The 72,089-nt window shown below is 35.9% G+C and overlaps 1 protein-coding gene across 1 annotated transcript; it reads left to right on the forward strand.

Moving 5' to 3' along the window:
- Positions 1-28,188: 28,188 nt before the first annotated feature.
- LOC149844957 (putative receptor protein kinase ZmPK1) lies at positions 28,189-43,634 on the forward strand. The gene is made up of 2 exons (XM_089995399.1): positions 28,189-28,880; positions 41,580-43,634. Exons 1-2 carry the CDS (start codon positions 28,228-28,230, stop codon positions 43,357-43,359), a joined length of 2,433 nt encoding a protein of 810 aa, XP_089851525.1. The 5' UTR covers positions 28,189-28,227; the 3' UTR covers positions 43,360-43,634.
- The last annotated feature ends 28,455 nt before the right edge of the window (positions 43,635-72,089 follow it).

The following is a 72,089-nucleotide window of genomic DNA, read 5'->3' on the forward strand; positions in this document are numbered from 1 at the left end:
GTGAATGGTGAAGTCATCTCGGAGTGGACCCACTTTTTCAATTTTGAAATTCATTTTAAAAGTCAGAGGAGTAGAACGGTCTCTCAAAAAAATTTCGGACGAAATGAGCTATTTTTGGCAGTTTTGAAATGAGCTCAGAATTTGAAGTTTTGTACCCCGTTGCGAAGCAAATCCAATTTAGAATTTGAAAAACCAAGTTTGAAAAGAATCTAGATTATTTTCTCAGGAAAATATTTCCAAATTTAGAATCTTGGGGGTAAAAATGACAATTTTCAAAACCCAGGGGTTGAAATTGATTTTTAAAAACTTTAAAACTCGAATCTAGATTGAAATTTTCAAAACTGGAGTTCTGGATCTCGAAAATGAAATAAAATGTAATGGAATATTATGAAATGATGGAAAATGATGAGAAATCATATAAAATGTCATGCGAAATGCTAACCCTGGATGAAGAAGTTTGGGTATTAGACCCCGATTGATACTTGTTCCAGTTCAAAAGTGATAATTTTGACAAAAATGGGCAAAATGGTTCAAGAAATGATTTTCGCTCTCTACCGGGCTTAAAGTAACACTGGAAATTTGGGTTTGAGCCGGATTGAACTGGATTGAGCTAGGTTCTAGGGTTTCAGAACTCAAATGGACTGACAAGACACTGACTCAACTGAAGTCCTAGACTGGATTATCAAGAAAATCTGTCATTTTTAGAGAAATGGCGAGAAATGGTCACTGGAGTGAAGTGAATTACAGACCAGAGCTGGGTTTGAGCTGGAACAATGATCAGTAATACTGAGATAAACTAAAACTAAAGCTCAAACACTAGCTCAACTGACTGGACTTAGCTCAATTTTAGCTGAAAGAGCTGAAATGGGTTCCTAGACACTTGGAAGTGATTTTGAACTGAAAGTGGAGCACTTGAACTCCTGGTGAGCTCAAGCTAGACTCAAGGGAATAGGATTGTCTAGGAATGACTAACTCAGAGACAATTAGCTTGGATTTATGTGAGAAATGAGCTCATTTATGAAGAAATGATCCCATTTTGGCAGGAATGGTCAGAAATGAACATGATCTGCTCACTATGAACTCAGGTGAGCTTGAGATGACTAACATTCTAACTGTTTTGAGCATACAAATGAGCTTGGTTGACTCTGACTGACCAAGGGTCTGGGATGACCTAGGGGTAAAATGGTAATTTTTTTAATGAATAGGGTAAAATGGTAATTTCCTAACATAAACTTGGGGTTTGACTCCTATACTGACCTATCAGGGTTGGCGTTGTATAAGGGGTGTGTTTAAAAATGGATGAGGATAATTTAGTGTGTTTACAGATGCCCCTCTTTGCTACTAAGCCGGTTTAGGGCCGAGCTTAGTGGCAAAGAAAAATACATCAAATTTAAGCTATAAAGATGCCCCAGTTAGAAGGATCTAACTGGGTATGACGAAATTAGCCCTAATGAAAATGGTAGGTATGAAATGGAGAATGAAAAAGAAAGATGTATTTTAAAGAAGTGAAGTTCAGGTTTTGCCCTTAACCTAGATGGAACGAGAAATACCTCGTGTAGAAATGAGGCTCAGGCTTGACCCTTAACCTATTCGGGAAACGAAATACCTCATCAGAATGAGGCTCAGGTTTATCCCTTAACCTGATCGGGCAGTGGAAATGGTAAGTTGGATGGCTAATAAGACAACTTTCTTGAAGAGGAATAAGGCAACTCTTTCGACAACGCGAAAGACGAACAAGGCGATCCAAAAGAGCAGGGTGATTCTTTCGACAATGCGAAAGATGAATAAAGCGATCCAAAAGAGCAGGGCGATTCTTTCGACAATGCAAAAGATGAACAAGGCGATCCAAAAGAGCAGAGCGATTCTTTTGACAACGTGAAAGATGAATAAAGCGATCCAAAGGAGCAGGGTGATTCTTTCGACAACACGAAAGATGAACAAGGCAATCCAAAGGAACTGGGTGATTCTTTCGACAACGTGAAAGATGAACAAGGTGATCCAAAAGAGCAAAGTGATTCTTTCGACAATGCAAAAGATGAATAAGGCGATCCAAAGGAGCAGGGCGATTCTTTCGACAACGTGAAAGATGACAAAGGCTATCCTTTCGAAGAGAAGGCTAATCTTTCAACAATGCGAAAGACGACAAAGGCTATCCTTTCAGAGAGAAGGCTAATCTTTCAACAACGCGAAAGACGACAAAGGCTATCCTTTTGGAGATAAGGCTAATCTTTCAACAACGCGAAAGATAACAAAGGCTATCCTTTCGGAGAGAAGGCTAATCTTTAAACAACGCGAAAGATAACAAGGCTATTCTTTCAGAAAGAAGGTTAATCTTTTAACAATGCGAAAGATAACAAGGGCTATCTTTTTAGAGAGAAGGCTAATCTTTCAACAACGCGAAAGATAACAAGGCTATCCTTTCAGAGAGAAGGCTAATCTTTCAACAACGCGAAAGATAACAAAGGCTATCCTTTCGGAGAGAAGGCTAATCTTTCAACAACGCGAAAGATGACAAGGCTATCATTTCGAAGAGAGGGCTAATCTTTCAATAACGTGAAAGATGACAAAGGTTGTCCTTTCGGAGAGAAGGCTAATCTTTCAATAATGCGAAAGACGAACAAGGCAAATCCTTTTGAAGAGGAGTAAGGCGATGCTAGGATGTGTCAATATGGACATTGAGCTCTTCACTTTATGTCAAGATAGTAAGAAAATATTGTCAAAATATTAAAAATTGTTTGTTGATTCAAAATACTCAAAAATGATGTATATCGGTACAAAAACATTTCCTCTTTTCTACCCAAAGTATTACCTTCAATTGGGCTAACTCCGTAGAATCAAGATTCAAATTCAAATTGCTTACGATTGGCTTTCTTTTAAGGAAGCTATCAATTTTCCTGGTATGAACAGAAAGGAGAGTATTCTTGATATTGAGAAAGCGATTGGTGAAAGGACATTGATAAAAGAATTTCACAAAATTAAAGAAGATTCTTGGCAGATTTGGCAGTTTGATATCTTGGATTTTTCTCATGATGATCTTTTTGTATTCTTTTTGAGACATTGAGCTTTCTTGGGTTTTTGGAGGAGTTTATTACATCATCCTTCATTTTAGAGATGTCCTGACTTTTTTCTCTCTCTTTTTTTGGAAGGGTACGTCACAAACTCCTTTAACTTAGAGATGCTCTGATTCTTCATTGTCTTAGGAATTATACTGATGGTATTGTCTCTTTGGTTGTAAATCTCTTGATGATAGCAGAAATTAAATATCTTTTAGGGTTTGTTGGGAGGTTCGTTGCATCCGCCTTCAACTTGGAGGTGATCTGAACTTTCCCTGAAAGGATCCATCATAAACTCCTTCATCTTGGAGATGATCCAAATCTTCTTTGGCCCTGGGGGTCTAACTCATCCACCAGTTTTCAACTTGATGATGATTGAGAGATCCCTTTTACAGATATTTAATTGCAGCTTAAATGATTGAGAAGATATAGAAATTGAGTGGATTTTTCTTTATCACCAATGATATTTTGACTGTCTTGTCTTTACAAGAATGGTCTTTAAAGATGTGCCATAGCTACGATCAATATCAATCACTTATGGCTTTGTAACAACATTCAATTTTTCCTTGCTGGCCATATCAAGGATTGATTCTTCATCCTTTTGGTTGACCCATTGAAAGATTTTGAATTTTGAATCCTTTTTCGCAAGAGCTTTACCCTTTTGGAAGTAATACTTAAGGTAATTTGAAGTAATTCTTTGTGCAATAAAGGTTTTGAGATCAACAACTGTTCTTCATGACAAATTGGCAAAATATTCTTAGAATCTTTGGTGAAAGAAATTGCTTGATATCCGAGTTGACAGATCTACGGGATGAGGTTTAAATTCAAAGGTAAATACAATACAAAGTTAGAATTTTGAAGGTAAGTCCTAGCATAATGCTGGATTTTGAAGGCAAGTCCAACCCAGAAGTTGGTTTGGAAGAATAATCGAATCGAAACTCAGATCCTGTAAGGAAAACTGGAAAATTCGAGTCGAAACTCGAGTCTTCAAAGAAAAACTAGAAAGTTTGGTTTTAAAGGAAAGAAAATTTGAGTCGAAACTCGAATCTTCGAAGGAAAACTAGACCCATTCGAATTTAAAGGAAAGGAAATTCGAGTCGAAACTCGAATCCTAAAGGAAAGACTAAAAATTCAGAAGAAAAGGAAATTTGAGTCGAAACTCGAACCCTAAAGGAAAAACTTATCCAATTTGGATTTAAAGAAAAGGAAATTTGAGTCGGAACCCAAATCCTAAACTGGAAAGTTCAGAAGAAAAGGAAATTCGAGTCGAAACTTGAACCCTAAAGGAAAAACTTAGACCAATTTGGTTTTAAGGAAAAGAAATTCGAGTCGAAACTCGAATTCTGAAGAAAAACTAGATCAATTTGGAAGGAAAAGAAATTCGAGTCGGAACTCGAATCCTAAAGGAAAACTAGATCAATTTGGAAGGAAAAGAAATTCGAGTCGGAACTCGAATCTTGAAGGAAAATTAGATCAATTTGGAAGGAAAAGAAATTCGAGTCGGAACTCGAATCCTGAAGGAAAACTAGATCAATTTGGAAGGAAAAGAAATTCGTGTCGGAACTTGAATCCTGAAGGAAAAGTAGATCAATTTTGAAGAAATGAAAATTCGAGTCGGAACTCGAATCCTGAAGGAAAATAAATTTGAGTTGAAACTCGAATCCTGAAGGAAAAGTAGACCAATGTGGACACTGAATTTTAAAGTGTACCAGTGTGAACACCGGATTTTGAAAATGAACCAGTACAAGCACTGTATTTTGGAAAATTACCAGTACGAACACTGGGTTTTAGAAAATTATCAGTACGAACACTAGGTTTTGGAAATTTACCAGCACGAATACTGGATTTTGAAAAATTACCAGCACGAACACTGAACTTTGAAAAGTTACCAGCACGAACACTGGATTTTGAAAAATTACCAACACGAACACTGGATTTTAAAAAATTACCAGCACAAACACTGGACTTTGAAAAATTACCAACACGAACACTGGATTTTGAAAAGTTACCAGCACGAACACTGGATTTTGAAAAATTAGCAGGACGAACACTGGGTTTTAAAAAATTACCAGCACGAACACTGAATTTTGAAAAGTTACCAGCACAAACACTAGATTTTGAAAAATTACCAGCACGAACACTGGATTTTGAAAAGTTACCAGCACGAACACTGGATTTTGAAAAATTAGCAGGACGAACACTGGGTTTTAAAAAATTACCAGCACGAACACTGAATTTTGAAAAGTTACCAGCACAAACACTGGATTTTAAAAAATTACCAGCACGAACACTGGATTTTGAAAAATTACCAGCACGAACACTGGACTTTAAAAAATTACCAGCACAAACACTAGGTTTTGAAAAATTACCAGTACAAATACTGGATTTTGAAAAATTACCAATTGATTCTGATGGGAGATTTTCAGTCTTTACCCTCACGATGACTTGGACAACTGTCGGAGCCTCAGGATTATCCTTTATCCTGAATGGGCAACTCAGGTTTATCCTTTAACCTGAAGGGGAAATGAATTTGATCCAAATGGATGTAAATGAATGCATGCAAATGCAAATGAATACAAATGTATGCAAATGAATGCATGCAGATGCAAATGTATGCAAATGAATGCAAAATGTTATGAATGGGTGCACATGCACGCAAAATGAGAAATTTGTTTGATCTTGCCTGCATATAGGATGTTTTGAAGACAATTTTCAAAAAAAAATACCCCAGTGTAATAGGAGAAGCAAATTTTGGATAAAAGGAAGATAATTGACAAAGTGATTGGCTTCTTGATTGATTAGAGAGGCATCCTGAAGAATATCACTCCTCGCAAAAGGACATTGTGCAGAGAAGGAGAATAAAAGGTGGCATCAAGCTTATGAGGAAAATTGACAATTTTATTGATGCATTAGAGAAGAAAAATAACAAATTAGTATGAAAAATGGGATTGTATTGTCCTTCAAAATGACCAAAAGCAAAATGATAGAGATGACATAGCCTTGGCATTGTCAATTTCTTGGAAAACTTGATCAGGATGGTCAACTGGTATCTTCCTCATTTTCAATAAAGAGATTCTTATCAATGCAATCTTGGATGATGTTTTTCAGGACAAAACAATACTCGGTGTCATATCCTATTGCCCGATGAAATTTGCAAAACTGCTCTTTTAATCTGCCCATGATTGTTAGGGGATCAGCTGCCTTAGGCAAACGGATCATATTTCTCATGAGCATGTATTCCAGAACACTCTTGAGTGTTTGGCCCAGAGGGGTGAACTTTCGATTAGTACTCCAATCTTTGTGATTTGGTTTCTTTTGATCTTTCTCTTTATGCTGAGGACTAGATTGAAGAGGCTTATCATTGTTGGAGATCTTTTTTTTTTTTGGCCCTTGGATCCCTTTGAATTGCTATTGCGATTTTTCTTTTTACCCTTGTTATTGTTCGCAGAAAGAGTAAAGTGAGCCTTCAGAGGTCTCACCATATCTTTTGCGAGCATGTATTCCAAAAAGCTCTCGAGTATTTGATCCATGGAAGTCATCTTGCGGTCCTGGTTCCGACCGTCACGTTGTACCTCTTGCCGAATGCTTGACTTATGCTGAGACTTGGCCGAGTGTAAACACCCCAAATTTTCACCCTCATTCAATGTTTACATTTCATATGTCATTGCATATCATTACACATATTTAGCATGTCATTTCACTGCATCTCAGGGCATTGCATGTCATTGCATCTCATTATCGAGATCCAGAACTCTTGTTTTTCAAAATACTGAGTCCAGATTCGATTTTAAAATTTTTCTTTCAAAAGCAATTTCAAATACCTGGGTTTTAAATCAACATTTGACATTTGCCAACCCCCAGGATCTTATATTTTAAGATGTTTTTCTCAGAAAACAATCTGGATTCATCTTAAACTCAATTTCAATGGATTTCAATTCTCTGATGAGACCCATTTAGGTGGTGTCGCTTCTGGATTTCTTTATTTATCAAAAATTTCAGTCCTAGTTGGATTAGGACTCTTTTTTCAATAATCCCAGTCGGACCAGTACTCTTCTTCAGAGTTTCAGTCGGATTAAGACTCTATCTTTTGTAGCTATTTTATCCATTTTCAATCAAATCTTTTAAAATCTTTCAAAATTAGTCAAAAACTCAGAGTTTTAGTTGAATCAGGACTCTATTCAGAAAGTCCCAGTTCGATCAGGACTCTGACCCTGATCTCAATTTTGCGAGAATCTTTCCAAAATCTCTTCATTTATCTTTCCAAATTTCAAAACTATTACACTCTTACCATTGAATTTCAAAATTCTAGGATTTTATCCCAGAGTCCTGATCGAATCAGGACTCTACCCAAAATTTGTTTTCTCACTTCATTTTTACTGATTTTCAAAAGTTTTGTTTAAATCTCATCATTTACTTTCTAGAAAACCAAAAATTCTCAGAGTTCTAGTCGAATTAGGACTCTTCCTTAGAGTCCTAATCAGATCAGAACTCTGAACCAAAACTTCAATTCTATTCTGTTTTCATTTGTTTTTCAAGATCCTCTCGGTTGTTTCTCAGAAAATCCAAAAAATCTGAGAGTCCTAGTCCAATTAGGACTCTGTTCCCAGAGTCCCAGTTGAATCAGAACTCTGTTTTATTTTAATATTTGTTATTGCTTTCACTATTTTCACAAGTTCTTTCATTTGTTTTTTAGAAAATACCAAAAAAAATCTAGAGTTTCAGTCCGATCAGGACTCTGTCCCAGAGTCCTAACCCAGTCAGGAGTCTGTTCTGAAGTCTTTTCCATTTTCATTCTTTTCCATCTGTTTTCAAAAATTAGGTCATTCTGCAGATTCCAGTTAATTCAGGACCCTATTTCAGGGTTCTAGATGAGTTAGGATTCTAACCCTGACTGTATTTTCTGACTTATTTTACCATTTCTGATAAAATGTTTCAAAAACTCCTTTATTTGGCTTTTAAAATTCTGAAACCTCAAGAGTCTTAAAAATTCAGGACTCTGGTCCAGAGTTCCAGTTCGCTTGGGACTCTATTTTCAAAAACTCTGAATTTTAATTATTGCTTTTAACCCCTTTTCAAAGCTATTTTTAATCTTTATTTCAAATTTTCAAAACCTGATGTGGGGCCCACTCAGTTGGCACCATATCTAGAGGAGTTCTGACCCAGTTGGAACTCTGTGTTCTTTCAAAACTTTCAATTTCAAAGTCTATTTTTTAATATCTTTTGGAAAACCTCTCAATTTCAAGTTTTAAAATCATTTTTGAAAATTCAAGTGGGGCCCACTCGGAGTGGCGCCACATTTGAAGAAGTCAGGGTTAAACTAGGGTTAGTCAGTGTCCTAGTTAGTTTAGAGGTTTAGTAGAATAAAAAAAATTCACTTTGAAAATCCATTTTAACTTTGATTTTTAACTGTTAGTTTTAAAAGTTTTAATTAAAGCTTTAAAAACCCAAATGTGGGCCCACACTAGGTGGCGCCACATTTGGAGGTTTTTTAGGACAATTAGAAGTTTAATTAGATGTTAATTAGGGTTAATTAGGCTAGGGGTAAATAGGTAATCCTCCAAGAAAATCCCCCCCCCCCTTTAGAGTCCAAATTTTTCAAAACTCTCAATTTTAAACCTAATTTTTTTTTATAAAAGCCCATAGGGGGGTCGACCCCCCTATCTGTCTCCTCTTGGATTCTTGGAGCATCTCTCTCCTCTCCAGCCCTTCCTCCTTCCTCCATTGCAGCTGCAACCTTAAGGTAAATTTTTCATAAATTTTTAGGTTTTATTTAATGCTTTCTCATGTTTTAACACCAATTTCACCATTGGCGCCTCCCCTTTCATGGATTAAACCATGGATTCAACCTCAAGAACCTCAAGTTCAATTCACGAAGATGATCTTATCAAATTCCATGCTGTTTTCCATGATTCTAATCCATTAGAATCGTTTATTGCATTATTTTTCATGTTCTTAACCAAGAAAACATGAGATTTATCCGATTAAATGGATTAAATCCATGATTTCAAGGGTAAAAACAATTCCAGCCATGGATTCCCTATTTTATTTTTATTTTTTAGCATATTACTGTTTATTTCATGTATTACAGAATCAAAATAGGATTTTTTTTACTATTTAGATATTTTTTGTTGTTTTCATTAAATAAACCATGTTTTATTGGTGTTTCTTAGATTTCTGTATATTTTAATCTTGGATTCATAGAAATCATATTAGTTCATATTGAAATACTCGTTAGAAACTACTAATTTTTTTATATGTGATACACGGATATGTCAGTGAGATTATGTAAAAAAATTAGAGGTTTTGGGATTCGGGAACTCTGTGAGAAAAATAAAAGATCCAACCATGATTTTCAATCGTTAAAATCGCTATTGAAATTCATAGGTAACTTGCAGTCGCGTTATTTCTTTCATCCGATATCCAATTCGTGATCCATAAAGTGCAGTGGCATCGTGTTGATGTAGGCTATTTACTGTGAAATTTTGATATTTTTTTGCTCCTGTTTGATATTTTTTCTCTGTCAGAAAGTCGAATCCAGATTTTAAAACTCGTTAGGGTTTACCAAAACCCTAATCTTACTTGTACTGATCATAGATCTTTAACTGTATATCCGATTCATAATCTGTAAAAATGGAAGTTTATTTTTTATTTGTCTACTATTCACTGCTGAAATTTCAAAAAATTTTGATAAAGTCTTCTATTTTTTTCTGTATTTTCAATCAGAAGCACCTATTTTAATCAATTTTATATTCATTACATTCAAGTTCAGATTGTCGGAACGATATCTCCCTCATCGGAGATGATTTTTCCGATCTGTAAAAAGGAGATTCTTTGTTTTTTTGTCTTTGTAAAATTTCAGGATTTTACATGGTGTTTTAACCCCTAATGTGGGTCTAACACTGAAACAGGTACAGATCCACAGGCAAAAATAGAAAATTTTAGGGTTTTGTGCAAATTCTGAATTAAAATTTTTGTCAAAATTGAATCTTTCTGTTTCCAATTCAATTTTAGGGTTACAAGGATTGCACATGCCAATTTTTATGAATTTTGGATATCGTTTGGTGCTTGGATCAATCAAATTGCGAAACAGGGTACCCGTAGGATCCTGAAACAATGCCAAAATCATGATTTTCATGATATTTCTTGATTTTCATGTATAAGTCCATGTTTTTAGGGTTTGTTCATGTTTAGAATCATATTATGATGCTTCATGATCAATTTTGTGCTTATTTGGTTTTATTTAAACCCTAAACCCAATGTTTTTACCAAATTTCAAGGCCATAGTCTTGCTATCAGGGGTATTTTGGTCATTTGACATCAATTTCGAAATCCCTAACTTAGATTTTCTTATTTTTAATCATATCATATCATCTTTTGTTTAATTTATCATCATTTGAATTTCAAAAGTTATATTTTATAAAATATTTTTCTGAAAACCCTGATTTCAAGGCCATAGTCTTGCTATCGGGGGCATTTTGATCATTTTGATCATAATTTCGAAATTTCAAAACTCATTTTCATATTTATTCAATTTTATTTCTTATTTTTTTTATGTTTGTTTTAGGGAATCATGGAAAAAGGCTTATATCTAGCAAAATCCAGTAATTTCCAAATATTACTGGACAAATCTAGAAAAGCTGACATATATTCACTAAAAAGTTTTCTAGTTTTGCAGAGATATTGAAGACTTTATTTTTCTATATTTAAATTCAATTAGTGATGTAAATTGTAAATTTGGAATAAGAATTTCAATTTCAGCTTAGATTAGGATTTGCATTGCATATAGTTTGCTTTTATAATTTCAATATCTGATGAATGTATCATTCAAGCATATTTGAAATTCATCATGGTCTACACGAATGGCAAGTGCACAAGCTCTTAGAGAGTTGACAAACTCGGTGAAATTTGTATTTATGGCCATAGTCAGAATACGAATGAGACTCAAATTTGTGATCTTCGTATTAGCCACATTCAACCTACACTCTTAGGCTAACTTCAAAATGCACTACATTTCTCAAAAATACAAAAAGATTTTCTCAATTCCTCAAAATCATGACTTTCAAATCCATATTCATTCATTTTATTCAATTTGCAAATTCCGATCTCAATTCAGAGAAATCGATTTTCTCAAAATTTCCAAGTCTTACTCAGAAATCGATTTTCTCAAAACTCTGAGATTTCAAAGGATATTTCAAGCAATTTCAAAGTTCAAAATTTGATTTTCCAAGTTATATATTCAAATTCCAAGTTTTAATTCAGAGAAATCAAGTTTTCCAAAGTTATTTCAAATTTCTTCAGAAATCGATTTTCATTTTTCTCAGAAATATTCTCTCACCATGATTCGCGATTTTCCAAGTGGCATATTTTCCAAGAATTTTCCAATTATTTCAAATATTCAAAGCAAACATCATGTTTTCAAACCTGCATTTTCATAAATTCATAGCACATGCCTGATTCTTTGTGCATTTAGAAAATAGAACACAATTTAGATAAGTTGAGCAGAGTAAAGCATATGATTGATCCTTGGTTCAATTACCCCTGGTAAAGGCGCCAGGAACGGTTGAACCTCGTACCGATAGGCGAGTCTCATTCTTCAGAATTATCTCGCATTTTAAAACGGAGGTGAGTTATTTTCAAAATCTTTTTCAAAGGTCAGTTTGACTTGCAAAAGTAAAATTTTGCGATGATAACACCGAGACAGTCGATTGGTATTCTTTCTCATCCTTAATGAAGAAATTCTTGTCGATATAATCTTGGACAATGTTCTTGAAGACGAAGCAGTGGTCGGTATCATGCCCTACTGCCCGGTGGAATTTGCAGAACTGGTCCATGAATCTTTCCATGATCGTGGGAGGATCTGTGGCTCTTGGGAGCTTTACTATTTCCTTAGCCAACATATATTCAAGGATTTCATCGAGAGACTACTCGAGAGGAGTAAACTGGTGATCGTAACCCCAACCGTCCCTCTTTATCTTTTCTTTTTGCTGAGATTTCTGGTGAGAGTCTGACAGGAAGGGCTTGTTGTCTTGTTTGAAGGCTTCTCCCTTTTTGCCTCCATTGCTGCTTCTGTCGGACTTAGAACATTTCGCGTTGCTGCTCTTGCCAGTGATATTCTGGGAGAAGGATACAGATGTTTTTTCCTTGAGGGGATCCTTTCCAAGATTGTCTCCAGCTTGCTCAAACATCATCTTGATCATCATCTTCTTGAACATTTGATATGCAGCGGGATCGATGTCATCCCCGTCAGTCTGACTCTATCCTCTAACAGTTCTTGGAGAATTCATCTCTTTTTGCTTGATACTTAAAAATCACGGATGCACTTGATATAGCAGTGTCTTCTTATCTGATCTAGACCACTTGGGAATACCGATACTCTCTGCAGAATGAGATGGATGATTAGATTTTGATGATGACGATTCAGGATAGAAATGAATATAGAAAAAATATTTGATGAGAATTTGGTAGATAATTGGAAGAACATCTCATTACTAAGGATTAGGTCACCGCTGGAGTCACGACAATTATGTTGCCATTCTTTGCAAAATAAACAACTGAAAATGTACCTTATTACCTAGGCGAGGTCATCAAACCATGATAGAATGAAAATTGAAGGAATTTTATTGAAGAAATATATGATTTTTTCAATAATAAACTTGACAAAGAGGACGGGGACATACAATTTTTCACCACTCATGATAATCAGCAGACACTCGAGGACCCGAAAAAAGAGTGAGAGTAACAAAAAAATCCCAGCCATATTTGGCAGAATGGTATGCTTCGAACCACTGGTCTGATGTGAGGTCAAACTCTGGCATGATCCCTGATAGTAGGCGAGCTTTTATGCGCTTCTACCTCTGAGAAAACTGTCTGACACAGCGTTCTGGATGGTAGTAAGTACAGAAGAATAGGCTGAGTAGCCTGAACCGCTTGCCATATGCATAAGTATATCTGGGAGGTGATTCCTGACGATCAAAGTAGTCCCACATGACCTCTTCTTCTTGAAGGTTGCCGATCAAGAATCGATATCGTGCAACTGGAAGAAGCTCTTTGCCGTTGTATTTGAATGAGCTGGCTCTGGTTAGCACATGCCGGAGGAACCAGGACTGCGAGGCATAAGTGCACCCTTCGACTAGAATGGATTCTTCGAGTGTGAAACGAGTTAACCCTCGATATAAGAAAGCGAGTGCGGCCATGGCTATAGAGAGGTGACTGGTCTGTCGACTTCCCCACCTTCGCAGGAGCTGAACTATTCTAACATCCACATAATTCTGTCCATCTGGGAAGAAAACCAATCCCACAGTGCATAGGACCATCGCATGCTAAATTTTCTCTCGAGCTGTTTTGGACAATGAGTTGACTTCTGTGAATGCCCCATACTGTCGGTAGATCTCGAGCAAATCCACGTATTCATTTCCATCTGCTTCAATCAGTGGCCAAGATTTTTGTCCTGTCATGCGAGCTAAAGCATCTTTGGGATCCAGACCCTTGACATTGATCAAAAACTTCTGCTCCAATGGATCTCCAGGCTGATCGGCTGGCTCGGGCAATTCCATAATCACTGAAAACTCGTCCATCAACACGGTCATCTCGCCCCATGGGAACTAGAAGGTACAAGTGTGCGGGTTCCACCACTCTGCTAGGGCATGGATCAGATTGTCGTTAATCGTCTACTTTCCCACCGCTGATGCTAGTTCTAAACCACAATCGCTCAGGTGGTCCGGAAACATATGGGAGAAATCCTTGTGCCATGAATAGTACCACCAGGGAATGAAGGATCCGGTGTTGAAAGTTCGATGCTCGGGAAGACTTTGCCGCACCTCGTAGGAGATGTGGCCCTTAGAAAAGACAGAATCGAGCTGACTGGGTGCCATCAGACTGAAAAACAGGGAAAATTGGAATGAGACTTGGGAAAATATAGGAATTTTTGGAATGCAGACATGATAAAATGAAACTGAAAATCTGAGATCCAGAGGAACGAAAGGATAGAAAATCACCTGGAGTTTTGAATAAAAAGTGGATAATTTGAGAAAATCGTTAAAGGTTTTGATAAAACTATTGGAAAAATAGATGAAATTTGGAAAATGATGTAAAATAAAAGGGGAATGAGAAATAAAAGAGAATCCATTCAATCACATCCTGCACAAACAATTATGCGCATACAATACTCCCTAAGAAGCTGACTCTAAATGCATCAGTTTTGAAATAGTTGTAGGACCCTAATCCTAACTCTAGGCTTAGATCAACTGTGTCCAATCATGCTATGCCGATATACGTTGGACTATGGACCTTGGTACGTAGCAAGGAGGCATCAGCCCAAATAAGTGGCCCAGTTGTGAGGCTTTATCCTGAACTATGGTTCTGAAAGAAAGCCCAATAATGTGAAGACCGGGTAGAAATAGGTGGGGTGGATTCTGAAATATGAGCACATGCAAGCAAACAGAGGGCTCTAAGTCCTAAAGAGATAGAATTTTGAAAATTTTGAAAAAGCAAACATTGTTTTCATACAAATCCTAGATTGTGGAGGGTTATATTAGACCTAAGTCTATGTGAGCATGAAAATTTCCTCCTCAATATGGTCCTATCAAACCATGCCTAGTCTACATGCAATCCATGTCAGCTGGGTTCAAGCCTAGGCTCCTAGGTTCATATGATATCAGAAAATAAAGCCGACATTAGTGGAACACGATTTTGATAATTTGAACAAAGCAGAGCATTAGATTGATCAGGCAAAGACAGGTTCCATCACGGTCGCCAAACCTGTTATCATCGCAAAAAAAATTTCTCCCTCTGCGAGAGAGAGACGATTTTGCGAGTCAAACTCGACCGAAGTTTTGAAAATTAGTTTTTGAAAATTACTCGCCTCCATTTTAAAAATTTATAGAAAAATTCTGTGGAATGGGATCCGCCTGTCGGTATGAGGTTCAACCATTCCTGACGCCTTTACCAGGGGTAATTAAACCAAGGATCAATTGTGTGCTAAACTAAGTTCAAATATTTAAATCATGCTCTATTTTCCTAAAATACACAAAGAATTAGGCATGTGCTATGAAATCTTTGAAAAGATGCAAGTTTGAGAAATATGATGTTTGCTTAGAATATTGAAAATATGCTTGGAAAAGGAAATTCCTGGGAAAATCAATGAATTTCATTGGAAATCAGAGATTTGCATTGGAAAATGACTCTTGAAGGGAAAATTGGTTCTCGGGAAAACTTGGACTTTGAGAAAATCTATTTTGAGATTTGGACTGAGAAAATGGATTTGAGAATTCTGAGAAAAATCAATTTCATAAGTAATTCAAGGACTTTGGGAAAATCAATTTCTAAAAACATGGGATTTTAAAATTTGAGAATGTTAAAATATTGGAAAATCATGATTTGAACTTGGGAAATATCATTTGAAAATTCTGAGTTTTGAGAAAATTGTTTTCGGAAAAAGACTTAGAAAAATTTAAGAAAATTGATTTCTCTGAATTGAATTTGAATTTGAGTTAGAAAATGATGCCAATTTGAATGAAATGAATGAATGAATATGGATTTGAAAGATATTTCTTTGAGGAATTGGGAAAATTCTTTTGGGTTTTTGAGAAATGCAGTGAATTTTTGAAGTTAGCCAAAGAGTGTAGGCTAAATGTGGCTAATATGAAGATCACAAATATGGGTTTCCTTCATATTCTGACTATGGCCATAAATACGAATTCCACCAAGTTTGTCAACTCCCTAAGAGCTTGTGCATGTCCCATTCGTGTAAACCATAGTGCATTTGGAAAAATATATGCATGAATGATATATCATCAGATATTGAAATCGCGAAAGTAAACTATATGCAATGCATCCGATTCTAAGTAGAAAATGTAATTCTTATTCCAAATATTACATCTTGATATTACATTGAATTGAAATAAAAGAAAAATAAATGACAAATCTTCCTTCTGAATATCCCTGCATAACTAGAAAACAAGTTAGCACAGAAATGTAGGTTTATCTGGATTTATCTAAAAATGTTGGGAAATTATCGAATATTATCCAAATGTAAACCCAATTCACACCTCCCTGATATAAACATGAGAAATATATGATAAAATTTTGAAGAATAAGACTTGGAAATTCGAAATTGGGGTGAAAATGACCAAAATACCCCTGATAACAAAACTATGGCCTTGAAACCAGTGTTTTTCAGAAAAATATCTTGTAAAATAAGATTTTGAAATTCAAATAAAAATAAATCAAACACAAGATGATATGATATGATTGAAAATATGAAAATCAAAGTTTGAAAATTCAAAATTAAGGTCAAATGACCAAAATGCCCCTAGTAACAAGACTATGGCCTTGAAATCAGGGTTTTCTGAAATAAATTTTGTAAAATGGGGATTTTGAAATTTAAATGCATGCAAATGACATGAAAATTAACTTTAATATGATATGGAATGATGACCTGTATATTAAAACTCTAAAAATGCAAAAATATCCTAAAGACATTTAATTTCGCCTGAATTTCGCCTTTGATTTTAAAATTTAACTAACACAAAAGGCAAATGAGCTTGGAATTAACTCAAATTTGGCATGGATACCTAACCTAACCCTAGGAATAGAATAGAATCTGATAACTAATATTTTTGGTATTTTTTAATATAGAAATTAGCAAAAATCCTAGGAAAATACATGATTTTGCCTAAAAATCTAGACCTATCCTAATGAAAACGGAATTTGAGGTACTAACCTAGCATAGAAGTTCACCAAATTTTATGGGGTGATAGAGGACAGCTAGGCAAAGATTTTTTACTTTTATATATTTGAGGTTTGACCTATCGTCGAAGCTTTACAGCTCTGGCAAGTCAGATTGAAATCCGGTGACTCTGGAATTTAGGGCAGACTGACAGGGTTTCACAAAAAATTCAGGGAAAAATGGAAAACAGAGGCGCAAACCTCTGAAATTTTAGGGGGACGTCCCTGTCACATAAAGAAACAAATCCTATTTTGATAGTTTTGGTATTTGACCTATGGATTGGATGGACACAGAGGATTATCATACCTCTAATTCTGATAGAATTGAATTAACACGGAATTCAATAGTTAACTTATAAAATCTGGAAAACTAAGAATACTAACCCAAAAAATTCTGGAATTCTGGGAAATGGTAAATGAGTTCATGAGGAACAACTCCTATTTTGAGGGTTTTGGTATCCGACCTACGGATTGGAGCACCGCAGCAGATTAGGGTCGGTCTAGACCCTGACAAGCAGAAAACCAGATTTTCACCAGGGTCTGGAAAATCCAAATTTTGGCAGAGCCTAAATCATTTTAGAAAAATCTAGAAAAATACATGAGAATATTAGGTTCCATAAGAGATCTACTGTATTTTTTGGGAATGATTCAAATCTCCCATGGGGGTGATCTCGGGTCTACAAGTCTACTAAAATGGGCTTCCAGATTTTTACAGGGTTTAAAACCCGATTTAGGGTTTGATCTATTTGATGGGGTTATGAAACCCGAATCAATCTGGGTTTTTGGCAGGATAACACAAACAAATCAACCTAACTACCATAAAATTTCCAGAATTTATAAATAAGAAAACTTACATGAAATAACAGTTGGACTTTTGTCCAAAATCAAAACTTAAGTTAGGTATTAACAAAAACTACACTACATGCTTATGAAGTAAACAACCTATTCTAACATGCAATGCTCAGAATGAAGGCTATATGAAAACATGAAAATGAACAAAATCAATAGGAGGTATGAATCATGCTTGTTTTTTGCTCTCAAAATAGGAGATTTGATCCAACCTGTGGATGAATCCTATAATCCATGTAGCCTTAATGAATAAAATGAATATTTTATCATATTTGTTTAATTTAAAACCAAGAAAGAGGCATTTATGTGACTGTAAATCAATCTTTGATTTGATCCCATAACATTTATAAAAAATGAAGCAGAAGTCTCAAGTCCATGGGCGACAAAGGTGAACATCATGGGGCTTTATCAAAAGGAATGAAAGGCATGAAGTACATGAATGATCAAACTCACCTTGGGGATTCGGCTGAAGATTATAGGTATTGTTACACCGGCTGGAGCAAGGAGATGGTTGTTGGTGCTGTGGCTTTGAGGTAGAGGTTGTAGCAGTTGAAGCCTTTTGGAAGAGGTGGCGCCGAGTGGAGCTACCTTGGAGGTGGTGCTGTCAAGAAAGGGGATGTCGATTGGAGGGGTTGCACCACGGTTGGAGGTTGTAGATTGAACTTGCTGCCGCCAAAGGGGAGAATGCTCCAGTGAAAATGGCGCCTTGGTTGGATGCTTTAAAGGGAAAGGTTGTTGCAGATGCTAGGAGGTGGTTGAAGGAGAAGACTTGGTGGTCGGCTGCATTTGAAGGTGGCTGTGAAGATGGACTTCAAAGGGCTCCAATGATGATGAAGGTTGGGGCAAGTAGGGAAGCAACTGGGCGTGAAGGAGATGGTGACTGTAGTTGGGAGAGAGGGAGTTTTGAGAGAGAGAAGTTAGGGTTGAGAAAGATCTGGAGAGGAGGAGCCAAAGGGGGTTGGGCGTGTTTTGCTTAGAGAATAGGAAAGGTCCACACCTTATGGTGTGGGCTGGACCCAAGAGGGAAAGGAAGAAATGACGGGAAAAGAAGAAAGGAAAGAGGGAAGAAAAGGGAAAAGAAAAGAAAGAAGGAAGAGAGGGAAGAAAGAAGAGGGGAAGAAAAAGGAGGGAAGGGTGTTGGTCGACCAAGGGGGAGAAGAAAGAAAGGAGGAAGGAAAGAAGAAAAAGAAAGAAAGAAAGGAAAGAAAGAAGAAGAAGAAAAGAAAGAAAAAGAAGAGGGAAAAAGAAGAAAGGAAAGGAAAATAGAAAAGAAAAGGAAAGAGGGGGAGAGGGGGGTCGAACCCTCTTGTGGGTCCCATATCTCAAAAAAAAAAAGAATAAAATTAGAAAATAGAAAAAATAAAGAGAAAAACAAAATAAAAGAAAAGATTTTTTTATTAAAGCGAAATGTGAATGGTGAAGCCATCTCGAAGTGGGCCCACTTTTTCAATTTGGAAATTCATTTTGAAAGTCAAAGGGGTAGAATGGTCTCTCAGAAAATTTTCAGGCGAAATGAGCTATTTTTGGCAGTTTTTGAAATGAGCTCAGAATTTAAAGTTTTGTACCCTGTTGAGAAGCAAATCCAGTTTAGAATTTGAAAAACCAAGTTTGAAAAGAATCTAGATTATTTTCTCAGGAAAATATTTCCAAATTTAGAATCTTGGGGGTAAAAATGATATTTTTCGAAACCTAGGGGTTGAAATTGATTTTTGAAAACTTTAAAACTTAAATCTGGATTGAAATTTTCAAAACTGGAGTTCTGGATCTCGAAAATGAAATGAAATGTAATGGAATATTATGAAATGATGGAAAATGATAAGAAATGATATGAAATGATATAAAATGTCATGCGAAATGCTAACCCTGGATGAAGAATTTTGGGTATTAGACCCCGGTTGATACTTGTACCAGTTCAAAAAGTGATAATTTTGACAAAAATAGGCAAAATGGTTCAAGAAATGATTTTCGGTCTCTACCGGGCTCAGAGTGACACTGAAAATTTGGGTTTGAGCTGGATTGAACTGGATCGAGCTGAGTTCTAGGGTTTCAGAACTCAAATGGACTGACAAGACACTGACTCAGCTGAACTCCTAGACTGATTTTTTTAGAAAAACTGTCATTTTTAGAGAAATAACGAGAAATGGTCACTGGAGTGAAGTCAATTACATACCAGAGCTGTGTTTGAGCTGGAACAAAGATCAATAATACTGAGATAAACTAAAACTGAAGCTCAAACACTAGCTCAACTGACTCGACTTAGCTTAATTTCAGCTGAAAGAGTTGAAATGGGCTAAAATGGGCTCCTAGACACTTGGAAGTGGATTTGAACTGAAACTGGAGCACTTGAACTCCTGGTGAGCTCAAGCTAGATTCAGGGGAATAGTATTGACTGAGGATGACTGACTCAAAGACAATTGGCTTGGATTTATGTAAGAAATGAGCCCATTTCTGAAGAAATGATCCCATTTTGGCAGGAATGGTCAGAAATGAACATGATCTGCTCACTGTGAGCTCAGGTGAGCTTGAGATGATTGACATTCTAACCGTTTTGAGCTTACAAATGAGCTTGGTTGACTCTGACTGACCAGGGGTCTGGGATGACCTAAGGGTAAAATGGTAATTTTCTTAATAAAGAGGGTAAAGTGGTAATTTTCTAACACAAACTTGGGGTTTGACTCCTATACTGACCTATTAAGGTTGGCGTTGTATGAGGGGTGTGTTTGAAAATAGATGAGAAAATTTTGGGGTGTTTATAACGGTCTCAAGTCAAGCGGTGGGTCTCACGGCCCTTAGTCATGGGTGGCTCCCGCACTCAGCCAAGCTGCATTAAAGGGGAAGAGCGCATCATAGTCAGTGCCATTATCGGTCATCCTCTCGGAGACTCTCGAGTCCTCGTCCTCATGGGGAGAACTGGGTGGCTAGCATGTGCGCTCCTCTTGGCAATCTGATTCGCCCTCGTTTCGTCTCGGTCGTTGCAAGTGCTGAACCGGGGTGAATCCCTCTTTGTAGAGAGGTCTTAAGACAACTTCATCATCTTGGAGAGCGGGACGTTCACGGTTGGGTTCTACCAGGTGAGCGAGAACGCCTTCGGGTTCGCTGTCTGGTTCGCGGGGTCGACCGACCGAGCGGTGGTATGGATGGCGAATAGGGACCGAGTGGTGAACTGTAGGGAGTCCCGCCTTATCTTCTGGAGGAGAGGCGACCTTGCCCTGCTAAATGCCGACAGCACCGCTGTCTGGACCACCAATGCCCGTGCCTTGAACCCGATGAGCGCAAAGCTGCTGGAGATGGAAACCTGGTGCTGATATATGGCAAAGGGAATAAGGTGTGGGAGAGTTTCAACTTCCCCATGGACACCTGTAAACACCCCAAATTTTTCAGGTTCATTTCTGAACCACCCCTGTCACATATGCCAATCCTTTAGCACAGTGTAGGAGTCTAACCCCTATGTCTATTCTGATTTAGGTGTTATTTCACCCGATTTTATCAAAAAAAATATCATTTTACCCCTAGGTAACCCTAGATCCTTGTCAGTTAGGCCCAGCCAACCTCATTTTAAACTTAGAAGAGTTAGAATATCAATCATTTCTAGCTCCCCCAAGCTCACGATGAGTAAACCTTGTTCGTTTCAGATAATTTTTGTTCATTTCATGTGAAATGAGCTCATTTCTAGCTCGAAATCAATCCAATTGTCTCAGAGTTAGTCAATTTCAGTCAATCCTATTGCCCTGTATTTAACTTGATCTCATCAGGAGTTCAAGTGATCCAGCTTTAGTTCAAACTTGTTTTTCCACATTATTGGAGTTTATTTTTAGCTCGATTAAGCTAGAATTGAACCAACCCTTAGTTAACGTAGCTAGGATTTAGTTTGTTTAAGCTCCGGATCAGTTCACCTTAGTTCAGTTGACCATGATTTTAGTTCATACCTAGTACATTCTTGTCACTTATTTCATTCTATAGTGAATTTCACATCATTTCACATAAAATTGTGTCTATTTTCAATCATCTGGTCTAGGAATCCACTTAAAATAGTATTTTTTTAGTTCACATGAGTTCAGAAACCTTAAAACCCAGTTCTACCCAGTTCAAGTCAGTTCAAACCTTACTTTCTAAGTGTCACTCTTCACCCAACAGGGCAAAATCATTTCTATTTAGAGGGGCAGTTCAGTCAATTTCTAAGCCAGGATAATTTCAATCTAGACTCGGATCAATTCTTTTATCTAATACTATATCTATATCCGAGATCCAACTCATGTTTCAATTTGGACGTTGGATAACTGATCGGATCCAATATTGTATCTGATGTCTAATATCCATTCTCTATTCTGGACCTAGATCTTTTTATCCAATCTGCTTTGTTATCTATATCCATAGTTCAATTTGCTTTCTGAACCTGGATTATTTCATCAGATATCCAGGGACCACTTATCAATCATTTATTATTCAGGATCCATTCTTTAATTCTTATTTAATATCCAAGATCCATTTCCACCATATTATCTTGATCCAAGATCCATTTTTAAAAACTCATCCTTGATCCAGGATCCATCCACCATTTGCAAGTATAGATCAGACTCATTGTCTGAGATCCAATCCATTTATCATTTAAAACTTCGGATCCAGATCCAAATTCAAAACTCTCTTTTCATTCAATTTCAAACCTGTGTTCGAAATTTGATCTTTACATTTTAGTCCAAACATGGTGTTTTACAATTGATATTTTGAAATCCCTTTTTCAAAAACAATGTGTACCTGATCTATATCCGGATCTGATTTGATTTAGATTTTTGTTGAGCTCAAATTTCAAAATGGATATTAGATCCAATCCAAATCCAAAAGACCCACCTAGGTGGCGTCACGCATGGATTCCTCTTTTCACTTTGTGTTCTTGTTATTTCAAACAACTAGTTGATTTAGGATTTTGTTCTTGCCTTTTATCTTTTAATTTTAACCCTGTAGTTTTTAACCTTTATTTATCTTATTTTAGTTGTTTTAAAATTAAATGTGGACCCTACGATCAATTGGTGCCACATTTAGAGTCCCCTAAATCAATGTTACTTCTTTGCTTTTTAGTGTTTTACTTAGATTGAAATAGAAAAAGTCAAAAATAATCCAAATATAGAGGTTGACCCCTCTAGTCTCCAAGATTTTTAATTTTGCTAATTATTTGCCAACCAATTTCAACAAATGTGGGATACTAGAGTCCCTATCTTCTTCCAATTTTTATTATAAATAGGGACTGAAGGGGGGGACATCTAGCATGAAGCAATACAGCTTCTCTCCTCTTGCTCTCTCTCTTCCTCTTCTTGATTTCCTTTCTTTCTTTCCTTCTCTTTCATAGTTGCCCTCTAGCCCTTCTTCTTTTTTCTTCATTGCAGCAAGGGAAGGCCATCCAAATCATGTAATCCCTTTCACTTTCTCTTTATTTTTATTTTATTCCATTAGTATTTAGTTGTTGTATTTCTTTTTTTTTTTACAGCCATGAGAAGGCTAGAACTCAGATTCTCATAAACCAAGTCCCTCCTTTCAATCAGCTACAACAAGATAACTCTCATGCATTAGTTTTTGTTTCTTTTATTTTATTTATATGCAGTATAAATATAGGTCTGCATCTTTACATCCATATAGAATCAAGAATCGGTCATCTTTTATTTTCTTTTCATGTATGTTTAGATTAGGTTTAATCTTGTTTAACAGCCTATGCTCTAAATCTTGATTCTGGACTTCACGTTAGCATCATTATTTTATGTTCTTATTTTTATCCTTTCAAGCTAAATTTTTTATGAGATATTCATCCATATGTTTACGTGATTCTGATCAAGTTTCATGATTTTTCTACATCTTTTGACTTATTTTTAAAAATAAAAGTCGAAACCTGTTTCCTGCACCGTCTGACAGTTATTCGCATCCTGAGTCATCTTGCCAGAGTCATATCTCTCTAACCAGAGATGATTTTTCAGATCCGTAAAAAGTGACTTATTCATCTGCATGTCTAGTTTATTTTTGGTGAGTTTGGTAATTTTTTATATCAGTTTGCTATTTTATTTTAGCCCAAAACCAAAACATATCTTTCTGTATTGTCAGGTTATTGTCCATAATCGGGGTCATCTTGTCAAAGTTATATCTCCTTAACCGAAGATGATTTTTCAGATCCATAAAAAGAAATTTCTTCATTATTGTGTCTAGTTTATCCCTGTTAAATTTTATGATTCTTTATGCTTTTCCACTATTTTATTTTGACCCAAAACCATGACAGGTACAAAATGTCTCATTCAACAACCCGCTTTCACTTTTTAATTTAATATCTTTTTTTTGAGCATTTATTAAATTTATTTTCTTATTGCATGTTGTCTTTAGAGTTGTTAGGAGTATTCACACCAATTTTTAGGATTTTAGGATGTTGTTTGATATTTTATTTTGTTGTTTTTCAAAAGCTGGTTTTCTATATAATCCAGTTCTGCAAAAATAAGGGCAGTTTTGACATTTTCCTATTTATATTTTTAATTGTAAAAATTGTTTTCATGATTTTAAATTTTGATCATGTTTTTTATTATGTCAGGGTGTTCTCCACCTAATTTGGTGTTAGTTTGCATCAGTTTATCTTTCGTATTAAGCATACTTCAAAAACTGTTTCTAAAACCCTAATTTTTAATAATGTTTTCGCAATTAATCTAAATTTCTAGGGGTATTTTGATCCTTTTTCCTTCAATTCCGAAATTTATTTTTTGAAATATGTTTAGTTTTATAGTTTATTAAATCATACATTATCGTTTAGATTATTTAAGGATTTTATTTTATTAATACATGGGAAAAAGGCTTATTTCAGATAATATCCCTCAATTTCCAGATATTTTTGGATAAATCCATAAAAGCCTACATATTTCTACTAACATGTGTGCTGATTTTGCAGAAAAGTTCACAGTTTATTTTTCCTTTTCTTTCTTTATTTTATTATTCAATTCCTTAATATAAATTGTAATCAAATACCAAAATAGTGAAAATTTACTCTAATGCATAGATAGAATTGCATAAGCATATAGTTTGTTTTTCTATTATTAATTGCTATTGCTTATCATGCATATGCATATTTCAAATTCTACAATGGTGAAACATGAATGGCACTTGCACCTTCTTTTAAGAAATTAATAAACTTAGTTGAATTCGTATTTGTGGCCATAGTCAGAATACAAATGAAATTCAAGTTTTATTAATCTCTTTTAAGTTACAAAAGCCTAAACACTTAGGTTATATTTTCCAAGATCATTGCATATTTACAAAGATTTTCAAGATATTTTCTAAAACCCTTCCTTTTAGAATCTAATGAGATATATTTAAAATATATTCATGGTCATAGTCATGGATATATGGCAAATTTATCCCACGTGAATTCCCTAAGGCACAAAAAACCCTTTTTATCAAAAGAATTTTATAAAACAAGGGGATTTATAAATAAATCTTCTCAAATCTTTCAAAAAGTATTTTCATAAATTGCATCCATGCATCATTTAGACTTAGGTTGCATCATGTAGGGGTCCACAAAGCCACATGCCCAATCATTTGATCCTTTCAGAGATTCAATTTCAAAATGTCTCAAAAGATTTCTTCAAAGTATTTTTTAAAAACTTAGGCATGCATCATGTTTTCAATAAAACTTTTCAAAATAATATCATATGTGTATTTGATTCTTTCTGCATTCTAGGATTTAAAATAATCTCTAAAGCATTTGAATAAATAAGGCATATCGTTCAATCCTTGGTTTGATTACCCCTAGTTAAGGCGCCAAGAATAGTTGAACCTCATATCGACAGGCGGGTCCCCTCTCTCAAGTTTTTTGTTTTTTTTTTAAATGGAGGTGAGTTTTCTAAAACTTTTTCAAAAGGTCAGTTGAAGTGCAAAAGTAAAATTTTGTAATGATACAACACCCTGCTTCCATTCCAGTCGATGACAAGATCCACGAGGTTAGTTTCCCGACTGGCAGACGGCAGCTATGTGTCCAGCTAGTACAACTTCTACTTCGATGATGAAAACGTGCTGACTTTCCTCTATAATGAACCCCTGTTGTCCAGCTTATACTGGCCCAACCCTGGCAGCATCATCTTTGCCGAAGGAAGGACCAGGTATGCACCCCAGTTTTTATTGCTTCGCATTCACAGTTTTAGTTTTCAATGAAGTTGGATGGTAGAACTGTCATTCGTGGTTTACTTAGTGGAGAACAAGTATTAGATACAAGAGAATTTTTATGTTCATGTTTAGGCATGCTTTTAATGGAACTCAAAAATTAACAGTTTATATGAAATCTAAATATCCACCCAGAGCAAGTTTTTTTTAAGTAAACAAAATAATATCTGTAAAGGTTTGATTGGTAGAACTCACATTCAAATATTGAAAAGCTAAGTTGCTAAGTAGTCCATCCATAGCCATAGACAGGAGACATCTCTCTCTCTCTCTCTCTCTCTCTCTCTCTCTCTCTCTCTCTCTCTCTCTCTCTCTCTCTCTCTCTCTCTCTCTCTCTCTCATTAGCGTTGCCATTTAAAAAATAAACAAGTCTATCTTCAAGAGTATCTTTGTGGGGTTTTAACCATAGAGAACATCCAAGGGTAATATTTGATACCCTCTTACGGTCCAAAATCTAGAGAAGCGGTGATATCCATTGTTTCATGATACAAACACTACCTCATACAATCAAAGGGCTTCTCAAGTCAAAGCAAGGTCCAAGAAGGTAATGTAGCTTCTCTTCACAAAGAAAAGTCAAAGGCACATATCCCGATTAAGATGAGCCTATAGAGGCCAACTTAAGAAAAAAAAAGAAAGAAAAGTGGAGGGTGCCCCCCTTTTCAAAAAGATGTTTCTCCCTCTTTCCTATTTTCCCAAATCATGTGAGGTGGTGTAAGTTTTATGAAATAGATTTTTAAAAAGATATTTTTGATTAAAATAATTTATGTAAGTCAGACACCAAATAATAAAAACCGGCTCACACTAGGGTGAGATCCGGGTCGAACTTAGGGAACAGAAGAAAACTTTGTATTCCACACAAATATACTCTTTACTACCTTGAAAAATAAAAATAATTAATTAACTAATCAACTGAGAGTACGGACCTCTGCGAAGGGCTTAAACGAATAATAATTAGTTACAGGTCTTTTACAAGTTCAAATTAATAAAATAAATGAATCCTAATCTAAAAGAAAAGAAAAACAAGGTCTTCAGTGCTTGAGCGTCTAGTCCCTCCTTTCTTCTTCTAAGCTTTTGTTGGTTTTCTTTCTTCTGAGGGGCCCTTTTGAGGACCTCAGAGGGCTCTATGGGGGTACTTTTGAGGGCTTCTCACACGTCCAGCTACTTTCCTGCAAAGCAGAATCATAAAACACAAACAAAGCACAGATGAACTAGACAAAAATTCAATGTTAATTAAAAAAAAAATCACAAAAATAAGAATCTAACTACTAATAACAAACTAACTACATGTAACAAATATGAACTAACATGTAACAAACTAAAGCACTAAATGACAAACTAGCAAAACTAACTAACAATCAAGAAACTAATTTGCAACAAACTAATATCAACCTAACTAAGAGATCAAAAAAATATGTAATTGAAAATCAAGAAAGGGGTTAAACTAATATGAATAACTAATTAATTAATTAATCTAATATTAATAAATAATGAAAACTGACAAGAACTAACTAACAAAGAAAATTAACTAACTAATTAACAAAGCTTTTTAGTGACATTTTGAAGCACCTCTAAAGCCCTTGCTTTTGTGCAGAAAAAAATCTTGCGCATCCATTGCATGCGCGATGGACACTCATTGTAGGTGTGTTTTCATTAAACACTTATGGATCAAGAAGCTACCATCAAAAAGCTACCAGTCAATCTATATATATATATATATATAAAGGGGAGTAGGTGCCTACAAAATTAGGATCTTGGCACAAGTTATTATGGGTTTTCATGGTTTTTTCACAAATCTGACCTTGCGCTGGATCTTATTTTTTGATGAAAAATATGTTTTAGTTTGAATATTTATGAAAATTTTAGACCATTGATTTTCAAATCTTATAAAAATCTACCCATGTGTTAGAATTGGACCATTCAAGAGTTCATTCCTATAAAGTCAAGCATGTAGAACATATCTGTATAGTTAAATTTGACAAAAAGAAGAAAAAAATCCATCAAAAGCTCTGTTTGCTTGCGGTAGGAATAGATCAGAGTAGGTACCTACAGTCGGATTTAATGAAAGCCTTTTAGAAGCTTGGTAGGCACAGCTCGGTGTAGGCAGCTAGCCCCTACTCTCACTCTCTCTCTGTATATATAGTCAATGATCTATTAGTCATTATAATGGCATTATTTTACTGAAACTTGTCAAGCACGTGGCCGTCACATCTTCGGAACAGTTCAGGACCGTTTACGTTGGGATCAAGCATTAATAACGACCCCACTCCTACCTTGCCAAGCACGGCGTCAAGTCAAGCGGTGGGTCTCACGATCCTTTGCCATTTGTGGCTCCCGCACTCAGCCAAGCTGAATAAAAGGGGAAGAGCGCATCATAATCAGTGCCATCGTCGGTCGTCCTCTCAGAGAGTCTCGAGTCCTCGTCCTCATGGGGAGGACTGGGTGGCTGGCATGTGCGCTCCTCTTGGCAATCTGGTTCGCCCTCGTTTCGTCTCGGTCGTTGCAAGTGCTGAACCGGGGCGAATCCCTCTTAGTAGAGAGGTCTTCCGACGACTTTATCGTCTCGGAGAGCGGGACGTTCGCGGCTGGGTTCTACCAGGTGGGCGAGAACGCCTTCGGGTTCGCCGTCTGGTTCGCGGGGTCGACCGACCGGGCGGTGGTGTGGATGGCGAACAGGGACCGGCCGGTGAACGGCAGGGAGTCCCGCCTCTCCTTCAGGAGGAGCGGAGACCTCGCTCTGCTGGACGCCGACGGCACCGCCGTCTGGACCACCAACGCCAGCGCCTTGAACCCGGTGAGCACAAAGCTGCTGGAGACGGGGAACCTGGTGCTGATGGACGGCAAAGGGAATAAGGTGTGGGAGAGTTTCGAATTCCCCACGGACACCCTGCTTCCATTCCAGCCGATGACAAGATCCACGAGGTTGGTTTCCCGCCTGGCAGACGGCAGCTATGCGTCGGGCTACTACAGCTTCTACTTCGACGACGACAACGTGCTGGCTTTCCTCTATAATGGACCCCTGTTGTCCAGCTTATACTGGCCCAACCCTGGCAGCAGCATCTTTGCAGAAGGAAGGACCAGGTACGCACCCCAGTTTTTTATTGCTTAGCATTCGCAGTTCTAGTTTTCAATTAAGTTGGCTGTCATTCGTGGTTTACTTAGTGGAGAACAAGTATTAGATACAAGAGAATTTTTATGTTCATGTTTAGGCATGTTTTTAATGGAACTTAAAAATTAACAGTTTATATGAAATCTAAATATCTACCCAGAGCAAGTTTTTTTTACGTAAACAAAACAATATCCGTAAAAGTCTGATTGCTAGAACTCACGTTAAAATATTGAAAAGCTAAGTTGCTCCATAGCCATAGCCAGGAGACATCTCTCTCTCTCTCTCTCTCTCTCTCTCTCTCTCTCTCTCTCTCTCTCTCTCTCATTAGCGTTGCCATTTAAATAATATAAAGGCATGGGCTCTATTTTCAAGAGTCTCTTTGTAGGGTTTTAACCATGGAGATCACATCCATGGGTAATATTTGATACCCTCTTATGGTCCAAAATCTAGAGAAGCAGTGAGATTCATTGTTTTATGATACAAAAGCTACCTCATCCAGTCAAAAGGCTTCTCTAATCAAAGCAAGGTCCAAGAAGGTAACGTAGCTTCTCTTCATGAAGAAAAGTCAAAAGGCACACATCCATTAAAATGAAGGAAAGATAGGCTTGTGGAGCCCATAGGGGCCAACTTAAGAAAAAAAAAAAAAAAGGAAAGCAGAGGGTGTCCCCCTTTCCAAAAAGATGTTTCTCTGTCTTCCCTATTTTCCTAAATCATGTGAGGGTATAGCAGATGTAGTATTTTTTTTTTCAATTACGCTTCTTGGTAATAAGTCCAAGGTGACAAGCCCTTGTTAAGATTTAGTTAGAGAGGAACTCTAGTCTAATTGACCATCTTTCTAGTCTAGTTTTAATTAATAGTTGGGACCTCATTTTGATAATTAGAAGGTGTATACATTAAATGTATTATATTTTACTTTTGGATTGGAGTTAAACCCAAACCTATACTAAACACTATAAATAAAGGTCTAAGGTCACCTTTTTAGGATTATGCAATTTGGTATTTCAGAATACCTTTTTCTCTCTCTATTAGTGCCCCCCCCCCCTCCTCTCTTCTCTTGTTGGTTCACATGAGGACTAGGTCTCATAGGTTGGTCGGTCACCCCTTCCAAAGAGCCCAAGCTCTTTGGACGCTCTCAGCAGTTGCAATCTTTTTTTCTTGCTAAATTAGCTTTGATGTGGATCGTGCATCAACCTTTCAGATGGTATGAGACACTTTTCAACTTACTATAGACCTATTAGTGCATCCTAAACCCTGATCCCAACATTAGCCTAGCCCCTACCTATTTTCCAAAATTGAAAACATGAAACTACATTTCACCATTAGAGTGGCCTATTTGATTGGATAGATTCGATAGCTCTTGGCTATCATTAGCCTTTCCAGCAGACCATCATGTATCCCAAACCTCCTCACACTTTCCTAGATCTACTTATACCCTCTAAACCAGGTCCTACAAGTTATGGACCTAGACTTCAATCCTAACCACTTACTGAGCCCAAACTGCGTCTACCTGCTGATAGACAGAATCTTGCTATATCTCTTTGTTTGCAATCACGAGAAACCTACAACCTCTTCCTTATTGTATCAATAAGGGTATTGACGCTAAGACATGTAACCCATAGGCCCTAAGGCCTAATTCTAAAAAGTTTGATCTACTCAATTTTGTTGGACTCAAATTGACATACCCATCAGTTACAAATTTGGATCTCTCAACAAGGCCCAACTTTGATTCATCCAATATGCACCCCAAAAATTTGAAGGGTACAATTGCTTTGTATCATAACAAATATAATCAGATGAAGGGATCTCATTCCTCCCATGTCGACAAAAACAAAGAAGTTCGTCAGTATGTCGAACAAGATTGATCAATCGATGAGCAAACACAATCAAAACTTTTTTTGCCAATAGGAAGAGAGCATGAACCAAAGTGATTTGATAGGAGTGTATTGAGAGGACTCTAGCGGCCTTAGTTGATCACATGGACGCTCTTAAAACACAATGATACACTGCCAAATCACCAGTAACCGCATGAAGGACCAAAATGACTCAATTCTCAAAGAGATGCCACATAAATATGCCTGAGGTATGGGTAAAAAGCCTTGTTTTGATATCCCTCTTTTTTTAGTAAGAATGTGCATGAGTGGTTATTCAAACTCAAACACTTATTCACCAACCATAACGTGTAACATGAGGCACGGGTTACCGAAGTGGTCTCCTACCTTAAGGGTGGCATCGTTCGATGAGTTGTTGGACATCATGCATGGGAAACCCTCATGGGTTGATTTCGTAGAGTGGATCATGGAAAGATTTGGGCCTACTATGCTTGTTAATCACCATAAGAATCTTAAAAAATGGGGCAGTTTGAACTAGTACCAAGTAGAGTTTGAAAATCTTTGCATGCACCTACCCCAAGTGAATGAAAAGACCTTGCTTGGGTTATATGTCGGCGGGCTGCGTAAGGACCTTCATATTGAGGTTCTTGCTGCAACCATGAGGAGTCCTAAAGAGGCCTACAAGGTGCCCAAGCTTTATGACGAGAAGAAAATGAGACTCCAAGCGATGTGAAGGCCAAACTAACCAACCAATTCCTGCATCTAATCCTTAGGTGGTCAATCCAAGCCTGGTATATTTAAGGGTGCGTCGACATCCCCTAAGGAGAAGCTAATCATGCATGCACAATGTGAGGAGTAGATTAAAAAGGGCTTATGCTTTAACTACAATGAGAAATTGTTCAAGTGCCATACATGCAAAGACTATCATATTTTTCAAGTAGTAGAAACTAAATCAGAAGAAGATGAGCCACTGAATGATGAACTAACAGACAAGAAAGAAAGTAAGGAGGAGCATTGCCATGACATCTCCTACCATTCACTCTCGGATGTCTCCATGCAAAATTCCATACAGATACACAATCGCCTAAGTACTCATGAAATAAATATTTTCATCGACACTGGGAATACCTATAACTTTATTCATGAGAGTAGTTTGAGAAATCATATGCAAATTCAAATAGCACCCCTCTTTTGATGTGATGGTCAGGGACAAGACTAACCTCAAGTATTTGAAGGTTTGTCTTGATATGTGTTTATAATTCCAAAGAGATATGTTTGTGGTGGATCTATATGTCCTACATATCCATGATATGGACGTGGTCTTTGAAATGCATTGGCTACGTACTTTAGGAAAAGTAGCTTGAAACTTCTTCTCTATGGAGATGTTTTTTGGATGGAGAGGGGAGATTAAATTTGTTGTTATTATTCCTCAAAAAGTAGAGGAAGTACAACAAAAAGAGACTATAAAGATACTACGTGGCACTCAATGTGCTTGTATGCTCATCGCCCAAGTAGTAGAACCGAAAAATGCCCTGGTCCCAAAGGTGTTCCTTCTGGTATGACTAATTTGTTGAAATAATTTTTTAATATATTTGATAAGCCACATGGGCTGCCACCTAGACAGTTCAAAGACTATAGAATACCCTTGAAGGAGGGCATGAGAACCGTGAATGTGAGAACCTAATAGTGTGCTCACTCTCAAAAAGACGAAATAAAAAAACTCATGGAAGAGATATTGAGCCAAAGAGATCATCTGGCCGAGTGTGAGTTATTTCTCTTCACCAGTGTTCTTGGTAAAGAAGAAGGACAAAATGTGGAGGTTTTGTGTAGATTATTAGCCCTCGAATGATATAATAGTGAAAGAAAAGTTCTCGATTTCGGTCATCGATGAACTACTTGATGAATTGCATGGAACTATATTCTTTTCAAAACTTGATCTTCATTCGGGATATCATCAAGTGTGCATGCCTCATGATAACGTGCACAAGACGGCATTGAGGACTCATGAGAGTCTTTATGAGTTCCTGATCATGCCGTTCGAGTTGACAAATGTACTTACAACCTTCCAAGCCATAATGAATGACGTTTTTAAAACTATACTCTAAAAGTTTGTGCTTGTTTTTTATAATATATGGGTGTATAGTCATTCTTGGAATGCACATTTGCAGCATGTGCAAGTTGTGTTGAATACCTTGTGGGAGCACCACTTGAGTGCTAAGATGTCTAAGTACCTCTTTGGACAAGCACAAGTGAGCTATCTCGGCCATATTGTTATCGGTTAAGGAGTCTGAGCCGATCTCGAAAAAATCAATGCTATGTGAATATAGTCCAAGCTACATACTATGAGGGCACTCAAGAGATTCTTGTATTTGATTGGGTATTGCTGGAGATTTGTGAAAGACTATGGTCATATTGCTCAGCCCCTTACCTCTCTCTTAAAGGATAATTTCATTTTGATCAACAAAACTACTAATACATTCAAGAGGTTAAAAGAAGCGGTGTCAAGCTCTTGTTCTTGTCTTGCCAGATTTTTTAAGGTATTTATAATGGAGACAAATATGTGTAGTAGTGGGGTAGGTGTTGCCCACTCTCAAGAGTGACACCTCATTGCATTTATGAGCAAGGCTTTGCCTGACTAGAATCATGCCTTGTCTACCTACAATAAAAAGATGTTTGCAATGGTTCTTATGTTGCAGCGGTGATGCCATTATCTTCTTATGTGAAAGTTTATAGTGCAGACCGATCATCAAAGCCTTAAATACCTATTGTCAACCAGCAGAGGTGGATTGCAAATCTCATGGGATACAACTTCAAGATCTAATAAAAGAAAGGCTTGGAGAACAAAGCGATTGATGCACAACAATTTAAAGATGCCCAATTTTGCACAAACTTACCACAATTGAATGTAATATTTGAAGTAAGACATGTAATGCCCAAATAAGCCATAGTAGAATCCAAAAGGTGGTGTGTGAGTTGGTAAGAACCTAAAAAAGTCACTCTAATCACATGGTTAAAGGTGGCTACTTGCCGCTAGAGAGCAAAGTGATCCAGGATCTTTTATACGAGGTGCATGACACCCCGAGTGGTGGCCATGGAGGCATGTCCGAGACCTACCAGAAGTTGAATGTCCACTTTTGTTGGTCGGTCATGAAGGGATGTATCTGTGGGTATGTGCAACAATGCGTAATATGTCAGTCCAATAAGTACGAGGCAATAAATCCTCTTGGGTTGTTGCAACCTTTGCCAATTCTTAAGCAGATATGGCAAGATATATATATATATATATATGTGAACTTCATGGAAGCCCTGCTCTTGTCTGAGTGTAAGAATGTCATTATGACCGTGGTGGATAGGTTTTCCAAGTATGCCCATTTTATCAAATTGCTACGAGAGTATTTCACCTAATTGATGGCCAAATAGTTTATGAGTCACATGGTGAAACTCCACGAGATGTCTAAGAGTATAGTGAGTGATTGAGATTCGATCTTCTTGAGCTAGTTTTAGTCCACCTACTATGAATTAAGTGGGAAAAAACTGAATTATAGCACCACCCACCACCCTTAAGTATATGGTCTGACATAGATCGTGAACAAGGCGGTAGATACTACTTCTGTTGCTTCATAAGAGACCACCCGAACAAGTGGCATGACTTTCTGCCATGGGTAGGGTATGCTTATAATATTTGTCATTACTCTTATATAAAGATGACTCCGTTCGAGGTATTGTATAGGATTCATCTTCGGTAAGTGGTAACATATGAGCACGAGAGTACTGCATGTCTTGAGGTGGACTGTGATTTGAAAACATGAGATGAGATTCTCATCGAATTGAGGTAAAATATCCTGAAGGCCCAATAACGCATGAAGCAGATCTACGACAAGGGTCGTTTCGATTGAGAATTTGATATAAGTGATTGGGTGTGGCTGAAACAAAGGCCTAGAGGTCAAAAGTCTCTCTTGGGCCAAGACTATCATAAACTCTTGCCAAGATACCATGGATTGTACTGGGTTGAAGAGCATGTAAAAAAGTTGGCCAACAAATATAGTATTCTTTTTTCTTAATTGCTCTTTTTTATAATAAGACCAAGGTGACAAGGCCTAGTTAGGATCTGGTTCGGGTGGGACTCTAGTCAGTCAAACTAACCCCCTTCTTAGTCTAATTTTAACTGTCAGTTAGAACCTTATTTTGGCAGTTAGAAGGTGTATGGGTTGAATGCATTAGATTTTACTTTTGGATTAAAGATAGAACCAAACTCAACACAAACACTATAAATAAAGGCCTAGATCTCCTTATTAGGATAATGAAATTTGGTATTTCAAAATCTCTATCTCTCCCTCTTCTCTTCTCTCTCTTCTCTTGCAGGTTCATGCGAGGGTCAGGCCTCACAAGCTGGTCAGTCACCCCTTCCAAACAACCCAAGCTCTTGGTCACCCTAACGGGTTCAGTCATGCTTCTTCGGTAAATCGACTAATGTTCATTTAATATAGATCATGTGTGTAACGCCCCAAGATTTCTAACTTAAAATTTTTTAAAAAAAATATGAAAATTTTCTTTAGTGATGTAAAACAATGTTATAGTGCAACAAAAATTCGTTTGGTTGGCCTAACTTAGCAAATCCTCAGGTGGGTTACAAGAGAAAGGTGAATTGTGTACGCCTGGATCCAACTCCCCCATAGGGTCTGGATCCAGGTCAAACAACAAGGATTATATTCGGAATCCAACCCTTCAGTTTTTCAAACAAATTAGAGTAATTTAAAAGTACAAAAATAATGCAATTTAATAAAAACATGTATATCATTCCAAAAATGAATACAACGAACTTAGTAAATCCTGAGTTTATGAACAGTAACATGTTTATCAAAATATACAAAATAGAACCAAGAAGCACTGGTCTGTCATCCCTACTTTGCATCCCCACCTCTGTTGTACAGCTGTCACTGCTCACCTACACCCCATAAAAAGGAGTCAAACTGGTAAAGGCCTGGAAGATATATACACAAAGTTTATACCGAACTATAAAATATCAAAACATATATTCTCATACAGATGATATAACACATAAATTCAGATATCCAATGACAAAATAGTTATAGAATGTTCATAATGAAAGTCGTACAATACGCTAATGTTCACTATGACCATAGTTATAAGACAACTTTCTTGAAGCTTAGAGTTTTGTGTACAACTTACTCTAAGCTCATACATGTTTAATTGCATTGATTCATTTAGACTAATTGGACATGTTTTCAATACAAAGTTGTGTGATTTGTATAGTCTTTGTTTTTCTTGATTTGAAGGCTCCCTCGGGTACTCAAGGAACATGACATTGAAATAGAACAAAACACTTTGGGTGTTTATTATGTTATAATATTTTAAATTGCCTGAAGGTCTTTCTGCATGGGAGTCCAAGCGGGCAGCCCATGGCCGAGAGATAGTTCTTACTTGACACTAGCAAGACAAGAAGTAGGATGTATCCTAAACTAATTCCAATAGTTGGGCACTATCACCCATTGGGACACCTTGCTCCCATACAATACCAAGAAGATAGGTGAATCTATCGAAGGTCACTCATGGTTTGTATTGCCTATCATCTTTAAGATAGTGCTTGAAGACGTAATGGTTATGAGGGTTACCTATCTTATAACCTTCAGTGTTTGCTCTAGTGCCTTGAACCATTCAAGTTTCTCGCTAATGATGGCACCATTAACATTTTCTGCATATCCCAGTACGTAAATATATCCTTTACTCGGGGTCATATCATCATATACCCACATTCAGGGTCAAAAGAGTTGTCCTTTCAATACTAGGAGTGGACTCATCCAACTCCAGAGTTGACTCATAATGTTTGTTTTAAAGAGTTCATTTTCAACCTACAAGAGTCAACTCTTTCTTTAGAAGAGTTGACTCTTTGCTTAGAAGAGTTGACTCTTTTCACAAGAGTTGATACACAAGGTATAAAGGTCTATTCTTTTTTTAGAGGAGTTAATTCATATGTATTTAAGTCCTAGACTGAGTAAGAGTCAATCCTAAGAAAGCAGGGGCTGACCTACTGACAAGGGTCATATGTCTATCATGCAGGGGTCAACCCTTCAGAAGCATGAGTTGACCCTACCTGGGTCTTCTTTGAGTAGGGGTCGACCCTTCAAAGTCAAGGGTCTTTTATAACTTGTATGCGTAAGGGTCGACCCATCAGGACCGAGGGTCAATTCATGGGTTGGGGTTTAATTTTGTAGGCATAACAGTGGGCAAAGGGTTGACCCTTCAATTCTAGGGTTGACTCTTGGGTCAGGATGCAAAACTGTAGGTAAAGCAGTTGGCAGAGGCTCATCCCTTCAATTAAGGGGTTGGCCATTTTTGGGTTCAAGTTATGGAACTTAACATGAGTCAAATTTTTTTTTAAAGTTGTTTGGTAGGGGTCGACCCTTCAATTGTAAGGGTCGACCCTTACAGGTTCAGGCTAAAAAATCTATAATTTAATAAGCAGAGATCGGCTCTTAAAAGTAAGGGTTGACCATTATTAGCCAAGGATTAAAATATAGCATAAAGAGCAGCAGGGGTCAACCCTTCAGAGAAATGGTCGACCCTTGAGTCACTAGGAGTCAGTCTACCCTTGGGATAGTGAGAATTGACCTTTAAATGAAGGGTCAACCCTTGGGATAGTGAGAGTCAACCCTTCAAAGACAGGGTTGACCCTCAGAGTCAGGCCAAAACCTCACAAGCTACAGGGGTCGACCCTTGCTTGCAAGAGTCGACTCCTGCACCTGGTAAACTCATTTATCCGTTTCAAAAATGTGTTTTCTCTCGGATTTCTCAAACCGAATCAGCTCTACCCAAGCTATGTACAATCTATATGCAAGATATATGTATCAACGTCACATAATTCTAAGTAAATTCGCGTAAGAATACCTACCTTGTAGAGTGTAATGATAAGAGACAAAAAAAATTCAAATATACTTGGGAGAATTTTCCTTAACAAATACGAGTGATGTGTAGTTGAACTCGACGAGAAGGAGGAGGTTGCAGATTTGTGGCAGAATCAAGGTGGAGCTCGGTGATGTTCAACCAAGGGAATTTGTGCTGATGGTGGGGCCGAGTGGCTGATGGTGATGGTGGTGGCTAGTGGTTGATTCATGTGGTGGTGATGCAGCCACCACTGTGGAAAAAGAAAGAAGGAGAAGAAGTGGGGGAGAGAGCAACTAAGAAGTAGAGAGAGAGGGAGTGAGCTCATACGTGAGAGGGAAGAGAGTGTGAATTGGGTTTTTAGAAGGGGTTTTGGGTGCTATTTATAGGGTAGATGGGTGAAGGGAAGGTTGCACGTGGATGGAGAAAGGGGACAAGTGTTGTGGGTCATTCAACACTTGGTGGACTTCATGCAAAATAATGGAGGGAAAACCATGTGGGGTTTGGGAGGGAGATTTTTGGGTATGGATCTTGGATAAGATCTAGATATGATCCAAAATGGCTCAACCAGATCTGGTCAGGGTTGGATCCAACATTTGGATCCAATCCCAGCCTGTGTGAGTCGTGCCCTAAAAGCCAGCGTCGACTCTTCTTGGTGAGGGTCGACTGTCGGGCCCAAATGTTCCCTGTTGGCAAAGATGAGTTGACTCCTGCTTAGCAGGGGTCGACTCACAGGTCATTTTCCATGTGGCTCGCGAGTAGGGGTCAACTCTTCTTAAGAGAAGTAAACTCCTAAAGCCTTGAAACTTGTAAGAGGCATTTCAACTCTATTTTTTATGAAATAAAATCCAATTTTCATCAAAATTTTGATACTAACACAATCATAAACTCAAAAATCATAAAATATGCCTTATAATTTCCTTTGTATTTTAATTTAAATATTCATCCAAATTCTTGGATATCATAGTGTGTCAGCCTTCTATAAGGTGTGAGACATCTTCCTAACCTGCTACAGACCTTTAAGTGCATCATAAACCCTGATCTTAGCCTTAAGCCTAGCTCTTACCAATTTTTTGGAACCAAAAACCTGAAACAACAGCCCATTGTTAGACCGACCTACCCAATCAAACAGATCTGGTAACTCTGGGCTGTCAATAGCCTTTCCAGTATATCAGCACATATCTCAGACCTCCTCACACTTCTCTACACCTACCTAGACCCTCTAGACCAGGTCCTACAAGTTCTAGACCTAAACTCCAAACCGAACCACTTATTGAGTCCAAACTGCACCTTCCCGGCTAGTTGATTGACCGAATCCTACTGTATCTTCATACCTGCAACCACGAAAAAACTACGGCCTCTTCTACACTGTGTCAACAAGGGTGTTGACCCTATGACACATAACCCACAGACCTCAAGGCTAAAACAAGCAAGTTTGATCCACTCAAGTCCGTTGAACTCAAATTAATGTACCCTTCAGTTACAAATCTGGATCTCCCAACCAAGCCCAACTCCCTTTCATCCAACACGAGCCCCAAAAAATTTGAAGGATACAATATACCCTCAACGATAAGAACCCTTAGTGAAAATATATAATATTTTTATTGTTTCCTTTTTTATTTTATATCATCTACATATTAATTTCAGAAGAAACTGACCTTTTGGAACATGTTTCCTTGACATATATCTCAGATTTTATGAGGGTGGAAAATTTAACGACCAATAATGTATTAAATCAAAACCTAAAATACATTCTTTTAGGTGGAAAAACTATGATCCAATGTCAATCATGAACATATTTATGAGTAAGATTTGGTCAAAACAACCTTCGTGTATGAGTTTCAACTGGGGGTTAGCAAATGTAATGACTCACATCCATACACTCAGATTGGTCGAAAGACATTTATAGATATGACTTTTGAAGGTGTGGACAGGTGGGTGAACCATTTGCAGGAGAAGAGAGGGGGAAAGAGAGAGGCATAGCTGCCTATGCCCTTCCTTGCCTACGCGGGCCACGCGATTGATGTGCATGCATCAAAGTCATTAAGACAACTTTTAGTGATGGTCATGACTGCCACTAAAGATGATAACACCACTAAGTGATGTGACCATTACAGGAATGACCCTTGAACTTCTCCCCCTTCGATAAACACCTCAGCTTCCCTAGTGATTCCATACCATTTCTTCCACAACAGAAATCAAAGTCAGCATCCAAAACCACTTAAAATATTGGCTATCCTGGTGGGTTCCAAAACCCCTTAGTGAAAAATATGTTTTGAGGGTTGAAAATTCAGTACATTGTTGGCATTTATGTTTTAACCCTCAAAGCATACAACATACAAGTCTCGTTGGAAACTCATAAGGGTAGCAAGCATTATCTCACATATATAAATATCGCATGTTCCATCATTTAGCAGAACGTCATAGATGTGCTCAACATGGTTTGTTCTCTAGGGATTACACTTTCAATCACTTTTAAATTACACTTTTAATCACAATTTTCAATGTAAAAATATATTTTTTTTAATAAAAATTTGTTAAGTTGTGAGCCATTGAAGCCCTCGGAAAACCAAGTTGTATGTTGAAAAACGTGGCCCAAAACCTCTATATCAGCAAATGGATGGTCCTATTATGACAAATAGGCATGATTTTTAGGGCTTTAAAATCAATTGGTGACAATGTGCAATATTTTCTCGGCCAATAACATTGTATTTTTTGTCATAAAAAACACCAATCAATGTCTGATCTCCAGCATTTGAATCATGCTGAACACATCTATGAGGCCCGATTAGGTCAAAACAATTTGCACCTATGATTTTCTGCTCATTCACATGGTCAAGTAGCCATGACCAAATGTTATCCCACACACATATTTTTTTTTTTGAAATGAAAGCTGGGATTCGGCAGACCCCTACCAGTTATACAACGATACCATGAGATTTGAACTTGCAACGTCCTAACACAAGAAGACGTGCACTAGCTGCTCCTACCAAACAAGCTGAGCCCCTGTCGGTACACACATATATATATCTATGTCTATGTATATATAGGAAACAGCGTATCACCAGACACCCCTAGCGCCAAACGCTGTTGGACACACCAGGGGCATCTGCATGTATTTTTTTTTTGCTTTTGGACATTTAGTCAGGACAAATAAAAAAAAAATGTGTGCCGCTGATCGTGAGCATCTGACATAACGTCGAACTACTTAGTGGTCAACATTACACACTACTATATATATAATGGATCTAACACAAAGGGGTCCTATTGATTTTTAGATTCTTTTAGAAACCTGTGTTAATCTATCAAGTTCTTCATATGATGGATGTTTTCCACTAAATAAAAGATAGGCACAACATTTGTAGGGTTTGATTTATAAAACATGCAATAAAACTTAAAAACTTATTTTGGTCTCTGATGGTTCTTACTCAAACTAGGTAGGGTATACCATCCCGTATCTCTCTCATGTGTACGTGCATAGGCGGAGCTGGGGGGGGGGCAGAACTGGGCTGTAGCCCAGTCCTGCCTCCCGGTCCAGTTAAATTTTTTTTTTTTTTAAAGCCCAGCCCTGATATTCCATATGAAATATATTTTTATCCATTTTTGTAGCCCAGCCCTGACTGCAGCAAATAGTTTGATTTGTCCATATGAAATAGATTTTTATTAATAATTGTAGCCATTTTTTATTTTATCTCAAAAAAAAAAAATCGGGAGCAGCAACCCCAGACTATCACACCAATTTTTTTTATTTTTTTTTTGCTACACCCCTGTATGTGCCCCCTCCCCCCCCTCACATGAATCCTAGCTACGCCCCTGTGTACGTGTTTGTGTGATTGAAAACCTTGTCAGAAGAATTGGTTACCAATTCCGTATAACCTTGTGCACTAATATATTTGTTTATGATTGAACTATAATGTAATTTTGCCCTATGTTATTCTGTAGGTATAATAGCTCAAGGTATGCATCTTTCGATGATCTGGGTCGGTTTATTTCGAGTGATAATTTGCAATTTTCTGCATCAAATGTTGGCATGAGAGTCAAGAGAAGGTTAACAATGGATTTTGATGGACTTCTGAGGCTATATAGTCTTAATAATGGAACAAAACAGTGGGAAGTTTCATGGATGCCAGTATTGGACAGATGCAGCGTTCATGGCCTTTGTGGGCAGAATGGGATTTGCATTTATAACCCCGAGCCTAAGTGCACTTGCCCTCCTGGATTTAAAATAAAAGACCCAACTGATTGGACTCAAGGGTGTGAACCACTTTTCAATATTACTTGCATTAATACGACACAAGTGCAATTTGTTGAGCTTCCACATACGGACTTCTATGGATATGATTTAGCTTACAAAACTGGCATATCATTTGAAGATTGCAAAAACATTTGCATGAATGATTGCAACTGCCATGGCTTTGGATACAGGCTGGATGGAGAAGGAGTTTGTTTCCCAAAGAGCATACTGTTCAATGGTCAATATAGTGCCGACTTTATTGGTGACACGTATCTTAAATTTCCTTCTAAGGGGAACTTCAGTGATTATCTTGTTGAACAATTCAATTTGAATTGTTCAAAAGTACATTCATCCATAATTCAGCAGGGAGTTTATACATTTGTCAGTGTACAAGGGGACTACCTGAAATTTCCAATTGGATTTGTTGTTGCCATCGGCATAGTGGAAATAATATTAGTGACTTTAGGATGGGTCTATTTACAAAAAGAGACGGGCCATATTTACAACATTGACAAAGGTTACCTAGCTTTGACAACCAGCTTTAGGAGGTTCACTTACAAGGAGCTTAAGATAGCCACAAAGAATTTCAGTGATGAAATTGGAAGAGGAGGTTCAGGGGTGGTTTATAAAGGAGTGTTGGAGGATAAGAGGGTTGTAGCTGTGAAGAGGCTAGAGGGAGTGAACCAAGGAGAAGTGCAGTTCTGGAGTGAGGTGAGCACCATTGGGAGAATCAATCACATGAATTTAGTTACAATGTGGGGATTCTGTGCTGAAAAAGAACACAGGCTATTGGTTTATGAGTACATGGAAAATGGGTCCCTGGAGAAGAACTTGTTTGGCAATTCTGCTAAACTAAGTTGGGAACATAGGTTTAATATTGCACTTGGTACAGCAAAGGGTCTTGCCTATTTGCATGAGGAGTGTTTAGAATGGGTTCTTCATTGTGATGTCAAGACTCAGAACATACTTCTAAGCAAGGACTTCCAACCAAAAGTTGCTGATTTTGGCTTGTCCAAGCTTTTTGACAGAGGCGGAAATAATGTTTCCAGCTTTTCAAAGGTGAGAGGAACAAGGGGTTACTTGGCCCCTGAGTGGATATTGAACCTACCCATCACATCCAAGGTTGATGTATACAGCTATGGCGTTTTAGTGTTGGAGATGGTGACTGGCCGGAGTTCAGTTGGATTTCAGCAGGGTGGTGAAGATGGAGAAATGGGGTATAGACCACTGATCCCTTGGGTCAGGGAAATTGTGGAAAGAAGGCAGCAATGGATTGAAGAAATAGCCGATCCAAATTTGTCAGGGATGTATGACAAGCCAAGAATGGAGAAGTTGGTTAAAGTGGCTTTGCAGTGCGTTCAAGAAGAAAGAGATGCAAGACCAACCATGAGTCAGGTTGTTGATTTTATTGCATTTGCATGTCAACAGGATCATGAAGAGCTAGCAGGAACTGAAGAAAAAAAAGGAATGTTTGATTGGAGTGCTTAGTGTAACCAGACTGCTATCTTTTGATTTCTTCAATGTCTGTCTGTCTTGGTTTAATGTATACATACTTTGATAGAAGGTGTACTTTTTCTTGAGATTGGGCACAAATGTATTTTGATAGCAGGTGTAGTTATTCTTGAGATTAGGCAGTAGTGGTTGTTATGTGAAAACAGGGAAGTACTTGTGATGCCTTAATGTATCTCTCATAAATAATCTGAGTACGATAAGTACAAGCTTGTTTGCTGTCTGTAACCATAAAGTCAAAGGTTTTTGTTTTTCCATTTTGCTCGCTTTGTCTTACGTGATGGACAGTAAGTTGGTTTGGTCAATTTAGCTAGTGAGATTTACTATTTCTCTTCTCCTTAACGAGGCTGATAATGGATCAGTTTTACCATGAATGCACACACAATCGAAATAGCAAAGGGATAGAACTAAAGGATTGATGTGGTTCGGCGACAATAGAGCCTACATCAACGAGAAGGAGCCTCCTCTCTCTCTCTCTCTTTATATATATATATATATATATATATATATATATATATATATATATATATATATTCTTCAATGATCGTAAGAGAGAGAGAGAGAGAGGTGTTATTTATAATATTCTAAGTCTGGTACAACAGGATACCTATGCTCAATCAGTTTCCAATTATATGATGTTATCTCAACTGGTTTCTTAATACATTTAGATTCCTTGGCTTCAAAAGAGTTTGATATCTTTGCCAACAAGGAAGCTACAGACCTTCCTTCACTAAGATTCCTCTCATCAATAACTTCTTTGTATATGTGGGCCCCTGGACTTAACATGCACTTCCCAGAAAGCTCATCTCTCCTTCAGAGGGATTGAGCACGAAACTGATTGTCTCATATGGCTGGCTTTGTTAGAATATCAGCTAGTTTCCCCTTCTAACTGATGAATCTAACTTCAATTTCTTTACTTTTGACTTTCTCCCCTACAAAATGGAAATTTATTTATATGTGCTTTATTCGAGTATGAAAGATCGGGCTTGCTGCAAAATAAGTCACCCCTACGTCGTCACATCATATATAGGATGTGTTTGAGTAATACACAATTCCTTAAACAAATTCTTCAACCATGACAACTCTGAAACAGGTGTCAAGAGCTCATGGTGTGTTGTTTAGAAGAGCTTTATGAAATCAGGTTTGACCCAAGGAATATCAAGTATCCACTTATAGACTTCTTATCATCTAGGCAACTTGCCTAATCAGTATTAGCATAGCCTGAGAGAAACAAAGAATTAGATTTATGTATGTGTAACCAAACATAATGGTACTGAGATAAAGTAAGATGCATTTGACACGAGTTTAGTTGGGCTCATGCATAAACTGACAAACTTTATTGATGGAATATGATATATCTGGTAGGGTGAAGGTGATATATTGTAAAGCTCCTACTATTCTCTTGTAATGTGTAACTTCTTTGAATGGCTCATTGCCATATTTGGATAGGGTCACATTCATGGCAGCATGAATCTTCACTGATTAGGCATCTGTCATGTTGGATCTTCAAAACATCTAGTACATACATCTTTTGTGATAAGATGAGATCGTTAGATATTGGTAAAGCTTATATGCTCGAGAAAAATCGAAGAGGACCCAGGTCATTGATAGAGAACTCTGTTCCAAAGTCACTTATCAACTTTTGAATTTCTCTGATCTTGTTTTGCATTACAATAATGTCATCCATATATATAAGAACAAATAGAGTGATATCCTAATGGCTAGATAAATACAGATTTGTCAGCCTTAGACTCATTGAACCCTTGATGATCCAGTTAAGTATTTAAATGTCCAGACAATACTCTAAAAGCTTGTTTTAGCCCATACAATGCATGAGTGAGTTACATACTTGATTTTGGAATTGTTTGTCCTCAAATCCTTGGGTTTGCACCATATACGCCTCTTCATTCAAAAATCTATATAATATGGCATTATTCATGTCTAATTGGTTTATGAACCACCTATTGCTGATAACAAATAACAATAATGCCCTCACTGTAGTTGGCCAATTACAGTACTAAAGCTTTCAAAATAATCAATGCCCTCTTGTTGACTATACCTTTTGTCAAAGGTTTTGCCTTATATTTAGAAATAGTACCATCAACATGTTTAATTTTATAAATCCACTTACACCCAACTAGGTTTTGGGCTTCAGTGGGAGGCACAAGAGTCTAGGTGTAAAGGATGTTTGATGGCCATGTACACTTTCGGTTTTCATGCTACCTTGAACTCTGTCTTTCTTTGTGTAATGGTCAACAACTGGATTAACCAAGGATTCAACCTTGATTTTCATCAACAATGGCACCAATGTCAACCAACTCAGGTGCCACAACATGTGGGACTTTGACACCTTGTGAATTCTCTTGTTGAATTAGCAAGTTGGGAAAAATGACCACTGTAGGCTGAACACTAGAAAGGCTAGATTTTTATGATGCCTTAGTCAAGCTGACCCTTCTGTATAGGTAGCAGGGGATTCATACCAGCATAGAGAAAACTGGTTTCATCAAATAGAACATGTAAGGTGATATACACTTTATTATTCACAGTATCAAAGCACAAATAACCTTTGTAGGTACTACTAAAGCCAAAAAAAACGCATGCTTTAGATTTAAGAGCAAGTTTAAAGTTGTTATAGGGAACTCAGTATGGATAACAAGTGTAACAAAAAACTCTCATGTGATCATAACCAAAAACTATTTTTAATAACTTCTCATAAGGAGACTTGTTATTGAGAATAGGGCTAGGAAGATGATTTATCAAATATGCAGTAGTTTGAAAAGCATCCACCTAGAACTTGGTGCTTAGAAAAGCATAAGATAACATACTTAGCCTTATCTCAACCACATGTCTGTGTTTATTCTCCATAACCCCATTTTGTTGTGGGGTGTGAGGACATGAAACCCATCTTTTTGTAACATGTTGATTTAAGAAATCTGTAAAATCACCACTTGTAAATTCTCCACCGCTATCACTGTGAAAATTTTTGATTTGACAACTAAGTTGCTTCTTAACAATATTTTTGAAAATTTCAACACAATGTGTCAGATTTGTTAACAAGAGGAGACAACCAAATGAATAGAGAGAAATCATATACTAGCAAAAAGTAATATCTTACTCTTCTTAAGACAGAACAAGTGAAGGACCCAGTAGTCAGCATGCAAAATTTCTAACGATAAACTAGCAGAATTATCATAATGTTCAAAAAGAATTTTGTGTCATTCTAATCATACAGCTAGAACATAGTCCAATATAACTATAAGAAATTAAAGCAAGTTTATTATTGAGAATAGTCATAATGCCTTGATTTTGATGTTCAAGCCTATAGTGACATAATTTTGAGGACACTATTGTACCCTCCAGATTTTCTAAATTGGATGGGTTAGAGTTGGGGCCAGTTGGAATTTTCAGGTTCGCAATGGATGGGTACGTCAATTGGAGTCTGATGGACTTCAGCAGATCGAACCTATAGGGCAGGTCACAGTGGAGAAGTGGTTGAAGGTTTCTCATTTCTATGAACGAAGAGGAACCATAGGACTAGGTCAAACAGCTAGTCGTGTACGTACAGTTTGGCCTCATTGATTAATTTGACTAGGGTGTAGGTCTAGAACTTGTAGGACCTGGTCTAGGGATTCTAGGTTGTCTTGGGATGTGTGTAGAGGTCTGGTACATATTTCAGATGTTTGGGATATCAAGTTGGGCATTGAAGTTCGTTGGTGAGGTCAGATGGTCAAGACTACACGTATTTCCTAATTGGCAAGGTGTGGTTTTGGGTTTTCGGTTTAGAAAGTAGGTAAGGGATAGGATAAGGCTGAGGCTTGAGGTTGAGGATCACTTACAGGTCTATAGCAGGTTAAGGAAAGTGTTTGCCTCATTCTGGAGTGCTAACACACGATCCACAATGAAGGAATATCGATCAGGTTGTCAAGAATGCATGATTGCATGTTTCCAAGCATCAAGAGCTTGAGTTCTTCAGAAGGGGAGACTAACCAGCCTAAAGGCCTCATCCTCATGTGAACTAAAAGAGAACAAGAGAATAGGAGAAGGTGTGTAAAACCCATAATTTTTTGATATTTTATGAGAAATAATAGTGAATTAAGGCTAAAATTTTATTTGAAATTATGATGATAATTAATTTATAAGTCGAACATTTATTAGGATTCTGAATAAATTTTCAGTGAAGTATTTATTCTAAATCAGGGTTTCTATTTTTAATCAAATTTAAATTTGAATTCAGATTAAAAAAATATGTCTTAAATATTATAATTAGATTTGAGTTTGTTTCGAAGCTAAATTAAGAATTAATTGAATGTTAATTCAAGTTTGAAATATACAATAATTTATATTTTTTGTTGAAATTGAATTTGAAACCTTCAATTGAATCTAGAAATAATACCTGTGAATTCTTTAGGGTATTTTTAATGAATAAAATAATAATAATAAATTTTATGATAAAAAAGTATAAAAATATAAATTGGCCTAAAATGAATTATAAGAAACATTCTATGAAAATTTATAGTTGATTTGAGTTGAATTAAGTGAAATTCATGTTGAGAATTGAATTTTTAAAAAAGATAGAATTTAATAAAATAACTAGTAAATTTCATCGAAATACAGTCGAATATGATTTCAAACGAATCTAAGCTAATTAATTTGATATGTATGTAATATGAATTTAATAAATTTAAATTTAGTTACATGAGTTTGAAATTTAATTTATAAATAAAATAATATAAAACACTTAAATCGACACCGGGTTCTGCTGACCCTGGTAGAAATCGCTTTCAAAGTTCATTTTTTGAGTAAACGATAGTTTTAGAAAGGAAATTACATAATCTAGATAAATTGAAAATGATAAGTAGAACCAAGTGTTATGTATAGGTTAAGTAGGACTTAGAAAATTTTCCTAAATATAAGAAACACATCACACACTCTAGGGTCTCATCGACCCTATTGAATTCCTTTTCTTTATAAACTATTTTTGAAGAATTCGAATTATCCTTAGAAAGAATATTTAAAAAAAATAAATGAAATATATGGATTTTTTAAGTTTAATAGATGACATGTAATTGCATTTGAACCTAATTTAATTTAATTTAGAGTCATTTCACTTAATTCCATATTTTAGTTTTGAAAGAATTAAAATCTAAATTATAACTTAATTACTTAACTAAATAATTTAAGTAGAAAAAAATTTAGACTTCATTGGATTTTATAACTGGGTAGAGTCTATAGATAGGGCCCATCCTATGTGGCACCTCCTTGTTAATTTAAACAAAAGGAAAAAAAATGAAATTTAAAGCTTTAATTTATGGCTTTTAAAAGTTACAAAAAAGAGGCATTTTAAAGCAAGATCAATACTTGCTAATTAAGCAAGTGAAAAGTAGCTTTAAAAAAATTAAGAAACAAGTAGACAAAGGGGGGGGGGGGGGGGAGGGGATGTCCAGCACATGTGGATCCCCTTTGCTTCTAAAATCATTTATGTATTAAACCTAAAATATAACTAAGTCAAAGAAAGGAAAGAAAGATTAGAAAATAAAAATAAGCTTGACTAATCAAACTTGCAAGCAAGTTTGATGTCATGTATTATGGAAAGGTTGAAACCCCAAGGGGGTGTCGATCAGCCCATACACTATAGCCATATATAGTATATCATATATAGAACATAGGTTATATATGTGACACATAGTTTGGGTAATGATAACAAAGAAAAAAGGGAAAGATAAAACAATAAAACTCAAAATATTAAATAGGTGCGTACTTGTTTTGAATGAGAAATTAGCAAGAGTGTGGGTTGAAAATAAGTGAGAGAAAAGAAAAGTAAATAGAGCCTATTGAGATTTGGAAAAAAATTCCAATAAGCTTATAAAAGAGGAGCTCATGCCCCACCTAGTACCTCTTTAGTTTTTTTTTTTTAATTCATTCTTTCTCTCTCAAATTTGGTTCAAACCTCTCTCTTATTCTTCCTCTTCACCCAAGGATGGTAACCTCCATTAAAGTGGAGGTATAGCTGCAAAAGAGGAGGACCAACCAAAAGATTGGGCTGGCCTATGCGAATCATATACCCGTATGGCTTAAAGATTGGTTTTGGCTTTACGAGGTAGGGGTCCTATGCTCTACATGTCAATCAGAATTCATAGGCACGGATTCCTTCAATTTTTCATAAGGACAGACCATAAACCATGCCTCTCACACGTGGGTTTGGCTTAGAGCTGTTGAAATATAAGGTAGAAAGGGATTTTAGAAAGAAAACCCCTTTAAAAAATGATTTATCTAAAAATCGGTTTCTCAGAAATAAAATCCATAAATTTTGTAAAATACATATATTAGTTATTTTTCTGTGAATTTTGATAAGCAACAATAGACCATGTTCATATGAATGTACTGTAAAAATTAAAATGATTTTTGTGGTTTTTGTCAGCAAAATATGCGTTTTGTGTTATCGGTTTTTTCATAAATAAATTCTGTAATTTTTATAAAAACCATACAATATCTAATTGTTTTCGTAGAAATTTTAGTTAGATATTGTAATGAATGCTCATATAAATACTCTAGAATTATAGTATGATTTGTCGATTTTATTTCATGAAAAAATTATATATTTTGCATGTTTAACTAAAAAATTTATCGAATCTATTTTTAAGGAAATAATCTTCAGAGAGACAGGTCTATTTTTCGGCCTAAGAGTTGTGAAAACATGACTTGTCCATGATAGATTAGTCAGAATTAATGTGTATGTGAGTTTTAAAAAATTTTGAGAAGTGTTCATGTGAAAAAAATTTGAAAGTATGTATTTGGGTGGCCTGTTTTTACCCACCCGAATGCATATACCCGTTAATACATACTTTTGGCCTGAATCGCTCATATCTCCCTCATCCAGAAAAGTTTTAATGACAGGTTTGTTTTATTGGAAAGCTAACAAAAGTTTACAGTTTCGGTGAAATTTGAGCTATGTTTATAGATTGAGTATTGTTTTGTGAAAGTTGGAATATAAAAGTGCAGGTATCCACCAAAACGTTCATAACTCTCTCATACGAATGAATTTTTATGAATGGTTTGTGACATTGGAAAGCTGACAAAATTTTCTGCAAACTATAAAAAATTTAGCTCTGACAATTGACTGAAATTTTTTCTGCAGCCTTTATAACAGTCGAACTAAGTTGGGTTTTGCAATTTGGGACCGGTTTAGGACCCGGTTATCGATTCATTATGAAATCTATGCGTATATGTACATGATTTTTCAAATGAATATTGGGTTGTTATAGACTAATAAAAATATGAGTTTGCTTCAAGGAATTAAAGTATCTACTTGTAATGCCCCTAAAAAATCCAACCTTTTTAAAACTTTCCCAAACCCAAAATTTTGAAAAAACCTTAAAACTTTTTATTTATTATAAAAGTGTACATGATTCTCTAAAGTAATATCCCACAGGTTCGTCTATGACCATATTTCAACCGTTTCAAATACTAGACGCCCCACCTGAGTGCAAGCGCAAGTGTATATTAGCCTCCTAGTATCAAATCCAGTACAGAATCATCCATTATATGCATCTTGATTGGGTTTATTATTCTAAGAATGATCGCATGTGAAAAAGATACAAAAATGTGAGACAAAACTTATCTAAGGTTTAAGACAATTAAGGAGTTACGTAAGAATTCAAAATTTTTAATTCACAAGCATAATCATTACAAAAATGAAAATGGCAAAATTTAACATTCTTCTCATTCCAAAATATTAGAATTCTTAGAGTTTAAAGATCCAGACATGAAAATTAAATCTTGACAAGTTTATAACCCTCCCAAAATGTTTGGGTCCTCCAGAGACCGTACTAGGTAATAGTGGAGCCTTCAGCCACGCAGCAACATATGCTACACTTCAATCCTCCATGAGGTTCTCTATAAATATTATAAGGCATCAACTACATGCGAGTAGAAAACTAAAACTAAACTTGAAGAATGTAATTCAAGTTGAAAAGATGCAATCAAGTGAAATTCTCATCATTTTAGAAATGAAAGTCAAGGAAATCCACATCACAACAAAAACATGATATTCAATCATATATACCATCATTCATAATTACATCATTTGTATGCATGGAACTCTAAATCATATTCATTTTCATTTATGGCATTCAATTTTACAACCATTCACATCTATGACAAACATTTGCATAAATGTAAAAAAGCAAGTAATTTATAGCATGCTTTGAAGTGATGTAAAATGCAATCTCTCATGCAACGCAACCATTCACTTTCTTTATACTCAAAAGAAACATGCTCATGTCCAACTTATGAGTAAGGTATGCATTGTTTCAATTATAAATTCATGTCTTTTTTCAGAACATTTATGCACTTTGCATTCAACTATAATAATGGAACAGGTCCTATCTTGACCCTTCTTGTGTGCCTCACACACATAAGCACCTTACATGCATCAACCATGGCTTGTATTAATAGGTCAATTCACGTGACCAATCATAAATATATCTTTTTCATTCACATGTAACAATACATATACAATAATCATGCAAACCTTAATATTCTTGACATGTCTACAACTATATGTTTATACATATAATAACAGTGATTCTAAGAAATCTAATTAATTGTTTCTATTGTTTATACAAACTCGTCTAGTATAAAAGAAGATATCGATATCTAGAAACAATCATAGGAGTATTTATTATTTTATATAATTTTTATTACCCTCATATGGTTTAACTGGGTTTTTTTTATAGATTCAACCCTACAATGTAGTAATTGGGAAAATGGACACATGGTCCCAGGTCTTGGCCTATGCCAAACCAAAATCGTCGGCAAAAAAAATAAAAAATGCATCACTAACTCTGCAGAGTTGTGGTACTACCACTTAAGACTCACTGGTAGACATGTCCCCTAACCTTCGTAGAATAGGAACAAGAGGCGCCTTCAGTCCTCGAAAATACATGTCCTATGAGGCTTGTACCACCTTTCCCTCTCTCAAGAGGACAAGAGATTGAGATAAACCCAGCCATCTCGGAGAGCCTGGCTTCACCAGCACCTCAATTGGATCCATAATCTAGGGCTATCTTTATTATTAAGTCATAGGTCAAAGCCAAGTATTATAATCTCGCAAGATAACCCTTTCATGCCCACATGCATGATATCAAAAGTCTATGCCACTTGCATAACTTAAACTTACAAACTCTAATGCATGTTCATAACAAAATTATATTCACTTTCATGCATGATCCTATCATGTTATGATTTAACATTTCTAACATGCTTTCATGCATGATTTGATCTCAACATGCTTAATGCAAGATGCTATCACACGAGTTATGATGACTACATACGTAATTCAATATTTTCATGCACAAAACACATCACATCATAATTGCCCAACAAATAGGATATACAGTAAAATGCATGCATATTCACAAGCATGGTACATTCATTTTAGGCATACTTTCATGATACAATTTTAACATGCATAGCATACTTAATTCGAATATAATTTTATGCAAGGATTTGATACAATCATGTCAAACACATCAATTCATTCAACCATTCATTTCACAAGGCAATATCAAACATTGTGAAAATGTCTTCAAAGAGACAAAATGCATAAAAAGTACTAAGTGTTCAATGTATAATGTATGCACAAAGGCATAAGAAAACACTTGAAATAAGTGTGCTCAAAGGCACAATATATACAAGAGATCACAAATGCACAAAGGCATAAAAAAGATATAGAATGTTTATTGAATAGGAAAGAGCTTTTGCTCAAAAGCTTAAAGGTTACAAAGTGGTATACCCCTACTTATACACACATAAATGGAGGCCTTGGAGGGGCTCCATATAGACATTGGAGCCCCTCAAACATTCACAATTGTGACCGTTGGAGGGGCCCAACGTCTATATAGTGCCCCCCAATGGCTGAAAAAGAAAGGAATTAAAAAGAAAACAAATAAAAGAAGAAAAATTATAAGCATATTCAAAGGAGAATATACGTAAAATAGGAAATAACAGTTTTACTCTTATAGGGTATTACAAGTATCATATATATATATATATATATATATATATATATATATATATATTACCAGTACTTGCAGTAAATACACTTCAATATCCCGCTAACTAAAATCATGGCGAGCATGATCTCTGAATTACAAAAATAAGACCACTTCTATTCTCATACATTCAAATCATGCTCAGCATGATCTCCAAACTACAAATGTCAACAGTCATAAATATGCAGTCAAAAAAGTAATTAACTTGTGATGCATTTACACCATTACTTATCAAAGGTATTTACCTTATTTAGATTCTTTTGCATTTGCATCTTTTCTTCTCTTTGCATGGCATTTCTAACCGCATGCAATGCTTAGCATTAAGCATCGTGCAATTTTCTCAGTTACACGCATGTAACGTATATTTATATTAACAATACAATATAATTCTAAACATTTTTTAGCAATGTGATTATGCTATAAATTCAGTGTACGTGTAAACTAACTTTTAGATTTTTATCATATAATATGAATTACATTCAAAAAATTTAGTTTAAGAATCTTACCTTTTTGATAAGATGAAAAGTAAAACAAAACTTGGGACCCTGAAGGTCCATTGTAATTTCCACACAACTAGATCTAATTGTCCCTCTCACCTAAAGAGAGCACTACAACTGCACACACAATGATAACTTATCGAACCTCACTCCGCATATGAGCGACAAAAATAAAAGCGTGAATTGGTAACCCAATTGGCAAAAAATCGAGAAGTAATATACTGACAAGTCCAAACAAGAGTGGACAGCCGTGTGGAGTAACTTCATAGGCTGCATGTTGATCAAAGCATAGCCCATCACGATGGCATAAAAACCAAGGTATGATAAAAATTTTAGAAATCGTATAGAATTATAAGTAAATGCTGAATAATCAGAGGCATAAATAGAAAATGATGCACATGTGCATCTCAGCCCATGATAAACATGAAGAACGATCCTGACCTACTGGGCACGGGTTCCTAAGCAGGGGGGCACACAAAATTTCAAGGAGAATCCTAATTAGGGTCACTTGGTTGAGGCAAAAATGCCCAATGCTTGTAGCAGCATGAAGAGGTGCCCAACCTTCTTCATATGTATTGCTTATGCAACAAAAAAAAAAGATCAAGTGATGACAAATAGTGCCCCACTTGCGCCAAAAGAGTAAAACGCAAAGCCATAAATACTAAAAATGTGAAAAAAATCACAAAGATAATTGACACCATCTAAGATAAGCGGCAATCCAGACTGCAAAATAGTGTTGCAGAATACCACCACGGTTCTCTGGTTGGTACCATTAGTTTTTCAATAAAACACAGACCACTATGATTCTCAAAATCGAAAAAAAACAATAAAGTCACAACCCCAATGTTCAAAATCTATCACAAGTTTACAAAATCCTACAGTAATGCATAGAGAGAGATGGTTACCCAACAGTGGTTGGGGCTCCCGGTGGTATGGCAGTAGTGTCGGGGTCGCAACAGAGGTTGGTTGGCCTCTGATCGACGCCTGAACAGGGAAGAGAACAAGAAGGGAAGGGGAAGAAAGGGGGGAAATAGGAAGAGGAGGAGGAGGTCACGGTGTTGATGACTTCTCTAGGTCTCCGGCAAGCGCCCGAATGGGGAAGAATACGACCATTGTTGACCGGATGGGTGGCTGCTGGTGGTTCTCGAACCTGAGAACACCTCGAAGGGAGAGAGGCTCTGCAACAACTAGGCTTCACGATGGTGGCTTTCGGCTGAGAAGATCCCTCAAGAAAATAGGGGAGAGAGGAAAAGGAGAAAAGAGGGAGGAGGAGGAGACGTAGGTGAGGTGGGGTGGTCACGGCGCAGGCACAAGGTGGACCTCCAGTGTTCGAACGGGGAAGGAAGGAGAATGTGAAAAGGGGGCTGCGAATAGTGAAAGAAGAGGAAGAAGGGAAATGCGATTTAGGGCTTTATTCGGGGTATAAAGGTGTTGGGTCCTGATAGGACCTGATTTGGGTTCAGTTTGGACCCGAGCCGAGGAATCTAAATAACTAAATAAAAAAAACAATTTATTTGAATCTAATATGAATGTATTGCATATGTTGATTATGTAGCAATCTGTATAGATTTAGAAGGAATTATTGAGAATCACAATCAGGACATAGGAGTGTCAATGGACCTGGTTTACCCAAACCAAACCTTATAGGGTCCAGGTATGGTGATAAATAAGAAGACCCAATTAAGACCTGGGTCCGGACCCAAATGTCTGATTAATACATGGACCCGAGTATAGTTTTATGAAATTTTATACGAGACTCAGGCCCAACTTGAGTTCTGATTAAGACCTAGAATTTTTTAATATAAAAATGATAAAAAAATATAGTTTTACTGGGTATGGTTCGGGTTTGGTTCATTTAGTTCTTATCAGGTTTGGATATGATTTTTCTTATAGTGGACCTAATTAGACCCAGGTCCAGACCCAATACCATTCCTGAAAATCTGGTCCAAGTCTGGTTTCAACCAGGTTCGAACCAAACCCAACCCGTTGGCACCTCTATCAAAACATGACAACAGGAACAAAAATATCAAAGACCATTTACCTTACCTTATATTTCTTTGTGAGTCTCAAAAGCGATAGTCGTCCTGTTTTTCTACCAACTAAAAGAAACTCATTGCTTAATATTATTCATAGCAAATGGTTGATGTTATGAAAGAAGGGTTCGTTCATTCTTTCTTGGAGAGCCAAAACTTGTTGTATTCTTATGAGAAATGTAACATGGTATCCATTAAATAACATTACATACTAATATTTACGTCATATGATGTGTGCTTATGTCTTCAACTCAATTTATTTTACAGATCTTAATTTTTCTCAACTCGAGCAATCATCATTGGGTTTTATGGGAGATGGCCATGAAAGAAAAGGAGTCCAGTCTCTATAATTTTATGGAAACCATAATTAATGCAGATCAGTATATCAAAAATCTAGTACAAACACATTATTTATTCAATAATATCTTAAGCTTTCTCTCATATTAGATAGGATTAATGTTGGGTTCCAGGTTCATTTTTTATACAGTGCTTTGGCTACAATACTTACTCTAATTGGATGGTATTCCTCAATAAGATAATGGGTAATTATTTTATATATGTTTCTAAACTTAATATGTGCATGTACATGTTATTGACTTTGTATATAATTGTTACAGGATCGATTATAGTATATTTATCCTAATATACATGTAGTACTTGGACAAAAATATAGAACTTAATTTCATGCAAGTACGTATTTATATATCTTATTTTATTATATTTTTTTGGATATAAGGTAATTAGTTATTTTTTAACAACTGTTTTTAAAGTTGATGCGACAAACTACATGAATTATATGGTCAAATACTACTCAAAATTGAATAAGAAGGATATGCAAAAAGAGCAAGCCCAATAAAAGGCATAGGAGGAGGTAAAGAAGCAAAAAGGACTGCAACACAAAACAAAAGCAAGAAAAGTGCCAACTACCACAAAACGTCTAGAGGCCAAACAAAAGTAGTGAACGACAAACAAAAGAAAGTAGAGGAGGAGGCATTAGAGGCTTTGATGTGGAAGCCAACATAAAGAAAATGTCAGATTTAATGAGTTGTTCTTGATACGTAAACAAATTTTTATAAATTTAACACTGACATTAACTTGTGATTAGTAATGAATGTTTACTGTAAAATTTATTGTGATTACAAAGTTATGCATTGGTTATGTAATCACAAGTTATACAGAATTATGCACTAGTAAATTTAATTGATAAAGTTATGTAAAAGACTAATTTAATAAAGTTATGTAAATTTTCATGCATACACTTATGTAAAGTTATATAAATTTACTTAGATTACAAAGTTATGCAAATTGTTACATTGATAAGAGTAAGTTCTAACAATTTCACATATGTTCACATGTAGCATTATGCAAAACAAAAGTAAATGGAGAACATCCACAAATGCAAGCCTATGTTCGCAAATATATGATGTGAACATTCACACCTTCGTAACTCTATGATGAGGACGAGGTCCTTATGTTCATGTCACGTATTTGTGGATGTGAGAACCTTCACATGTTAATTGCATGTGGATCTCCTTTAAGTATATAATAACTTAAAGTTGAAAAATTGATATCCACAAATACATGTTGACGTTTACAAATATGCTAAATATTTTGACTTTTGTAACTCTTGAAAATGGACATCTGCAAATACGTGTCCACATTTATAAATATGGTTTAGGTTCGCAAATATTGTTAATTTCTATGTGAACCTTATGTCTGTTAAAAAATGACTTCCACACACTCTTATGTGAAAATGTCTTGAGGTTCGCATACTCTAGTATGTGAATGTTATACAATCGATAAGGTTAAGTCCTTAGTTGTGGAGGTTTGCATATTCTGATATATGAATGTTGGCCAATTGATAAAGTTAAGTCCTTAGTTGCGAATGTCATAGGTTTGCATACTTTAATTTGTCAATGTCCATGGGTTCAGACACTCTGATATACAAATATCGTCCAATTGTTAAGGTTTATATCAGAGTTTGTGAATAACATGAGGACATTTGAAAACTTTGATGTATAAATGTCACAAACAGTTTGTACACTCTGATAGAAACAGTGTTATCATTCAAATACAATTTAAACACATGTTATTTTATATACTTTCATACATTCACAGTAAAACAGAAATTGTTACAATTTATATATACATCCACAATATATATGTTGGTATATTGACACATTCATAGTATAAAAAAATTTGTTATAATTTATATATTGATTGACATATTTATAGTATAAAAAAACTTGTTATAATTTTTATATATATCTATACATCCACATTATATGCATTGATATATTGACACATTCACAGTATAAAAAAAAACTACACAAAAAACTTATTATAATTTGTATATACATCCATATATACATTGGTACATTGACATATTCAAAGTATAAAAAAAACATGTAATATATATATATACATTCACAGTAAAAAAACAATTACAATTTATATTCAAACAATGAAAGAAAAGTATTTCAATTTAGTCCATCATTCAATTATAACAAAAGTATGCTAACCATATTATAGTTTGTGAATATATCTATACAAAAGAAAACTTTTTTGTGAATCTGATCACAACTGTGAAGAATCCAGGGCTTGTGGTTCTTTTGGATGTTGCATATCTTACTCTCGTGCTCCTAGCTCCTTAAGCTCCCTATCCCTTCAAGAGAGTTCTCTATAATTGCTATCGAGCAATGTTGTCTGAGTATTTATAAGCTCTTATTGATTATGTATAATAATGTCCTTTCAAAAGCAAATCTGATCGCCTACAGATTTTAGTTCTTGCATGAGCAAAGTTTGCATCCACTCCACTTACAGTCCTTTTAAGCTTCTATCTCTTTGCCCAAATTTGCTTCTCCTCCTTTGGTTATGTAATCAATATATATAAGTGTACGAGGTAATAAATTTGTAATTAAAGTAAATTTGTAAACAGAGTTAATATATATAAATATATTACCATCTCAATGCCCCTCTTTGCATTGAAACTGTTTGGAAACTCTTGATTATTAACATTTATGTTCTCCTCGTGGACATGTTTCATAGAATAAAAGACGATCTCATCGGCATTGTTGTGCCAGTTTTGAAGTTCAGAGAAGAATAGTGTGGGGTAATCGTTTGATTGATCTTTCAAACAGGTTGAGACACTTTTGCTAACTGTGAGAGGGTAACAAAGTTGTTGAGCATACCCAAACTGCTGGACCACTAGACTGGTCATTTGACATTCAACTTCATTCATATTGTACAACCAAATGTCCTTTCTCATGATCTAAACCCTCAATTTTCATGTATTGTTGTGTAGGGTAGGTTATGCACTGAAAAAAACTAGACTCTGAAGAAGATAAGGAGGGGAACGATGGAAGAAGAATGTGTCCTTAGTTGAGAAGGGCTCTTTGCACTGCAAAGTTGCATGAGTTGACCAAAGCACATGTAAGTATACATGAAAGAAGTAGTTATATTTTTATAAATAATGTAATATAAGACCCTAACCATGAATGAACTTCATTCTTTTATTTAACATGGTATCCCTATAGAGACTCTGATATAGAGGAAGATGTGGTTGTCTAAGCCAAGGATATTTTCTCCAGCGCATAACCTACTCCACATAGCAATACATGAAAATTGAGGGACTAGGCCACGTCCAAGGGGCCTTTCAATAGATATGTGCTCCCATATCCAAACCGACAAGGATCGATACATAGATTAATACATAAATTAATATATAATAATAACAAAATTATGTTTTTGTATCATTCAAATCAGTATTCGCACATCCAACAACACCAACTTTTCAGACAAGTCTTTTTTTTCATGGCTCACAAGACTCAAACTTGTATATTCACTTGCTCTCCATGCATAACCAGCCCTCCCTCCAACACAAGGTAACTTCTCTTTTATTCTCCTTACCTTGTTATTGTCATAATTATTCTTTAATCATGACAACTTCAACCTTTTACTTCAAATGCAGCTTTGGTTGCTCCTAACAAACTTTGACATAGGTGCTTGAGCTCTCTAAACTAAGTGTATTCACTAGCTCTTCATGGCACATGAGTCTGATGATATGTGTCATGTCTTCTAAGGTGATGGTCATCTTATAATCGAAGAACTTAAATGTGTTGGTTGCCGAATTTCATAATTGCATCATGGAATCTATGAGAGTATGACCAATCTTTCATGGTGTGAGTTCCAAGAATTTTCAAAAATGTAATCAATCCAACCAATCCTTTACTTTCTCCGATAGGATTAAGAAGCACTCATAAGCTTAGAACCAATAGAACCGATGCATACAGTTTGTTGTATAACACTCAAATTTAATTTAAAACCCAAAATCAAATATAAATTCAAAAACAATTTTGAATTCATATTTATTATTTAAATTTTGATCCAAGCCCATAATTATAATTCAAATCTAAGCTCACAACTCAAATTTTGTTTGAAGTTTAAAATTCATAATGTAAATTTCATTTAAAATTCAAACTCATAATTAAAATTTAAATTCAAACTCGTAATCTCGATGTAAATGCAAATTTATACTCAATTTCTTAATTTAAAAGCTAAATGCAAATTCAAATTTAAAGTCACAATTCAATTTTAAATGCAAATTTAAAATTCAAAACTACAATTCAATCCAAACTTATAATTCAAATGTAATTCAAATTATAATCTAAGTATAAAATTCAATTTGAAATTCAAACTTAGTTTCAAAATTAAAATTTAAATTCTAAATTAAAATACAAATAAAAATTCAAACACAAATCCAAACTATAAAATTCAAAATCCAATTCAAATCAAAACTCATAATCCAAACTCATTTTTAAATTAGAATGCATAAGTTAAACTCTAAAAAATTAAGATTCAAAATTTAATTTTGAAATTCAATACATATAATTTTATTTAAATTTAAATTCAAGTCCAAAGTCATAACTCATATTCAAACTCAAATAAAACCTTAAAAATCATATTCAACTTTAATTCATAATTCAAATTACAATCTAAAATTATAATTTAATTTCAAATATAAATTATAATTAATGGTTGAATGTAACATTTAATGAAGTATATCTATATTCAAACTACTTATCCTAAAAATATGCTTCACACATATACAACAAATTAATCAATGAATTGCAATATTCAAATTAGTTATTTTACATACATGATTCACACATGCATATATATCATTTTAAAGATTGAATTGCAAGAAACAACACAAACACAAATATATGTTAATTTAATCAATGATTGAATGTAATATTCAAATTAATTATAAACATTTTACATAATACCACACACAATAACAAATAGAGAAAGTACATGTCTACCTTCACTGGACCTTGTTTGCTAGTGTTACCTCTTGCTCCTCTAAGAGTTGATCTTTCACATCTTTAGACTCCCGAAGATCCTTCTCTAGTCTTTTTACATCTACCACTTGAGGACCCCTCTGCTCACTCTCTATCCTACCCTCTTTATTTTGTTGAGGATCATATCTATAAAAGGACCATCACTCTCCTTCTCCTTTGGCTAAGAAAGATCAATATCAATCTCTACCTCAGCTTCGACATCCTCCCTTTGTTAAAGTACCTCCTCTGCCTTTTCCACCCTCATGGTGTCCACACTCTCCCTCTCCATTTCACCACTACCATTTCAGTGACCATGTCTCCTGCTTCCTCTAGCTGAGCATTGACGTTAGCAATAGTCTCAGACTCAGTCAATGGCTCTTTCAACTTCTTCACCACTAGCTATACACATGAATTTCCCTCTCATTAGATGCTTTTAGTATGGGAGACTTGATTTTGGGTACAAGCTTCTCAACTTTTTTTGTTTAGTAGTTGTTCTTACTAGCACTGAAGGTGTTGGTTGTTTCTTATTTGAGCACAGATTTTTGGACTTCTTCTTACTGATTTTGTATTCATTATGGTATAGGTCAGACACCCATACAAGTACCTACGGAGCATGTTTCATCTCTATCCATGTGTCAAGCCTCCTCTATACCCCATAGTAGGACTGATCAACTAGTGTGTAATGCATATGTTCATCTATTTACTTTGTTCCATCAGTAGGTGTTGGTATAGGTATTGTTGCCACCATGACAGTCTCTTCAATCATCATTTTATAATAAATAAATAAATTCTTACCAAAATGAAATGGCATGTTCATAGCAGCTAAAATTCATTCCTGATATCGTATAACTTCAACTGATGATCTCAAACTAGGAAATTTCAACTATGCACTAAAATACTTTTTGAGATAAAAGAAAAGCTATGAACTTAAATAAAAATGATAAAATCATAAGAGTTTTTCTCTATTTTTCTTTCAGTAAAATATTGCAGATGCCTAATCATATGCATTGCAAGAAGATGTTTTTTTAGTTTATTTTTCTCTTTTATTAGCAAGATGAAAATGCCAGAAGAAAATGAAACCTCACAAGGAAGATGAAGCAGACAACATATATTCATTAAAATTAAGACAAAATGTTCATTTTTATACTATTCTTTTTCATTTTTATTTTAAATATAATACAGTCATCTAAACGGGAGATCAGTCTTAAAAAGGTTCGAAAAGTGATCCAGCAAAATAGAAATATGTACAACATCTTATAATCATTAAACGATAGGGATAAAAAATAATTTATACTAAACAAAAAAGTAAATACTAAAAACTAATAGAAAACAAAAAAGATCATTGCATTGATTGGTTCACTGTGGTTTCAATTATGTACAATAGGATAGAACCAAGAACCTTTTGCCAAATTTCAGAAACTCTTCCTTATCTAAATTTCTCATAAAAGGTTCTATGAAAACGGAATAGGCTATTGAACATGATAATATAACTTGAGAACCATGCAATTTTTTTTATAAAATAACTTATTCATGCCAATGTTTCAAAAAATTACCGACCCACCCATTAAAAATGTGCTTACTAGAATATCTCATTGCCAATGATGTCCTGGAAGCTCAAAAATTCGTCGATGAAGTACCATCGTGCAACAAAAAGTAAGTAACAACACGAGAATTCTACCAAAAATAGTCGCCAAAAAATTTTGTCAGGTGAAATATTGAAGACCATAGGTTGGAGCCCACAAAAAAACCTAGTTTATGCGAAAATAACCCTAAAATATGTACCATCACTTTTGAAAAAATGAAGTGTCACATTTAATGCTCCTATAGATATTCGCAATAACATGAGAAGATTCACATTAAAGTCTTGATTTTTTTTTTTGAATCTCATGTTCAATGTGCGAATGTTTGAAAAGTCCACAAATGAGATCACAAGAACCAGAGGATGCTCGTGAATCATTTTGTGAACATCAAGAGAATGTTCATAAATGTGTGAGGACATTTACAACATGTATTTGTGAATGTCAAGAAACATTTATTGACCTCCATGAGGAGTATTTAGTTAATGAGGTTCACATGTTTTTTTGCAAAGGTTGTGTTGTATTTGCAAAGGTTGTACTATATTTGTGAAGATCGAATCAGAGTGAATGTCGTGGACATTTGCAATAGGTATTTGTGAATGTTAGCAGACATTTGTGGAGTATTTAATTAAAAAAACAGTGCATGTTTTCTTTACAAAGGTCATATTATATTTGTGAGTGTCATACTGTATTTGTGGAGGTCTCAACAGGTTGTGAAAGTCATGAGTATTCACAATAAGCATTTGCGAAGGTCAACACACATTTGTGAACCTCCTTGAGGAGTATTTACTTAAGTGAGGTTTGCAGGTTATCTTCATGAATGTCGTAATGTATTTGTGGATGTTTGTAGAATCTCCTTTTTTATTATCCGGTTCTAAACTTTATACAACATACCTATATATCATGCAAACCTCGATATGTTTGCATGTCAGAAAGGCAAAAATATCCTAAAAAAGTTGAGAATCGATGATTTTGGATATATAAAGAATTTTGTCAAATTGGCAGGCATTTCAGAAAACATGCCATTTTGCAAAGATAGTATGGTCATTCTCCATTTTCTAAATCGTAAAATTACATGTTCTTTAGTAATTGATTTTTAAATTGCCAAAAAATCCTGCAAACAAGTTGGATTCCATTAATTGAAATGTCAATCTTTGCTAAATGGATGATGTAGATCACATCTACAGAGTCCTATTTGATCCAAACAACTTGCATGCATAAGATGCCAAGGAGGGGTATGATGTTAGGGATGACTTCGGGGATAAGTGAAACAGAATTGCTCACACAAATTGAAGGTTTTAGTTTCGTGTGTTGGTTTCCTCAACAAAACTTGTGAATTAATTCTCACTAGCAAGGAGCTTGCTATGTGAATTAATCCGTATTTGGAATCTTGGCATCCATGGTAGTTGGGGAATGAAGTATGAAATCCATAAATCCAGTGGATTTGGTACTTCCCACCTGCTTGTTTTGGAGCACCATCAAAATTATGGCAAGCAGTTGTCAAATCAATTTTGAAGTTGTTTGGGAGGATGTGTGGATTTCATAGTTGCTCCATCAAATACCAGTTTTCAAATAGATATAAGAATATGGTAATTTCCTTTTTTGAGAGGTTAAAGGTTCAGACTTTCAAAAAAACATAGAATATAAAAAAAAACATAAAACATAAAACATAAAACATAAAACATAAAACAACAAAAAATATAAAACAAAAAATAGAAAAAACTATATTTTCAAAAATAAAATATCAAAAAAAAAATAAAATATAAAACATAAAAATTTTAATTTTTAAAAATGAAATATCAAAAAACATAAAACAAAAAACAACAAGAAATATGAAACAAAAAACAAAAAAAATAGATTTTCAGAAATGAAAAGACAACTTAGCCTGACTAGTTTTCTTAAAAAAATATTTTTAAGTGTTTTTAAAGCTTAATAATATATAAAAATATTTAATATATATATAAAACATATATAATATGCATATCATACAATATAATATATATAATATAATTTATAAATATATAATATGTAACAAATAAAATAAAATTTAGTTAAAACTTGTGATGGTCTTTCCATATCCATCCAAACCCTAGTTGTCGCACACTCATAGCTTTTAATTCCGCCATCAACTCTCTCTGCCTCTCTCTTTCGAGATTTGTTTACTTCACTCGTCACTCATTCTCATCCTCATCCTCATAAAGGTGGCCATGGAGAGAATCTCAACCCCCCGCCACCCCACTTGTTTTCTTATGCTTTTTCCTTATTAGTTTGGATGTTGAAGGCCCTCTTCTCATTGAGACAACCATCATCTAAAGATGGGTTCTCTGGAAGTGCCAGGATCGAGGAGAAATGAGAGGAATGAGAAGTGGGTACCCATTAGAAGGTTATCTTTTGGGAAGCTCAGGTCAAAAATGGAGAGATCTCTCAAATTCGAGAAGATTGATTACTTGCAGTGGATCTTCTCCATGTTGGTCTTCCTCTCTGTGGTCATCCTATTTCAGGCTTACCTCCCCACATTTGTGGTGGAGAATGATGGCATTTTCTGTAAAACAAACACTGAAAGTGTACCTATATTCACCATAGAGCGCGTGCAGAGTATTCGGTGTTCTCCTTAGTCAGTCGACGCCCACAATGAGCCTAGGCCTTAGGTCGATGGTGAGCAAGACCCTATACCATGTAAACTGAATGTGGAATTTGGGTAGGATTACAACTACTAATCTCTCATCATCTTCGTAGCATCCTACCCCCTTATATAATGGAAGAAATAGGCAGTTACGTGAATGTGTTCTCTCCACATTCATGTAACTCCCACCCACTAACCCCATTACGTAGCCCACTAACATGACCCACTAATGACTGTCAAACCAGGTCACCCTCTGGGTTGGACCCAGACTTATTATATCCAACATTCTCCCACTTGACCCATTGACACCAAAAGTGTACTAAATCGAGGTGTATACCGTTATCTCGATTTAATTCTTCATGTGGGTTCACATGCTACCCTTTATCACAAAGATGAATCATATGAGTCATGGAGATGAACACTCCTTTATGAAATGTCATATTCTTATGTACTATACTATAATTTACCTTCAGTGCATAGGCATGTAGAAATTACCTTTATGAATAGGTTGGTCTCTTACCTATTCTATTGGTCCTTTAATATTGTTATTTTATTATTCTCTCTAACCCATATGAGAGATCCTTTATGCAAAATCAATAATTTACAAAGCTACAGAGAATCAAATACACACAAATGTGATCACAAAATGTATTGTCATACATCAGAAGGAATAAAAAAGATCCATCCCCTTTACATGTTGGGAATACAATCCTGGTTCTAGCCCTTTAGTAAGGGGATCTGTAGTCATTTCCTTCGTCCCAATTATATCAATGCATACCAGATGATTCTGAGTCCTTTCTTTAACAATAAAAAATTTTAACTTCATGTATCGACACGATGTTGAACTCTTGTTGTTATTTGAGAAAGACACAACTGCTTCATTATCACAAAAGATCTTTAGTGGTCTCTCAATAGAGTCCATAATACCAAAACCTATAATAAAGTTTCTTATCCAAATGGCCTATGATGAAGTCATGTATAGAGCAATAAATTCTGCCTCCATGGTATGAGCAGCAATGGTAGACTGTTTTTCACTTCAACATGCGACAGCACTACCTGCTAGTAGGAAAATGTATCCAGTAGTGGATTTTCTACTATCAATACACCCTCCTAAGTCCGCATCAGAGTATCCAATGACTTATAGGTGGTCAGTTTTCCTATAGGTCAACATATAGTCTTTAGTTCCTTGTAAATAACACATAACCTTCTTTGCTGCCTTCTAATGTGCAATGTCTGAATTTGACTGATATCTACCAAGCATTCCCACAGCAAATGCTATATTAGGTCGAGTACAGGTCTGCGCGTATTGCAAACTCCCAACTGTCGAAGCATATGGAACAACAACCATCTGAGCCTTCGCAATGTCATCTTGAGGACAGTCCTTTAAGCTCAATTTATCTTCTTTCACTATAGGTGCCGAACCAAGAGAACAATTTTCCATCCCATATCTTTTAAGAACCTTAATGATATAGGATTTCTGAGAGAGGCCAAGGACACCTTTAGTTCTGTTACGACGAATCTTGATTCCAAGGTCATAAGTGGCCCCACCCATGTCTTTCATATCAAAATGAGAGGGAAAAAAATCTTTTGTTTTATATAATAGACTCAAATCATTAGTTGCAAGAAGAATATCATCAACATATAAAACTAAAATTATAAACTTACTCACACTAGTCTTAATGTAAATACACTGATTAACAATGTTTTCAGTGAATCCAAAGTTCATAATTACCTGATTGAACTTCTTATACCACTGACGAGAGGCCTATTTAAGTCCATAAATTGATTTATTTAATTTACAAACTAATTTATTTGAGTCATCTATACTAAAACCAGGAGGTTGTTGTATGTATACCTCCTTATCCAGATCTCCATTCAAGAAGACAATTTTCGCATCCATCTGATGTAGCTCTAAATTAAAATGAGCTACAAGGGCTATGATTATCCTCAATGAGTCTTTAGTTGAGACAAAAGAAAAAGTCTCATTATAATCAATGTTCTCTATTTGTGTGAAACTTTTTGCAACAAGCCTAGCCTTGTACCTCTCCACATGACCTTTAGGGTCTGTTTGGGTCTTATAAACCCATTTACAACCAATAAGTCTAACTCCATCAGGTCGAGGTACAAGATCCCACACTTGGTTCTTTGCCAAAGAGTCAACATCTTCTTTCATGGCATTGATCCAATGTGTTGATCTTTCACTTTCAATGGATTATGCAAATATAAAGGGATCTTCATCAATGTCTATGAAATCGTTTGACTCTTGTAAATACACCACATAGTCCAGATGAATAGCAGATTTTCTGATTCTGGTGGACCTCCATACCGGTGCTACAGGTGGTTTAAAATGAGCATTTGTATCTTGTTGTTGTATATTCTCATCAACAACTAGATCTAGTTGGGATTGATGTTCTTTGACCGGACTTTCTCTTACATTACTCAAAGGGACAATGATAAAAAAAATCAGGTCTTTATCCTTAGCAGGTGTGAAACCTGAATCCTGCATTTCCTCAAAATTAATATTTTGAGACTCATTTATCCCAACAGAACCATTTTCAAGAAATCTTGCTTTATCTGTTTCCACTATCTGTGGTGTATGAGATGAACAATAAAACCTAAAGCCCTTTGACATTTCAAGATAACCAATGAAGAAACCACTAGTTGTTCTATGATCAAAAGCTTTTATATATGGGTTATACAATTTAGCTTCTGCTGGACATCCCCATATGCGCATATATGACAAAAAAGGTTTCCTACCTTTCCATAATTCGTAAGGAGTCTTTTGAATAGCCTTCGTAGGAACCTTATTCTGAATATGAACTGTTATCCTAAGAACTTCACCCTACAAGGTCAAAGCAAGGTTTGAGTGATTCAACATCGCTCGAACAATTTCTTTAAGCGTACGGTTTCTCCTTTCAGCTACACCATTCTGGTAAGCACTACCAGGCATGATATACTAAGGTACAATGCTTTCATATTTTAGAAACCGTGCTAATGGACCTTCCTTTTGTCCTATCTCAGTGAAACGACCATAGTATTTGCCACCTCTATCAGACCTGACAACCTTAATTACTTTATCAGTTTGTTTCTCTACTTCTTTCTTGAAGTCCTTAAAAACCTGAAAGACCTCTGATTTTTCAGATAATAAGTAGAGATACATATACCGTGAGTAATCGTGTATAAAGGTGATAAAATATTTTTCACCTGTATAACATAGTGAAAAAGGGTCGCACACATCCGTATGCACTATTTCTAACTTTTTATTGTTGTGTTTGACATCTTTCTTATACGTGTTAGACTGCTTAGCCTTTATGCAGTCAACACATGACTCTATATTCGTAAAATCAAGGGATCCGAGAATTTTCTCTTTCACGAGTCGTTGGACTCTCTCTTTCGATATATGTCCTAACCTCTGATGCCAAAGCAGATATGATTGATTATTTTTTAGGCCACGTTTATTGCCAATCATTGTATTTTCAATGGAGTGAGATTCTCGAATTTGGAATTTGGTTCTTAATCCATACAAACCATCACACATATATGCAGAACCTATATTCATTGAATTTTTTATAATAATAAGTTTGGAATTTTTAAATTTAAATACAAAGCCAAACTTATTAAGTTTTGAAATTAAAATCAGATTTCGATTATAGGATGAAACATAGAATGTATCGACCAAATCCAATATGAATCCTGACTCCAACATAATTTTGCAGGTCCCAACATTCTTGACATGAGAATGCATTTTATTTCCAGAAAAGATGCTTCTTTCATGCTCTGTTGGTTCCCTCTTGTTCAAAAATGCCTGCAAAGAGCTGGTAATGTGTACTGTGGCACCAGAATCAATCCACCAATTATGCAATAGAACATGAATTAAATTGTACTCATGAGAAATGAATGACTTATTACCTTTATTTTTGAGCCACTTCTTGTACTTCAAACAGTCCACCTTCTTATGCCCTTCTTCTTGCAGAAAAAACACTTTATAGAAGAGCCTTCTGATTGGGATTTAGCTTTCGCCTGAGAGTTTGAACTCTCTCTAGTGGCTTTCTTCTTATTCTTCTTTTTGAAGGAGCTTTTATTTGGCATCAACCTCTGTTTATTCTTATGAGAGGCCATATGTGCACTTAGCACCCTCTCACTCTTCAATCTCTCCTCTTTTTCAACACACTTGGCCAAAAGGTTATTAAAAGGCCACTCATCATTATGTGTGTTGTAGGAGATTTTGAAGGGTTTATACTCAGTAGGTAATGAGGTTAAGATTAGATGAACCAAGGAGTTAGAGATGACAAACTTCATGTCATTCAATTGAATCGCAATATTCCTCATTTCTAAAATGTGTTGTCGGATGTAACTGTCACCAGCATATTTCATAGACACCAATTTGGACATGAGCATACTGACTCTTGCCTTATTAGAAGTGACAAACTGCGCCTCAATGGCTCCTAGAAATTTCTTCACTGTCTTGCAGTGAGGAATAGCACCTCGAATATTATTAGCCATCGAGATCGCAAAAGCAACAGGCTAAGTCTATTTGAGCGCTCCCACTTCTGAAAAGCAACCTTCTGATCGGTTGTACTCTACTTTATAAGAGCGGGAGGTTCGTCAATTCTAAGGGCCAGATCTAAATCTATATAGCCTAAAGTAAATAACATGATTTTTTTCCAATCAAAAAAATTAGATCAATATAAAAGGGAGATATTACTAGAATCGTCGATAAGAAAAGAACCTGATAAAACAAGGAACAAAAAATGGAAAGACATTACTATTATTGCTCAGATGAGATTCATGTTGAAAAGGTAAAAGTAAGACTCTTTATTTTCACCTTTTCTGAGACAAGTATAGTTGAGCCATTATTGTTCCACTTTGGTAAAAACGATAATACTAATAGTCGTTTCGTCTCTTCAATTATCAAGAAATTGACTTCAGTTGATGAAACTAGCAGATCACGTATTCAGAGGCAATTCAGCACTTTACCTTTAGGTACGAACATGCTTCATAAGCTGGAATACACATCTACTATCACACCTTATGTGAAAATCCAGTGGCAAGATCGTCTGCTCAGCCTGATCGATTAAGATTGAGATCGTCTGCTCAGCCTAATCGATCAAGATCATTTTTGCTCAATTGACCCAAAAGAGAGGGAGATCGAGATGGTTTTCTCCATACGCACAATTGCAGCCAGCCTAAGCCAGATCGAGATCGTGGGTGGAAATAAGGAAGAAAAAAAGGTATTTAATTTGGTTGGTGGGGAGGGCGTCGGAGGCAACTGGGAGCACCGTCGGGAGTGGAGTTAGGATAGGATTTGTCGACTACCACCTCTCGACAGTGAGGTGGTAGTCGAAACGTGGAATTGGCATCTGCAAATGCCATGTCAGTTCCACATTTTCCTGCTTTTCCATTGGCAAATGCCAAGCCAGATAGAGATCGTGGGTGGAAACAAGGGAACAAGTCCAATAGTCCAGCAGATGTAGGATGCATTTATCATCAATTGCAATGTTAGCCTGGTACACGGAAGTGTGGGTTTCACACCAGAGCTCAACCACAGCGGAGGGTCGTGGCAGAGCAGCTAACATGGATAGTTCCGCTGCTGCTGGTATAGTTCTGCTTATTCATAGCAAATTGTGCTTCAAAACTAATTTCTACAGAAATTTTTCCTTGCTGCATTTCAAGATAGTAGGCAGTGGTGTTATGCCATGTCCAATACACTGAATAGTTGTTCTTCAACACTCTTAACTTCAGCAGGGCATTCAAGCATCTTTGCAAATGTCCACTGATCCATAGGCTGATTTCTTCACAACATACTTTCTTGCTCATGGTTGCTCCTTTGAATTTAATTATGCAGTGAAAAAACTAAACAAAGTGTAATTCATATTTGCCCTTAATAGGATTGTGCAGTGCACCATAAGTTTCCTTCCCTTGTCATTGTCCTCTTTTATAGGAAACTCATTTCGTGCCTAGATCTCTACCTCTTTGTCTACATACTTCTCTTTCTTTTTATTCTTTTCTCTCTACTTTTTTTTTTCAACTTTCATTAAAGGCCTTTCATCTAGATGATTTTCCATAATAAAAAGTGTTTCTTGCAACTATTCTTTTCCTTGAACGACATTTTCAACTCGTGGAGATGTGAGGATCTCATGTTTAGGATCAGTTACTGAATTTTCTCCATGTACGTGAGAAGTCTCGTGCATGACACCGTCTACTATGGCTTCTTTTACCGAACAACTTGCATAATAATTCTCCAAGTCTTCTTACAAGAGAACTCTATCATCATTGAGCATCGATATGAATACTTCATAACTCAGGCCTAAGATACCACATATAGACCAATGTACGTTCTCTAATGTTTGAAACAAAATTTGAAATATTTTTACAAAAATTAGCAGTTAGTGGGAACTTCAACGTCATGTTTTTGCATGCACACACGAGTTCAACCAATTTCTTAAGAAAACTCAAACACCACAATTCTTGGCATCAAGAAGCATATGATCTATTATTGACTAACATATCTCAGACCCAAACTTGAATTCAAACAGAACTATGAAAATTTTCAAGAAAATCGCCCAAGCTATCTCCACCATGCAA

The sequence above is a fragment of the Nuphar pumila genome, chromosome 2 (genome assembly GCF_984573655.1).
Source record: "Nuphar pumila chromosome 2, dmNupPumi1.hap1.1, whole genome shotgun sequence".
Classification (NCBI taxonomy): domain Eukaryota; kingdom Viridiplantae; phylum Streptophyta; class Magnoliopsida; order Nymphaeales; family Nymphaeaceae; genus Nuphar; species Nuphar pumila.

Bases quoted from the DNA above. Each gene is read 5' to 3' on its own strand.
- LOC149844957 (XM_089995399.1), top strand. From the start codon at position 28,228: ATGGGGAGGACTGGGTGGCTGGCATGTGCGCTCCTCTTGGCAATCTGG. The intron at 28,881-41,579 runs GTACGCACCCCA...GTTATTCTGTAG, and splicing joins TTTGCAGAAGGAAGGACCAG to GTATAATAGCTCAAGGTATG.